The 72,089-nt window shown below is 36.3% G+C and overlaps 3 protein-coding genes, 1 long non-coding RNA gene and 1 pseudogene across 4 annotated transcripts; 3 read left to right on the top strand and 2 right to left on the bottom strand.

Annotated features, from left to right (window-relative positions):
• Positions 1–3,723: 3,723 nt before the first annotated feature.
• Positions 3,724–4,151, bottom strand: LOC132631920 (uncharacterized). Its single transcript, XR_009579180.1, has 2 exons — positions 4,039–4,151; positions 3,724–3,957 (listed from the first exon to the last, which is right to left on the bottom strand). It is a non-coding gene; the product is annotated as an uncharacterized LOC132631920 (long non-coding RNA).
• LOC132631919 (labd-13Z-ene-9,15,16-triol synthase, chloroplastic-like) lies at positions 3,912–6,574 on the top strand. The gene is made up of 2 exons (XM_060347658.1): positions 3,912–5,179; positions 5,711–6,574. Exons 1-2 carry the CDS (start codon positions 4,262–4,264, stop codon positions 6,332–6,334), a joined length of 1,542 nt encoding a protein of 513 aa, XP_060203641.1. The 5' UTR covers positions 3,912–4,261; the 3' UTR covers positions 6,335–6,574.
• Positions 6,575–14,733: 8,159 nt separating this feature from the next.
• On the bottom strand, positions 14,734–21,500 carry LOC132631918 (signal peptide peptidase-like 1). Its single transcript, XM_060347657.1, has 4 exons — positions 21,315–21,500; positions 20,014–20,994; positions 17,363–17,584; positions 14,734–15,050 (listed from the first exon to the last, which is right to left on the bottom strand). The coding sequence occupies exons 2-4, from the start codon at positions 20,809–20,811 to the stop codon at positions 14,934–14,936; spliced, it is 1,137 nt and encodes a 378-aa protein (XP_060203640.1). The 5' UTR covers positions 20,812–20,994; positions 21,315–21,500; the 3' UTR covers positions 14,734–14,933.
• Positions 21,501–42,200: 20,700 nt separating this feature from the next.
• Positions 42,201–62,086, top strand: LOC132631168 (dehydrodolichyl diphosphate synthase CPT3-like). The gene is made up of 4 exons (XM_060346764.1): positions 42,201–42,301; positions 44,430–45,218; positions 61,120–61,314; positions 61,897–62,086. The coding sequence occupies exons 1-4, from the start codon at positions 42,201–42,203 to the stop codon at positions 62,084–62,086; spliced, it is 1,275 nt and encodes a 424-aa protein (XP_060202747.1).
• A 429-nt stretch (positions 62,087–62,515) lies between these two features.
• LOC132631166 (dehydrodolichyl diphosphate synthase CPT3-like) lies at positions 62,516–68,767 on the top strand (annotated as a pseudogene).
• The last annotated feature ends 3,322 nt before the right edge of the window (positions 68,768–72,089 follow it).

The following is a 72,089-nucleotide window of genomic DNA, read 5'->3' as shown; positions in this document are numbered from 1 at the left end:
TCGGGACTTTATAAAAGACATATGGAGAGATATATGGGTAGTACATGTGGAGTTGAGTAAGTCCTAAGAAGGACCCTTAAGCCAAAAATGAGTGTAAGCCCTCCAAAAGGACGATTTAAGAAAACGTTTTCGGATGACCTGACTTGGAGGGGTAAAAACGGCATTATACGTTTGGAATTTGGAAAAACACCAAGAAATAAAAGTTGTATATAATTGAATTAGATTTCCAACGGTAGGTCGTGGGCCTACAAGTGACATCCGGATAAGGAGATATGAACGTTTTAAGGCAGGAGGGTCGAGTTGAACAGTAAATGCGGCCCAACCCGAATCCAATTCGGGTCAGGCCTATTACCCATGCTTTTTAATTAAAATTTTCGGTCTCTCTCCCTCATTTTTAGACCAAGAGCACCTAGAAAACTCTAGAGAAAAAGAGAGAGGAGAGCCTAGAGAGAAAACCAATTTTTGACCAAAATCGGAGCCCCGAATCCCGAATCCCATGAAGAGAAAAGTGTTCTACGTCGCGTTGCCTTCGGTTTGAGCTAAAAATCAACTAAAGAGAATAGGGTGGACGTGGTGGCTGCACACTTGAGGTAAGATTAAGGTTCCTTTTCATTGCCAACAAGTTTATTTAGAGTTTTAACGAACTAGAACGGAGAAAATAGTGAGATAAGTTCGTTTATTGGTGTGGTTGGATTATGGTTTGAGGCGTGAGGAGAATTTTGGATAAAATATATATTTATTTATCTTGTAGGATGTAGTTATTGACATTATTGGTATTAACTTCGACGTCTTTACGAAAATAAAATTATGAAATAGTTATATCGCAAATTTGGTTGGTTGAGAAATTTAGAAAACAGTGTGCGGGCTGTTTTATGGCATACGTCGGTATTGGAAATTATGTTAATATTATTGGTGTTGTTGTTGATGTTGTTGGTTGTTGAATTGGAATCTCGAGCTAGGCATACAAACAGGGGAAATGCTGCCGAAATTTCGGCAGAATATAAGTGAATTTATTTGAAGGATTAAGACAAGGGTATGACGATGAATCTAATGTTCGTGTAAATCCTCTTGAATGTAGCTAGCAAGTTTGGACGAACAAGCGTAGCTAATAGGACGTGGAACAGGTATGTAAAGCTTACCTTTTCTTTCTTTTGGCATGTCCTAGAGCTAAGTAAGTTATGATGCGTATCTTGGGGTAACTCTATTCTTGATTCCGAGCTTGTTAATGATTCTCATTCACTTCTTGGTATGAGTATACTTAGTATAGTCGAGCTTATTGTGCGGTGGAATAACAAGCGAAGCATAAAAAGTTCTTGTTTTCTTTTAAAAAGAGTTCTGTAAGTAGTAATGTTCCTGACTTTCGTATGTTAACTCCGATTGCTTTAAAACGTTCATAATGGTTTCTGTAATGAATAATGTTTCTAACTTTCATGTGCTAGCTTGGATTGTTTTGGAAACGCTCGTAGAAGTTTCTATAATGAATAATGTTCATAAGTGTCACAAGCGAACTCGAATTGTTTTAGAAACGTTCATGGGGGTGCTATAGAGAATGATGTCCATAGCGATATTTGAAAGGTACTTGGTATGAGTGATGCTTTAATTTTCCAAAAATGGCTTCTGAGACACTTGTAGAACGTTCTGTACTTCAAACGCTCGTAACTTTCTTATACTAAGTCGGATTGACCCAAAACTTGTTTCTGAGTCTTCAGGTGTCGGTAAGTATACGTGTCTATCGAGTCTTAACATTGATTTGCGTGCATATGGTTTCTTACTATTCATCTCACGCATATGGTCGTTAACTTTCTTATACTAACTCAAATTCATTTGAAACGTGTTTGTGGTTTACTAACGATTTCAAGAAAACTAGTTTTGTACTAAAGGAAGTATAAAGTCGATTTTTCCAAAACCACTCTGAAGGGAGTGCGAGATTTTATTATTTAGATTTTCAAAACCACTCCGGAGGGGGTGCGGGATTTTACTATTTCGTTTCATTTACGATTTGTGCTTACACTCCATAGCCTCACTTCTTTGTATTGATATTCGTGGATTAAGTTGTGTTGACATCATTAGTATTATGTCGCAAGTGGCATGCCTGAAGGGGCCAGGGTTAGTGCGATTATGTCACGAGCGGCATACCCGAAGGGGCTAGGACTACTATTATTATGTCGCGAGCAGCATGCCCGAAGGGGCCAGGGCTAGTGCGATTATGTTGCAAGCGGCATGCCCGAAGGGGCCATCATTATTATTACGCCGGACGCGGCATGCCCGAAGGGGCCATCATTGCTATTATTATGTCGGACCGGCAAGCCCGAAGGGGCCAGGACTAGTACGCTTATGTCGACCAGCATGCCCGAAGGGGCCATCCTTATTGTTAAGCCGGAAGCGGCCTCCCGAAAGGACTATGGTGATGCTATATTTAGATTGTGTATTCTGGAATTTGTTTATGCTGTTTTTATGTTGTGTATGCTGGAGTTGGTGTAAGGCGCTACACGGCACGGTTCAAATATTGTTCCAAGTTGCCTCGGGTTATCTCTAAATTGGCTTATTGTTACGTTTTTTTTTTCTGTTTATGATTCGGTGCTGCTTTACATACTCAGTACATATTCCGTACTGACCCCCCTTTCTTCGGGGGCTGCGTTTCATGCCCGCAGGTTCAGGGACGCGACTCGGCGATCCAGCTACTTAGGGGGAGTCAGCGCTGGGAGTCAGACATCTCCACTTGCTTCAGAGGCTGTTCCTGTTTTGGTATAGTTTTGTGTATATATTTTGCAAGTCATACTCTTTAGAAGTCTGCGAACAGCGTGGGTGTCATGATTACTGTTTGGCCTTGTCGGCCATTATCTTGTTGTACAGAAATGGTGGTAGCCTCTTTGGCTCGCCTTGACCTATGCCATGTATATATATATATATATATATATATGTGTGTGTGTGTGTGTGTAAACATGCTTTAAAATGTTTTGAGTTACGTGTCGACTTTGGAATTTCAATTACAGCTCTCAGACTTAGTTAAAAAAAAAAAATCTATTGAACGTCATAGTTGAGAACAAGTAACATAAGTTAGGTCATCGGGCAGGATAAGCTCGGTCACTTGTCGTGGCCCTAGGCTGGGTCGTGACAATATATATATATGTGTGTGTGCATTTTCTACTATATATGGAAAGTCACCTTCTTTTGATGTGATGTTGGTTGGTCCCTTCAAATATGAGCAAGCAACCTTTCCTTTTCCCTAGTTCCGTGTTCAAACCAATTATGATAACTACTGCATTATTGTTGAGTAGACAAGTTTGCATTTGCCTTCAATTATTCTTCTCTTATCCTACGTTGCTCTACTTTTCAAATGCCACTTGGTGCTGTGGCGGATACTCCAAAAGTAGTGTAATTTTGGAGGATCCGACAGGGGTGCGGAAACATTTTGAAGAGTCCGAAAAACATATGTCTTGTCTATGTGGATTGAAAAATGGGCTTATCTGATGGTGGTGTCTAATCTTAATTAGTTTAATGAGAGATCTAAATCTAATGAAAGAGAAATATGGGATTGTAAATTACACCCAACGGAGTGGCATAGTAGTCATTCAAGTGGGAGGAGAACCACGAGGTCTCAGGTTCAAATCCGGCAAACACATCAAGGACGTCTGGTTCAAATACAAGTTATGCAGGGATTAGTTTTTTGGAAATTGTAAAACAATGCTGAATTTTATACAACAACTAATTCCCTCTCTCAGCTAATCAGACAAAGTATAAAATAATGTTGAATTTTATAACAATGACTAATTAGTCCTAATAATAAAATTAAGATATTTTCTTGATAAAAAAAAATGTGAACTTTCTAACAATGACTAATTCTTCCTACTGGCAACTCATACATGTTAAATATCGACGAAAGAACGTGACATCAACTAAACAGGCAAATAGAAACCTCCCCTTTCTTGACCTGCAACTTCATTCTTACTTTGTGAGCTTGACTCAGACTTTTTGCTATTCTTGACCTGCAACTTCATTCTTACTTTGTGAGCTTGACTCAGACTTTTTGCTAACTACCTTTCCTCAGCTTGTACTTCCAAATCAACCAATGACATGACTTTTTTGAATCATTTGCTAAAATGATGTGTCCGTCGCATTAGATAAGACCGAGTAATTAATAAAGACATGATATATAGTATATGCTGAGAGGAGGATGTATTGATCTAAAGATTTAGACCATTTCATTGTGAGGTTAAATTATTAGTGTTTTTCCAGAGATTAGTATTAAAAGGGCAAAAATATGGCTTCAGCACCTTTAAACGAGGTTTGTCTAGCAGCTCTCACCCTTTCAATTGTGTTTCTGACAATTCTATGGTACAAATTGACCTCAAATATATCACACAAGGAAGAATCCAGGTTGCCACCAGGGCCTCGTGGCCTTCCAATTGTGGGATTCTTAACATTCCTCCGCCCCAATTTGCATCACCAGCTCACAGAGTTGTCTCAGCATTATGGTCCAATTTATAAGCTGTGGCTAGGAAGTAAACTATGTGTTGTGTTGAATTCTCCATCCTTAGCCAAAGAAGTGGTTCGTGATCAAGACTCCGTTTTTGCCAACCGTGACCCTCCAATTGCAGGACTAGTGGCCACATATGGTGGAATAGATATTGGATTTTCTCCCTATGGCTCTTACTGGCGTGATATGCGCAAGCTGTTTGTGAGGGAGATGCTAAGCAACAGGAACCTTGAGGCGTCGTATAGCCTTCGGAGGCACGAGGTCAGAAAGACAATCAGAAACGTGCATACCAAGATTGGGAACCTCATAAACATTTTTGAATTGGCTTGTGTAACTAAAATGAATGTAGTCATGAGTACGATGTTCGACAGCAATTTTGTGGAGAAACATAGAATAGATGGAGCTGAGTTCAGGGAATTGGTGGTAAAATTTCTTCAAGTGATGGGAAAGCCAAACATATCAGACTTCTTCCCTATGCTTGCCAGGTTTGATTTACAAGGAATCCAGAAAGAGATGGAGGCTGTTTTGAAGTCGGTTGACAGTATATTGGATCCTGCCATAAACGAACGCATGAAGATGCTTTCAGAGGGTGAAATCTGGGGGAAGGGAAAGAAGGATTTTTTGCAGATCCTGTTAGAGCTAATGGAGCAGAAAGACATTGAGATATCAGTGGATTTGGTGAAAATAAAGGCCATCTTGGTGGTAAGTTATATGGCCCTTATGTCTTTTCTATGTCATTGCCTGTCTCCTTGAACTTGTTTATCTTGTGAATTCCATTATCGGAAATCAGTCTGAGGATTAAAGAGCCTTCTACAGACTTCTTAATTTAATGAATGTAGGATCGATATAAGAAATATAGGTTATGACAATGTGGATTTTTAAATAACACATTACTGTTACAAAAATATAGTTTTTTTTTTTTTGTCAGAGTAAGTTGAGTGACCAGAGGTGGATCTAGAATTTAAACTCTAAGGGTTCAGTCTTTTATTTTTTTTAGCATTGAACCATTATATTTCTAAAGTTATGGGTTCATATCTACAATTTATTGTAATTTTAGTAAATCTTTACACATAAAATTTATAACCCGCATCGAAAGTTTGGGGTTCAATTGAACCCCTAATTATAGTGCTCCATGCGCCTCTGTGAGTGACCATCGATGAACATTTTGAGTTCTTAATTAAGATGCCTGAATCACATAATTGGCTTAAATAGTCTTAACTAAGTTCATTGTAGGACATTATGATTGGTGGGACTGACACTACAATCACGACGATCGAATGGGTAATGACGGAGCTTCTGAATAACCCGGAGATAATGGGAAAGGTGCAACGGGAATTGAAAGATGTTGTAGGGATGAATAACATTGTTGAAGAATCCCACATACCAAATCTGCACTATCTTGATGCGGTTTTAAAGGAGACATTACGTTTACACCCTGCATTACCACTGCTTCTACCAAAGCGCCCGAGCCAATCTGCAGTAGTAGGTGGATACACAATACCCAAGGGAACTAAAGTATTCTTGAATGTTTATGCAATTCATAGGGATCCTCAAGTGTGGGAGAGTCCGTTGGAATTTCAGCCTGAAAGATTCTTGAACTCCACGAATTTAGACTATGCTGGAAATAATATGAAGTACCTTCCATTTGGATCAGGGAGGAGAGTGTGTGCTGGCCTTCCCTTAGCAGAGAAAATTCTTATGTTAATATTGGCTTCATTGCTGCATTCCTATGATTGGAAACTCCCAGAGGGTGAAAATGTTGACCTTTCAGAGGAATTTGGACTCGTCATCAAGAAAAGCAAGAGCCTTTTCGCCATCCCTACTCCCAGGTTACCAAATTTCGAACTATATCAGTAAAATCAAGAAACTGAAAGGAAGATGAAAATGTAGATTTGAATAAAGGGCCTTGACATGATTTTGCCTACTGGTTATAATATCAAAGTGTACTATTGTATGATAAGAGGCCAGCTAATGAACACTGTATTATTTTAAATGAAATATGTACTTTTAGTGCAATGATCCTATCAAAGAGGATAACTCCATAGCAGTATTTCAGTCGTTCTGAAATTAGTTATGCTACAAGGTTGTTTTGTCTTAGTTGCAATTGCTTCTCTTTAATCTAGCTGTCCTTGACATAGATACTCTGCCTGCAATGTATCAACAGTATATGATTAGGCTAAAAGGTCAAAATTGAGTCTTTCAAGGGAAAAAATTCCAAGAAAAAATGGTTACAAAAGACAATTTTTGAAAGTGAGATATTGAAGTTAGAATAATAATTTGTTTATTCTGAAATCGCTGCACTGCCATCATAAAATATGTTTGGAACTTATAGATATCTTCCCTCTGAAACCTTTTGAAAGAAAATAAAGTACCTCCTTTTTTTTAATTTTGTTAAAGATCGCTCCATTTAACTTGTCATGACAAATACCTCTGGAAATATGTATTTATCACATTAATAATAAAACAATTTAACAGACTTGTACCAGCTTCGATAGACATGGTGGTTGGTATAGGACATTAAAATGGCCACAGCCACCAGGGTGATGCACACACCTTGATACAAGAAGGAGAGATAAGCTTCAAAATTCTTGAAGCAGCATTATCACCTCCCAGCGTTCTTCAAAATTCTTGAAGCAGCATCTTCAGGCGCCCTTTCGAATCCTAGCAGTTATGTTTTTTTACAAAATGCTGATATGAGGCTTTGAGTGATTGAAGATCTTTATTATTATCGTCAATCAATGGATTATGGACTTGATTAACATACTGCTGTCAAACCGGGTACTGTGAGTAGTAATAAGTGTGTTTGAACTGCCATTTCCTTGTATTAGTAGCACATATCTGGCTTCCCTACCCATTTCAATGTTTATTTTGTAACTTTTGAAAATTAGAAAACTTTGGAGTTATTTCTATTAAGAGTCTATCTTATCCTTTGCTTCCTTGAAAATTAGTACCTTTGTGCATTAAATACTCTTTCGGTATTCGCAAATATTTGCAATACTAGTTTGGCTGTAAGTATTTGCAAACTAAACTTTACAATTTGAACTTCAACTGAAATAGTGAGACACTATTTGAACTTACTGAAGTTTATTTGCAAAATACTGGTCTGGCCCTAACTATTTTTAGATATTGAACTTCAGTATTTCAAATACGTGCGAAATGTTGAAACCTTATTTGAGGAGTATTTCGAGTGAATAATGATTTTCATTCACAAATTCTCAACCTTTTTTTCCTAGTGAAATTCAGTTACAAACACAAACAAACTAGATACACTTTTTCCCGACTTCAACCAAATATAGTCCGAAGCCTACTAAAAGCTAATGAAAAATCATCTGCTCAAACTAAATTATAGTTTTTTTACGTTTTTTTTTAATTACATAGTGGGTAGGGGAAGGGGATTACAATGTGGGGATTCGAACCCTCACTAACAAGGTGAAAGTTCAGGTAGCTAACCAACTGAGCTACTAGACCCCTACGACTTGAAATTATAGTGTTCTAGTGATCACATGCTTTTCCTGGAAAATTGTTAAGTATTTTCTGCTGCTGAATTCCAATTTTTTGGAGGATACCTCTATGAAGTCGTCCTTATGGCAGATCTCATTAAAGGAGTGATTGGTTTCGTTGGTCTGACATATGCAGTAGCAGACTATCAGTTTCAAATCCTTAAAGAAGAAAATCCAGGAAGCAACATCAGATTTCAGGCATGTGGGCGGGTGATGATGGCTTCCTAATATCGGTTCGTTGTTAGTTGTTGGTTGGCATTTGACCCCAAATCCGTTCTGCTTCCTTATTGAGGGTTTATCTGATGGTTGGTTCTACAGACAAAGCTCTAGATATGCTGAGCACAAAGTCGTTTAAATGCGAATTGGATTCAAATGAGAGCCATTTCGGACTTGGTTGTATGCTCAGAAAATTTTGTCATGTTTGCTTCTAACTGTGTAGTTGTAGATCAATATCATGAACTCTGGGGCACAAAAATAAAGCGAAAGAAACATTCCCAGATTATATTATGTCAACATCTCCTGCCTAATAAGAAATGTGACATTGTGACAAATCATGTATGCCTGTCCTTACACTGCATGCACATTACTGAAATTTGACATGTTCTTTTTCCAACACTTCATATCTTGTTTGTCCATTAAATTACAGTGAACAGTTCATTGCCTTATCAATATTATCCTCCAATATCTTCATTCCCATTGGAGATATGTCCCCTATCCAAGTATTTACAAATTGACTTAACCTAGCAATTCTAGTCATAACCTTTACTCTTATCTCCTCAAGCATGCTAATGATAGTTTTGTGCCTAGCTGCCAAAATCCAAGTATTGAAACTTTCACACATATTATTATCTACTGAATTATTGCAGGATTGCTCCTATTTTTTTTTTTTTTTAAGTAGGGAACAGAACTGTCGGTATGTATGCTTATAATGAAAGATGGTTCAAGAATTATTGGATGATACAAAATGACGATATTCCATAATCCTGACACTTTCAAACTCACTTGGGGTGGATGATTGAATGCCACTCCTGCATGCATTCAATTTTTTCTAACATTGTCACTCTATATATAGAGGTTAGACTCATAACGGAAATGCTTATACGTACCTCGATTTGAAACTAAGTACACTGACATTGCCATTCTTGATAACATCCTTGAGGGAAACAAGGCTTGGGCTATAAATAATTGCACGACATTTTGCCTTCTTCAACAAGACATTATTGTAATCAAGATTTAAGCATCTAATAGGCATTGTGCATTGGATCAAAACATACAAACTCAGCTTTACTTTCTGGCATCATCACTAATTCCCCAGTACTTTAAAGTATTTAACCATTGGAAAATTGCTCGTAGTACCCAAACTCTTGGCAATACCACCAATATCAACAACATATTCTTTACTCCAATATTTACGAACATCATTTTCTTTCATCACCCACACAATAAACACGTTTAATGCTCGTTATTTCACACAAGGAGAGACAACCTTTCAACATTCCAACGTGAATTTGGTACCATAAACCATTTTGGTACTTCCCATATCCAATAACTGCAAGTTTGAAAGAAAATATTCTATTGATAAACTCTTTGAGTCTCTGAATGCTCTCTACAATCTCCACAACGTAAAATAAATAGCAGCAAACCTACTTTAACTCAAAATAGGAAAACGTATTCGTATGCTAATTTGACTATAAATCCTAATTAGACGTGATTTAAAATACCAAATCCTAACCAATTTTAGTTTCTTACAATTTTGAATTATTATCCCCAACATTCTCCCATAATTCAAAATTGTATATTTAATTCTTGATCCACTTGTCGCAATCTTCAAATTGCCGAGGCATTTGTTTCCAACCCATCAATTGTTGAAGCACTTTCTCTTCAACCTTCAATCGTTGGAGCGCTTTCTCTCCAACATTCCAATTTGTTGATGCACTTTCTCACCAATCTTCAATTGTTGAAGACTTTCTCTTCAACCTTCACAATCATTGGAGCACTTTCTCTCCAACATTCCAATTTTGTTGATGCACTTTCTCACCAACCTTCAATTGTTGAAGCACTTTCTCTTCAACTGTCACAATCGTTGGAGCACTTTTGTCACGACCCAACACCGTAGGCCGTGACTAGTGCCCTACTTGGGCACCGTGACATACCTACCCACATCGAATCTCATACAAACAGCATATATGGCTATAACTGCTATATGCCGTCTCAAACTATATCAAACTTTATTAGACACATTTCAGCGCAAACATATACATATACATATATCAAAAAGCCGGCAAGGCTATCAAATATGTCAAAAGCTGACAAGGCTATCAAATGGCGCAACGACCCAAAACATATACAAAACGCACGCCGACAAGGCTGCCATAACGAAAGAGATCATATAAACACAACTACACTGAAGCAGGCACACACACCCACAAAGACGTCTACAGACCTCTAACGGACCAAACGGATCATATGGCGGGACAGGGCCCCGCCGCACCCCGGAACAAATATATACATGCATAGCGAACAAAAGTATATACCAAAAGTGTATGCTCTGAAATGAGGAGAGCACTCCAACAGCTGAAGGGGATATCCTAAATTGGGGGATCACCAAACTGTACGTCGGTACCTGCGGGCATGAAACGCAGCCCCCGAAGAAAGGGGGTCAGTACGAAATATGTACTGAGTATGCAAAGCAGAATGTAAGGAAAGCAAAAATCTGAGATATAACGAAATGGACGTATCAACATAAGTGCAAATTCAACATATCAAAATTTGTTTACTGTCAAAAATATGCAAGTCATGCATAGGGTACAGAAGAATATGGTCGCCCGCCCGTCGATGGCGCCATAACACAGCATAACACCAGAAAGTCTCAAATCTCCGTACCCCCATCACATATCACATCACAACATAACGCCATATACCACACATCACCAAACATAAGTGGAACCCGACCCTCATTAGCGAGTAGCTCGGAGAACCATAACACAGCATAACTCCGGAGTATATCAAAATGCGCACGATAACAGAACCGGCCCGGGACTCGGCGAAGGAAATAACAAAGTGCACGAATAGAGTCGTGAGTAGTCATATGCATAAAATCATTATCATAAATTCAAACATAAGTAAAATGATCATATTTGAAAATCGAAATAATAGTCTTAACAAATTCTTTCAAAAGTTCCCGAATTACATAAAGGAAAGTCGCGGGACCCGCGGACGGGAATTTACCCAAGTCGGGCCCGCTCATGGAAAACGTACTCATTATTCATAATACAAACTTTTATAAAAATATTGGAGCAATCCGAGCATTTATGTGAAAGGTATGGCATTCAGAAATTTCGAAGTTCTTTAAAGCGAAACCTTTTTGCGCAAAGTTCGGAAAGCGATTATTTCAAATACATAAAGGTTCATATTTCATCAAATCATACATAAGAGTGCCAAGGAACATATACGGATCATAACATGCTCGGATTTCGAATTTAGAATTTCCTTAAGGCTTATAATCTAGCCTATACAAACTAAGGCATGCCAAAAGAAAGAAGGTTGTCTTACATACCTCGAACGCACTTCCAAGATAGTCAATCCAAAGCTAATCCAAATCTACGCCTCGGGCTCCCTAAGGTCTACAATTAAGCCAACGAATACCAAACATTAGCTAAGGGCACTTAAGCCATTCATTCCAAACTAATCATTAAATTCTACAGAAAATTCGGCAGCACTTCCCCTGTAAATAGGCCATCCCGAGAATTTATCTCGCTCAAAATCAACAACAACAACCACAATAACCAACCTAGTAACATTGATAACCAATTCGAAAGGCAAAATAATAATAGTAGCTCTCTTTTACATCTTTCAATCAACTTTCCAAATATTCGTTTCAATGGTTTACATTCAAGCCACATTATCGCTCGTACATTCGATTATTAACCCGAATCCTTTCCCACAATATTAGAGGACTTCTAAACCATTCACATAATTTTTCCAACGATCCAACATTTTTTTTCTCCAAGCTGGCCGAAACCAGCCCCCTAACCGAGAGCAACCCTCTTTTCATTTTTCCTCAATTTCAAGTCATGTTTTGTCTCAGCAATTCACAATATAACGATGTTATTCTCATATAATATACCAATTACATCAACGCACGATAAGCCTCAAACAGCCCGCACAATCTCACATCAATCATAAGTCATTAAATGTTCATTTCAAGACTAGAATTCATGACGACGACAACTAAAATACTAAGCGGTAGTAATGCGATCTTCGACACATTATAAAACTCACATGCGTCCACACCACACATATACATATGTTAATGATTCTTATATATACGAATTTCATTCAATGCACAAAGTTCCCCAAATCAGTCCGCAACGCTTACTATGTCAATTTGGGACATTAAATTCTCATTTCCAACCTCCAAGTCATCACAATAACCATTACGACGCTAAGCGATATAAATTCATTCTTTGCCAAACATTTAAGGCTACACACGGCTACATTACATCCATGTATACATATATTGACGATTTGCATTCTTTTCTCCACTCTACAACAATTTAACATGAAACAAGAATAAATTCATCAACCCAATTCACACCCATATACACGGCCAACATACCAAACACACAACCCCACTTCAACATTCCATATTTCATGATTTCTATCCATTTTAGCATACTACAATAGGCATACAAGATTCACAATACATAAACAAGATGAAATCTTACCTTTGTTCTTCACTTCCATCAATAGCTAGGGTTTGCAAATGGGCACTACTAATGGTTGGATGACCCAAACGATACTTCCACGCTACTTAGGGACTTCAATATAGTGGGTCTATACCAAAGAAGTATTTTTAGAAGAGCTAGAAATTGATTTGTTTTTTCTTGTGGTGTGGCCGAAACAGTAGGGGTGAAGGGAGCTCTCAAAGTCTTGTTTTCTCTAAGTGTTAAATGACAAGAAGATGACTTATGGTCATCTTTTTAAGTCCCACAAATATCTCCAAGTGTCTTGGCCCACACAATGTGTTGGACCAATTAAAATTGGCCACACAATGTGTGGGACCAATTCCCATTTACATGGCCACCAAGGGATTTTTTTTTTTTGCACAACATTTTTAATTCCAAATTTATGAATTGTGGTCCCAATTTTTTCTAAGTGTTCAATGCCATCAATTTCATACATAACTTATATCTCAAAATAAAATCAAATGGTCAAAAGTCCCGACTTCAAATCCCGGAATAATCTTGGCCTTAAATTATCATAATTAATCCGGGTTGTCCCAATGTATAAAAAATACGGGACGTAACAACTTTCTCTCCAACATTCCAATTTTGTTGATGCACTTTCTCACCAACCTTCAATTGTTGAAGCACTTTCTCTTCAACCTTCACAATCGTTGGAGCACTTTCTCTCCAACATTTCAACTTGTTGATGCACTTTCTCGTTAACACCCAATTTTTTTTAAACCCACTTCTTTGACTTCTAGAGAAGACAGTTTGTTCCTCTTGTGCATATTTTCTTGCACCTCTTTAAACTTGCAATAGTTTGATAGTCCTTCTCAGCATGATTGTTTTTCATGCATATCATTAGCCTGACGTTTGCAACATCATCATCATTGGCCAGACGGGCGACATATATGAGTCATAGCCGTCCGCCGGCAACGGAAGCTCTTTGATTTTCAATTAGGATCGTAAAAGCTCTGATACCAATTTGAAGGAAAATATTCTATTGATAAACTCTTTGAGTCTCTGAATACTCTTTACAATCTCCACAACATAAAATAAATAGCAGCAGTCTTATTTATAATAGGATAAAACCTACTTTAACTCAAAATAGGAAAACCTATTCCTATACTAATTTGACTATAAATCCTAATTAGACATGATTGAAAATACCAAATCCAAATCAATTTTAGTTTCTTACAATTTTGAATTATTATTTCCAACAAAGTTGAATGTTTCCCAAATTTTTCCTTTTCAAAACAAAAGAAATATATCTCGTCACAGCCTCCTCAGTAAGTTGCTCCATTTAGGGAATGTGCAGCTAATTGACCATGAAATAAAATGGTGCAGCCTCAAATTCTAGTGTATATATTTGAATGTGTGCATAAATGTCCCATGTAAAAATAGACTAGCATCAAAGCTTTATGGCGGTGTTGCAGATTTTATCCGAGAAGTATGACTATTATAGAAGGTTCGATCAGGGTGCAAATCATGCCATCGACTCTGGTATTTGCTTTACTGCTATTGATCACACTCGACGTTCAGCTAACTGCATGGTACATATGGACATAAAAAAAAATCTCTAACTTAACTTAGTATTCCTAATAGAATGTGATTTTTAACTCCAAAAAACATAGGATAAAATGTGTCGCTATTTTTTGTTTTACATTCTTCTGCTGATGAATATGGGATATGGATGACTTTGGAAGATATGTCGAGTATTCTTTGAGTTCTTTCTAAAGAATTTCTAGGTCTGTCCAAAACCTAATATCTACTCGGTGTATTACCATTACAAACAGAGCCACCACCATGAGGATTAAAGCACAAATGCTGCTATAATGCTGTTAATGTAGTTAGTAAGCTATTATGAATCCCCAATAAAGGTAACAGTATCTGGTGAAACTCTTATGGACCATAGAGGAAGAGAAGAAAATGGTTGGCTCCAGTCTCCACCTCTACTTCTAAAATAGTACTACCAGTTTTCCTAGAAGAGATTGGGGAAAGGGGAGGAATAAAGACAATGCAACTCCAGTAATAGAAATATTAGCATTTGTAATTGAAATATAAGTTCAAGGCTCGTTGCTGTCTCAAGACTGGCAGCCTTGTAAATATACGCAAGACTTTAAGGTCTAACAAATTGTATCCAACAGATGGGGCTGAATTATCCCAAGTAAATTTACAGGTTTCGACTCGCCCTCCCTAGATGAAGCTTCATGCGAGGAATGCAAGGGCTCAGACTTCTGTAAAATAAGATTTCTCATTTATGCTTGATGGTGACCCTTCCCACAGCTCAGCTAGCTCCTTTCTCATCCATGAAATGACAACTATCGGCCCCAAAGTTGACGGTACCTATTTTAGTCAAAGGTGGGAAGTAAATGAGTTGGGAACAGATCAGATCATGCTTGTTGTGGGAACAGAACTTCTTAAACCACCATAAGAGGAGATCCTCAAGAAGTATTTATAAAAAGACATGAAGACATGATTAAACTACTAAAAATTTGTTACAAGTTCTAGACGCATTTAAATATCTTTTCACTTTCAGAGTTGTAGAGTAAAAACCAGTCTCCGGCTAGTAAAATTAATACATCAACAACGAACTGAGTTTACCAACGTTATAAAATATGGTGTGAATTGATGTAGGAAATAAGGAAATTCACAGCAGATCAATCTGCTCATGCAAGCATGAAATATCACTCAGGTCCTAAAGTGGCTCATGCACATCCTAGACTAACACACTCCTGGACTTTAAACACCAACCCAGTATCTTTTGGATATCGTATGTACGATGTAAAATCTTCCTTTAAAAGGCACGGGACCAAATCCTAGACAGCATGTAAGAGTCCCACATTCCCACATTCACACCGGTCGGACACCACCTTGATGCTTTTGGATTTGGTAACGCAACAAAATTAAAATTTGCAAGATACGAATACATTGATCTAAGTGCACATTTAGGTAGACCTCCAAATGCACAGACTTAAAAACTTACCAGCATCCGATGTTTAAACCAAGCTAAAAGAAATTTAACATTAGCAGTTAAAAATCAAGGGTCTATTGTACGCAGCCTTACCTTGATTTTATGCCTAGTATATCAGCAACAAATTTGCTAGAAGATACATGAAAGTTTAAAAGGAATAAAAATCTCCAGGTAACATATATATATATATATATTGATAAAGTTCCAGGTAACATTTGTTGACCAAGAGATAACATATGATAGAGTGTCATGAAAATTTCTATGGTTAGTGCTCCAGCAAAATAGAATTCTTACAATATATAAATGCATAAAGAGACATGTGCGAAAGAGCAATCACACGTGTGTAAATAATGCGCTAAATTTAAAAGAGTTTCTAATAAACGTGGGTCTACCAGAGATCTGCCTTGAGCTAATATGCATTCACTCTTGTATGGTTGAACCAAACCAATAATATAGAGAATGATGTTCCACGATGTACACTATTTGTCAGTGATTATGTGCCAATTGATGAAACTATCAAGGGAGTCAGCTAAAAAGTGGAAATATAGAGAGACACTCTAGAGGCCACGGGTTTTAGGATGGTAGTGTGACAAATTATATGCACTACAAGACTTAGCCCCCATGAGAAGAATGAAAATGATATTAGGTCAAATGGAACTGTAATGCCTAAAAGTTAATAATTCTGATATCTAAGCTCAGAATTTTAGGAGAATGGCATGATAATGAAGATGTAATATATAAAATCAAAATATGATGACTTAAATGAAGAGTATTACTAAGTGTTATGCAGTAGAAAGATACCTTAAAAAGATAAAGGCAAATTGTACAGAATAGTTGTGAGCTAAGTTGCGGGGACTCTTCACATTCGATGCTGCACCCGTGTCGGATTCTCCAAAAATACACTACTTTTAGAGAATCCGACACGCACTCGTTGATATTTTTGAAGAGTCCGAGCAACATAGGTTGTGAGAATAGAATGTCATATGGAAGTGAAATCTGAATGTTGAGGCTCATCATTTACCCACGATATGAATGTCATAGAAATGTGGATGACAAAATAGATGCACCGGCATATAATTAGACAATATTAGAAATGACCACCTCCGACAAAGGGTCAAGGTAGCACATGTATAGGATAAACTAAGAGAAAGGCCTTGTGATAATTCGATATGTTCCACATAGACCTCCCGATGCACCACTCAGTAGATGAGACAATATGATCATCACTGAAGTGAAGAAAATTTAAAGTAAAGGGATGGGTAGACCTAATACAGATGGAGCGAATTTGTCTTGATATACCTATTCTATCCCGGAATCAATGTGGACATAGCTAAGAACGTAATAAGATGGAAGAAATGGTCCCATCTAGCTGATACCAACTAGTTTGGATAAAGCCTTTGGTATTGCGTATACTCATATTGGCTTGGCGAGTGTGGGGAGTCTTCTTATTTTGATCAGATACATGTAGGGTCGTTTACAATAAGTATTAAATTTAGAAAACCTCTACTGTTAAAAAATCACTTCAAATCTCGAAACCGTGTACCTTTATGTCTCAGTCCGACACTAACACAGCCGTAGGGACCATGGATTGTGTTACTTAGTTGACTCTTAAAAACCCACAAAATAAAGAAGACCTGCAGCAGTGACTGGGAGGGGTGTTGAGCTTCATGCAAAAATAACCTACCAGGTATAGAAGTGCTGGTTGTGGCGAGTGAGTCAAAATACCAGCTGCTAAGGCAGTAACTAGTCCAAATGAATATCCTGATAGGGCATACCATATGTACTTAAATCCCTTTGGAGATGATATATCCTCCTTTGGAAGTGGTATATCCAAGATGTTTTCAGAGTCCCTGCTCTTTCTATGGTCAAAACAGAGAACCAATGCTAAAAGCATAGAAGGAATAGCCTGAAAACACATAAAACAAATGAAAGCTTAGTCCACGTCAAATTGTTTAACAGAGTAAAGGCAGCATCACATCGTGTAGGACTAATCACAAACAAGTGAATCTGTAAAGATCTTTATTTTATTTTGTATTCATATAACACTTAATAATGGAAACACATATCACATGTAGATGCAGTCAGCCATAGATCCTGAACATGGGATGTTAGATACTATCTTTGGAACAATTGCCAGCAGAAGCGCAAAAAAAATCCAGGAACTGGAAAAAAGAAGAGTTTTTGTTAGGGTTTTTCCATGTTAAGCGTGATTCACTTTTTGTTTGCTGTCAGTATAAAGTATCTTTGCACAAACACAATCATTACCAGGAAAACCTGTAATCTGTGTTTGGTGGTGAAGATTGCATAGACACAGTAGGATTAGGGATAAATTTTAATACTGATCTTATTCTAAATTATATGACAGAATTTTCATTTGGGGGTCATAATACTATATAACTTTCACAATTAAGAAATTAATTAGTTACTCAGAATTAGTGACGTATTCGCTATTAGATCAAATTTACAAACTTCTACTTTCATACTTTTCATTGCTAGAAAATGTAATATATAATTCAATTAGCCGATCAAACTATGTCAATGCTGAATGTGTATTATAGACTATAGGAAAAAGTGAGTATTTGCTTTTTTGATACATTCTTTCTTCTATTTCTTTTTGAAGAACCCTTCCGGGCACATGTGAGATAACATAGAATGCATTTGCATATATTACCTAATCAAAACATGCATTTGCATAAATAAAACCAGTAGAAACTGTCTTCAGGTTCTTTATCTTAAATTGATCTCCTAAGTAGTGGTGGTAAAATTTGAACCCCCTCTTCCACCCACCCTAAATAATAAAATGAAAAGAAAATGAAGTAGGGAAGAGTAAAAAAGTTAAGAATAAGTTTATTTACTTATAACTAACTAAAAATAACAACAAGAACCACAACATACCCGGTGGGATTTAGTGTACGCAGACCTTACCCCTACCTCCTGGAGGCAGAGAGGCTGTTTCCAAAAATATTTACTTATAATCAAGGAAACATGAAAAGATGGCAACAATGAGGAAGAAGGTAAATATAGCCAACAACGCTAAGAACTGAGTCAAAACTTGCCACCTCAGAGCCGTTATCAAAGCCCTGCCTGAAACACAGATCATCACTCTTGATTCTCTTGCTTACACCCAAAAGATTCACTTAACTAACAGAAATATATATGAAATTCCCAGTGCTCTAAGCAGTTACCACTCATATGCATCCCACATCCTTGATAAACCTTTGGGTGAGCTATACTCCTGTAGCTTACCCTAACGTGGAAAAAGTCCATCTGCTCATCATACAACCCAACACATCTAGACTTTCTCTAACTGCAATGCATGGTTCGACTACACAAAATCGTCTTTTTCCCCAGTTTACTTTAACACTACATTCTTGAGCGAGTGAAAGAAGAGCAATTACAGTCAGAATATGAAACTTAGTGCCTGAATATGGTTCAGCTACTGATATCTTTTAGCAGAGATCTTACAGGAATTCCAAACATCAATAAGCAAATCCCTTTTTAACTAGGTTGTCTAACAGCAGCACTTTTGTTAAAAAAAGCAGTAGCGGTGCAGCAGTTGTGTCCTGATGCTTAAGTTGCATGTGAGAAGAGTTAATGCTTGAGCTAGCAAGAAAGTGACAAGAGAAGATGAACTTATTATAATTAGTAACAGATGGGGTAGAGAATTGATTGTATTCAAGTAGGAACTTGTTAGCTTTCTAAGGATTCTTGGTCACAGAATCACAATAAACTATAAAGAATCATTTAGGAAATTCATCCGGCAGGCCGGTGCACAAAACATCCGGCGTTAGTGTGCTATAGACAGCCTACCCTAATGCAAGCATTAGTGACTGCTTCCACGGCTCGAACCGTGACCTATAGGTCATGCGAAAACAACTTTACCGTTGCTCCAAGGCTCCCCTTCCAAATTTAGGAAATTCATTATCAGACTATATTTGGTTCAGAACTCCTCTGTCCAGAAGAACTACAAATCAGATCAGACAAACAAAAAAGTGCATACCTTATTGTGAAAGTTATTCAAGCAAAGACAGGAACATCATCAGATTATGGCAAAGTCAGCTGCTGAGACTAGAGAAAACTAAAGTCACATGTCAACTCTTTCTTTTTGTTCCCTTTTTCTTTTCATTTCCTTTGCATTAGGGGTGGGCAGGGTCCCCCAAACAACCAAGAATGAAGGACAACTTCATCACATTGAGAAAAAGTGAAGTGTCCCATGTTATGTCTAACCCTCTAAATATTTTTACGCGGACAAAATTAAGATGCAAACAAGAAGAGTATAAAGGGAGACATTGACTGAACCTTGTACTTATTTCACAAATAGGAAAACATATTTACCATGTCACCAAGACCCAGCATCATGAAGTCAGCAGCAGCATATCCAGGCACTACACCACCCAGTAAATTTCTGGGGAACACAATCTTGACAGGCAACTCGAGTTTTTTGGTTATCATCTGCACTCCAGGAAGGCTCAAACTATTCGCCACCGTGTGTACAGGATTGGATGCTTGCTGGGTTGCTACAGACACCATGACATTGGCACCAAAGAATCTCTCGGAATAGAAAACCCAGAATATGTCATACACAAACAAGCAGACAAGGAGCATTGCACATATCTTAATGTTAGGAAGGCGAACATGGCTCACGAAAGCAATACAAAGAGAGATGCCCAACAAATTATTGAGTACCCAATGCCCAGAGACAAGCCACGCTATTACCGTGCCAACGCATAGCAACGTCAAAAGCCCTTGGATCCTAGTAAACGGCTTGGAACAACATCGAGATACAAAAGGGTCAGCTAAGCCAAACCGGGACTTGATTTGGGCAATATAAGGGAACAGGCAAAAGTAAAGAGATGATGCCGAGGCAACTGCAGTAAACACAGTGAGGACCTGTGAGACAGAAGAGAACAAATAGAACATCAAAAGCAAGCTGCAAGAGCTCACTATCGGGATCATAAGAGCCTGAGACCTGTCTAACGTGATTGATGCTTCAGACCAATCACGATTTCGCTCCATTTCTTTGCCATAGTTTAGAGCCCGAAATGCGGATGCATATGACACTGCTATTGCAGTCAAAATAAGAGCAATGGGTGCCGGTTCAAGCAAATACACTAACTTCCATAAAGACTCCATTCTTAACAAAGTTGTATACTTTTCTTAGTGCTGCCTACAAACACTTCCTTTCGGACGTAATTAAAATCAAGCACTTGTCTTTGTTACATAAACTCGTGCACCTACTGTTTCGTCTACTTCCTTTCCTTCCACTGTATAGATGTTGCTCTTTACCTTGACCAATCGTGTTCAAATTCAAACAACCTGAAATGACAAAGAACTAAACTGATCAAACTTTTTCGGGCTAGTGCCAGAAAGTTAAGGACTATATGGCAGTAATAATTCGCAAAAATTCTTTGATTTACCTTGTTATCAAAGTGTTTAATTTATATAGCTTCATGAACTTTATCAAATTACAAGCAATCGGTACCGACAGCTATACTTTTCGTTACATCAATAAAGTCATACTCTACACAGTCAACTAATACTCAGCAACAGACGATAATAAATATCAAAATGCAATGAATTAAATCACAAAAATATGGAAATTAGGGGTTTTATTAAGAGTGAATTTTATGACTCACCTTGGACTTAAAGAATTTGACCGAACCCAAAATAGCCCAGGCCACCACAGACGAGAGCGAGTTTCAACAGCAAAGAGAAGCCATGTCTGATTTATGAAGGATTCAGTGTATCAGCGTGGCTGCCTAATTGCTTTGCTATAGTGAATGAATCAGAATATCTTTAGAGCCTGTTTGGATGGCTTATGCCTGCGCTGTTGGTAGATTATAAAATAAAAAAAAATAAGTTGAATGGTCTAATTTTTTTTATTTATTTTTTTTACTTATAAGCTATTTTAGATAAGCTAAGTTAAATGGGTCTAATTATTTTTTTGAGCTTATTTTAAGCACACAATGATTTTAAGCTGGCCAGCCAAACACTAAAAAAGCTGAAAACAGTTTATAAGCAACTTATAAGCCAATCCAAACGGCTCTTAGCAAACGGTGGGAGAAATGGATCTCTTTTTTAGTTTTATTAATTTTTACAAATACTAAGAGATATGAAAACAAAATTACTCTATTTTTTTCTATTTAAATTGTAACAGGTCAAGACCCCGCTTCCTCACAAACGGTGGGGTCATCTACTCATGACATATGGCCCTGTAAAAGCCAATTTCACTCACACTGGCCAAAGTTTTTAATTTCCTTCCAATTTTTCTGAATATTTTGCTATGCTAAAAATATTTTCTTTAAGTGAAAATTTATAATAATCAATTTTAAAGTACATATTTATTTTTAAATATTTTAAAAGATATGATTGATATTTTACCTTACTGAATATTTTTTTTCCAGTTTTGTGTTAACATTGTTTACCCCGATTTTGGATAACCAATTAAATTTATAAGTGAGTATAGGATATGTGCTTGGATCTTGATGTATATTAGATAGAGAAAATATGTATGTGAGGATTCTTCGATAAAACGGCTAATGATGACAATTTACTATGAATATAAACGTTTATGAACAATGTTGAATACTTGATGGAAGAAACACAATATAAATGGAAACAAGTATCCTTGGCCGGATTAGATATTGAGAGAGAGATTGCATATATGTTTTTCTATTACAAGTGTTCTAGGAAGATGAAGAAGCCAACCCTTACAAAGGAGTGGGATATGCCCTATTTATAGTGTGACTTCCATGGGTTTCACCCAATATGAATTAATAAACTAATAATAATAAGGACAGCTCTGCACGGATTTGGTGAGATTAGACTGACGGCGCCGTCTGACACACGCATGGTGGGTAGTTGACCATGACAGGACGCTACTGGCACGTGGCTCGCGTGTAACGGCCACACGGACCAACGGCTACTCGGACCAACAGCCGTACGGACCAACGGCTATACGGACCAACGGCCACGAATGCTCGGGTCACCGGGCTTGGTCATTCCAATGACGAAGAAGGCAGATCAGTCGGTCCCCTCGCTCCACCGGTTTGCCTCGCATCCGGTTTTTACCGTATACAGATAGCCCCAAACTTCCCGGATCTCCGATCTATCGGAGTAACGGGGAGTGGATAACTTGTGAAACCGGTGGCCCTGTTAGCTCGTCGTTACCTTCTTATTTCTTCGTTTTGAATGTTTGTCGTTATTTTTGTCATGATCGTTGGTCCGTTTTAGGACAGGTCGACTTATAGTCGTTAATTCACCGTGCCCGTGGGACTTATCCGATACTTCATAAGTTCAGATGTCTCCGAATTACGATAGGCATTTTCTTTAGGGTCGGTATTTTTTCAACCTTGGCAAAGTTTTTGATGTAGCAGTTCCCGTTTTGGGGGAATTTACCGAGCTTTGGCTTGGGTCATTGTGACCTTGTCGCCTTTGTCGAATTTCGGGCACAATCCTCGATATAGAGTATGTGAGTGGGGCAGTGCCGGAATACGGCGGTTACCATCAGGGCGAAGTCCTTTTAACAGAAAGACACCCAAGATTTTGTTATACCAGCTTTTGATAACTTTGCGTTTGCAAAATGTTTGTACATATGAGAATTGTAATTGCTTCTACCTTTGCTGTAGCAAATATACAACGGGACACGATTCGTTACGATCGTTTGGTCCTTACATCGAAGGCTATGGCTGATGACTGGGCCTTAGTTTTTCCGTAGCAAATGCTAAATGGGATACGATTCATTTATGATCGTTTGGTCCTTACATCGAAGGCTATGGCCGGTGACCGGGCCTTAGTTTTGCCGTAGCAAATGCTAAACGGGACACGATTCATTATGATCGTTTGGTCCTTTCATCGACACCGAATGCAGAAAGTCTGGTTTTGGTTTTGCCGTAGCAAATATTGGGGGGACACGATTCATTTTGATCGTTTGGTCCTTACACCGAAACCTAATGCAGAAGGTCCGGTCTTGATTTTGCCGTAGCAAATATTGGGGGGACACGATTCATTTTGATTGTTTGGTCCTTACACCGAAACCTAATGCAGAAGGTTCGGTCTTGATTTGTTGAGCTCCTCCGTTTTCCATTAACCGGGGTAAACCTCAATGTGGGTATAAGTCCCCTAGTGCTTATCCGAGCTGCAAGATCAGGCGAGCGCTATCAAGTCCCCACTCGTAGGCCGTGACCCCGAGTTCCCAGCCGTCTGTCCTTATTTTTGTTAAGTAACACGTTGTACTTGTTGCCTCATTAAAAACCTTGTCGAAAAACCCATTTTGGGACAAAACCGTACTAAGGAAAAGAGTGCAACACGCGTTTTCAGACCTAGATCCTAACTTTATCCGGTACTTGACTTCCTGCAAAACGAAAAAGGTTAAACATGAGGTGTACATACCTTAGCAGTAATATCCCTTCAAATGAGCCACGTTCCGGTTGTTGCACAATCGTTGCCCGTCCACGGATTCCAGCTGATACGATCCTTTGTCCGTTACCTCGGTTATCTTGTACGGTCTTTCCCAGTTCGGACCCAGTTTTCCTCCATTGGGATTCTTGGTGCTCAAGGTATCTTTCCGAAGCACCAAGTCCCCAACTTAGAAATGTCAAAAATTGGCTCTCCGATTGTAATACCTTTCCATTCTCTGCTTCTGGGTTGCAATACGGACCAACGCGTTTTCGCGAAGTTCATCCGTAAGATCGAGTTTCACAGCTGTGGCCTCCTCGTTTGACTCATCGATGGTATACCTGAACCGGGGACTCGACCCGTTTATCACCCCCGCCCGGAGAAATGACTCGGGCCATCCCTTGATTTTTCCGACCTGAAGCTCGGTTTTCGAGAGTATGGCCGATACCTTTCCCTCGATGGTCCGGCCTCCGGTTCGTAATTCTTTCGTGATCTCTCCGAGCTTTTGTTCATTTTTACGGGCCCCGGGGGAAGCTCGAGTTGGTCATCCTCTATCCGAATTTTTGACTCGTATCGGTTATGGACACCCGCCCAGGTCACAGCCTCGTATTCCAGCAAGCTTTCCTTTAATTTGAATGAGGCCTTCGAGCTCTGAACATTGAGCCCTTTTGTGAAAGCTTGTGCGGCCCATTCCTCCGGAACCGGGGGGAGCTCCATTCGTTCCCTTTGGAACCGGTTGACAAATTCACGCAATAGCTCCTCGTCTCTTTGGGCTATACGAAAAATATCCGCCTTTCGAGCCTGTACCTTTTTGGCTCCGGCGTGTGCTTTTATGAAGGCATCGGCGAGCATTTCGAAAGAAGTGATTGAATGCTCGGGCAGATGATCGTACCAAGTCAATGCTCCTTTTGACAGAGTTTCCTCGAACTTTTTCAGCAACACGGATTCGATTTCATCATCTTCCATATCATTGCCTTTAATAGCACAGACGTATGAGGTCACGTGTTCGTGAGAGTCCGTTGTGCCGTCATATTTTTGGATATCCGGCATTTTGAACCTCTTCGGGATCAATTTCGAAGCTGCACTCGGAGGAAAAGGCCTTTGGATGTACCTCTTTGAATCCGGCCCTTTCAAAATAGGCGGAGCCCCCGGGATTTGATCCACCCGAGAGTTGTATGTCTCCACCCCTTTTTCGGTCGAGTCCACCCACTTCGCCAACGTTTCGAGCATTCTCAGAACCTCGGTGGATGGACCAGCTCCGGAGCCATTGCTTTCAACCATCCGTGCCTCATATCTTCTGGGTTCAGCAACACTCTTCGCCTTTTCCGGGGTCGTTTTATCTCTTCCGTTTTGCAGCTGGGCTATTGCGATGCCCTGTTCGGCAATCGCCGCTCTCTGTTCCTGCAACATTTCAAAAATTAAACGCAAGTCAATATTATCATTCGGGGTATCCGGTTCTTTCCGGACTTGTGTCCCGGACAAAGTAATTGAATTGTTAGTATTTAAAGGGTCAGTGGGGTTTGGCAATCCTCGTGGCCCGCTGCCTTCATTTTCAGCCACGATCTCGTTGTTGTTGACGTGATCAGATTGCCCACTGTTAGCCATTTGGTCCGTTTTTTCAGAGACGGACAGTAGATGTTTCTGATTTTGATGGGTAAGATAGAGATCAAGATCAAAGACCACTATTATCCTAGCCCCACGGTGGGCGCCAAGCTGTTTACCCCGATTTTGGATAACCAATTAAATTTATAAGTGAGTATAGGATATGTGCTTGGATCTTGATGTGTATTAGATAGAGAAAATATGTATGTGAGGGTTCTTCAATAAAACGGCTAATGATGACAATTTACTATGAATATAAACGTTTATGAACAATGTTGAATACTTGATGGAAGAAACACAATATAAATGGAAACAAGTATCCTTGGCCGGATTAGATATTGAGAGAAAGATTGCATATATGTTTTTCTATTACAAGTGTTCTTGGAAGATGAAGAAGCCAACCCTTACAAAGGAGGGGGATATGCCCTATTTATAGTGTGACTTCCATGGGTTTCACCCAATATGAATTAATAAAATAATAATAATAAGGACAGCTCTGCACGGATTTGGTGGGATTAGACTGACGGCGCCGTCTGACACACGCATGGTGGGTAGTTGACCATGACAGGACGCTACTGGCACGTGGCTCGCGTGTAACGACCACACGGACCAACGGCTACTCGGACCAATAGCCGTACGGACCAACGGCCACGAATGCTCGGGTCACCGGGCTTGGTCGTTCCAATGACGAAGAAGGCAGATCAGTCGGTCCCCTCGCTCCACCGGTTTGCCTCGCATCCGGTTTTTACCGTATACAGATTGCTTCAAAAGAATCACGGGCCTCCTTTATTGTCTAATCAGGAAAACTATATATGATCAATGTATCTGCGAGATTATGCAACATTTGAACTTTGGACGTTGATGTGGTACAAAGAGGCACCCAACATAACTATTTAGTGAAGTATCCTCTTATCTTACTACTGACCAACATAATGTTTTATTCTACTATATTAGAAATGAGAGTTGGAGGACGAACAGGTGCTTTAAATTTGTACTGCCTGCTGAATTAAGAATGTCAACAAATTATCTATTATTTTAATACCCTCATCTTGGAATGCATCACTCAGTCCCAACACTAAGCCATTATCTGCAATACAAGGTTGCTCTTGATGCTAAATTTTACTTTGCCTTCATTTCAAGCTGTATCACAAGAGAGTAAACTAGCAGCGTCTTTTTTTTCTTTTTTTTTCGAAAGGGATTGTGTAATTAGTGTCTCAAGGCTGGCATCTTCTTTATTTTGCAACCCTTTGAGGCTTTTACTTGTGTTTTCTTTCTAATTAATCCATCTGGGTTCGAAGCTATTTCTGAGGAGTGTGCTGTATGTCTTCATATTTTGTGGTTATTATTCTGTTCTCTCTTTGTCTAATCCATTCGATTTATATTACTAATTGCATAATCAAGATAGCAATGACTACATGGCATACTGGCTGTCGAATACCTCGACATTGTTATTGTTAATATAAAAAGCCTGTTGCCAATGGACTTTAGCGAGTATCTGTTAGTTTTTCAATTCTTTTAGGTAGTTTTTTGTTGGATTTTCTCCATGCATGTCAGTAATTTTGTTTGTTTTGCTCATGCATATTTTTTCTCTCACAATCCATCAATTTTACTTGCATTGCCACAGTATTCGTGAGTTGGGTTTTTTTCTTTTCTTCAAAATTATTTTTATGTTGAACTGAATACTTTTGTTACTCAATTTGATGTTTTCTTTTTATTGATGAATTTGATCTGATTTGTTCTAGAAGATTAATCTGGGTTGAAGTTTTTTCTGCGAAATATTAATTCTTATGAATCGATTTGCTTGAAACATAATTGTTTCTCAAATGAATTCTCCATTTAGCTGAATTTTTTTATCAGTAAATCATCGTTCTTTTTAAAAGGTAAATATATATATCGATTTCTTAAAAATTATGCACTTGAAGGTGAATTATTTTGAGGAAACCTTGATTGTGCTGAACAATGAAGTTGTTATTTCTTTTTTTCTTCTTTTTTTTTTCTTTATAGGGTGAATTTCTGTTGGAATCTTAATCTACTTGACATGATATTGATGAACCTAAGGTGTTTGATGATATGTATGAGACAGTATTAAGAAATATTTTGGTGCGTACGTGAATTTTTTTGAGCTTCCAGCGTTTGGAATTGGACATCATGTTATATAACAGATAGACTTCAAGATGAATAAGTTTTTACTGTTTAATTCACTGATGATTTCATTAGATATTACAAATTATATCGAATTACAAAAGAAATCATATCTTTTGTTTCGCTTAGAAAATTGCTATTTGATCCTATTAAAAAAAATATATATGTTTGCATCATTTTATGGAAACAGTAATAAGGTCATTATGAAACTATTCACGTTGTACATGAGCTTCTGGCTTCTTTTGCATCAACATCAATGTTCTCTGATAAATTTAACTAAAATGTCTTCTTAAATTCATGCGTTTTCATGTGATTACCCTTAAACACTAGCTACTTTTGCATCTAGAATTTACATTCTCTAAAGCAATGACTCTCGGTTACATTTTTTCGTCATAGGAAATAACCTCAACAACATATTTTTCAATGTTTATGACCTGCTCTATTTTAGTTCTTTTAGCTTTACGTATACAAATAATTGTTTAGAAAATTGGAGAGTTTTAGGATTTTGTCTTAAGTTTTAATTTCTTGCAGCATGGAGACCATAACTCTAGGGAATAGAAGGATACCACTTCCGAAATTTTGTTCCCATGAGGAAGTTTGGAAAGCTGGGGTTTCAGATGTGATTTTTAATGTATCTAATTTATTTTGCTGTAGTTTCTTTATTTATTACTTTTTTTTTTTCTTTCTTTCAATTATGAATATGATCTGTATAGCAGTTTAAAATCATGTCATACCTGTTACGTATCCCGCACTGTTTTTAGAGAAAGAAATTGTGCATAACTGAAAGGAGACTTATATCAAGCGATTTAGGCTGCTCAATTGGAATCAGAGGAGCAAAGCACCCTTAGCACCCAACTTGAACCTTCAATCAAGTAAAGGTAAAAGTATGTTACTGAATCTTAAATGATGATTCTAGAGGTAACAACCATTATGCTGACATGTGTTTCACTAATACGATGAATAACCCCCTTAATTCTAGAGAAATGAAGCCAAACAAAATGAGTTGAAGCAAGTGTGATGAGATTATTGCGTTACCCTTTTCATTGAAAGACTCTGTTGGAGAAGTTAAAGACTGATTATGTGCAGAACTCAACGGTTTAGTCAAAAAAAATTAAAAGAGAGCTTAAATACAAATTGAACTTGTTCCTTTTTTTTTTCCCCCTTTGGATAAGGTACTGCTTGAACTTATTACACGAAGTAAAGTATATTTACAATGCTGTACTTGGAACCCAAGCTTAACATGCATCCTGATGCTTCTGAGGTAAAAACAAAAAAAAATAAGAGAGGGCTCTAAGTTTCCACTACACGAGCCTTTGTCCATTCACTAAGTTTTGTTGGTGTTTTATGAGTTATGTAGTTACATGTTCTACTCTATTTAAATATAAAGGTACTTCAAATAAAGTAAACCATTTAGTATTTAAGGGTATCTAAATCATCAATGTATGTGTGTATTTTCGCATAATATGCTGCTAATGTAGCATTTTGTGATGAATTGTGAATCCACTTACCTATCAGACAACAACGACATCAACCAATTGTAATCCCACAAATGGGGTCTGGCCACTTACCTATAATATATTGTTTCGCAGTCAAGGTAATCAATAAAGAAATCAACTCAAGTTTCTCCTTCATTACTTAAATACAGAGGCGAATCTAGGATTTCAAGAGGATGGTTCACCTTAGAAAAAAAAATTAAGAAAAAAGATACAAAAGTGAATTTCATAGGGTTTGATCTCACAACCTTAAAGTATTAAACTCAACACTTAACCAGTGCTCCACACAGTTTAGTTTGACCATGTGTTCCTTCAGTTAATATTAGATATGTTTTAAGGATTATATACATAATATATCGAGTTTTGTCCGATGACCATGTGTTCATGTGACCCAAATTTTCTATATAGATTCGCCCCTGCTTAAATATGCAGTGTATCAAATGACTTCTTAGGCATGGATGTGAAGGCAACTGCAAGGACATCACATCACTCTGTGTAATCCATTTTATCTTGGTACTTGGAAAGGCTACGTTTGATTTATGGACAAAAATTGGTTGAGACAAGCTGATTGTGATGCAAAAATGAAGTCTTTACGTGGACTCTTTTCTTTTCTTCCTTTTTGTAATGGTCAAGACTTTAGAAATATCCTTGCAGGAGTTATCTATTTATACTTATCTATTCTTCTTTTTTGAGGTTGTGGATGTTCTTGGAAATACCAAAGACTATGGTTTTCTATACTATTGTGGCACATTAGGCTCTTAGCATTTTATATGTTATTGTATTAATTCTAACTGGTGATGACATTTGACTAAAGTTAGAGTTTCCATCTGAGTCGTGTACAAATTCTTTGAAATTTAGTTGCAAAATTTGAGCAAGTATATAACATAAAAAACACCTTTCTTTTGTATTCTGCAATCAAGTGACATGGATTTATATGACTATCCCATATGGTTGTCGATACTGGGCTGTGCTCAGTACAGACAATCTTTTCTAATTTCTTGATAAATATACCGTGAAAGTATGGGATAATATTTGCGGTTGACTGAAATATTCTATTTTGTTCTTTGCCTTGCCAAAAAAATTATAATAGAAAAAAGTTGCGCTTAGTCAATTGAACGATCAAAACGAATGAGTTTTTCGTTTCATACGCAATTATGACTTCGATCATCATCTTCCCTTTATATAAGTTGGGTTCAAATCGTACGGATTATGATTTTTATCTTCTTAGATATAATTAATTAAGATAGATTAATTCATCAACTTTTACAATAATTTTATAGAAATAGCTCATAAATTCATTGTAAAACAAATCCAATTTATATTACATAATCAACCATTCAATTTCTTCGCTAGTAAACAAAATACAGTGTCATCCAATTATCCAAATAACCCATGAGATGCCAATCTCTTCATGATGTCTACTAATTTGCAAGAAGGTATATACAGCTTGCATTGAAAACATCAGCTAAAATCTGCACCATTCTTTACATGTGTAGAGTAGCTATTGGCAGCACCTTTCTTAGAAGTTGGCATTTCAACAACAAATTGAATTTGTGTTTCATTAAACATTTAGCATGAGGGTATCGTTGCCTAAACACTAGTACTGCCATTGCATGACTCTTTATGGCCTATGGGCACCTGTATCAGTAAAACACCAAACCAAACTCTGTCTTAGCAAAATGTTAAAATTGGTTGATAAAATTTTAGTTATATTTTTATTAAGGAAAGAGTGAAAAATGCCTTTGATGTTTGTAATTTGTCTTATATAAGCTCTCCCTTAACCTATTGGCTTATAGAAGCCTCAAATGTTATGTTGTCTCAAATATATCGTGAACCATCAAAGAGATCTAAATATGCGCCTCTCACTTGTGATAAAAACAATGTCATGTTATATTTGAACCTTCTTTTCTATGAATATGTTTGGACATTTTTAATTGACCAAGGACATGCTTAAAACTATTGCAAACATTTGCCGCTTAATATGTACGAATCAACAGGCAGATTCAAGATTTAAACAATTAAACTTTATGGGTTCAACCTTTCAGGATTCTTAGTTGAACTGGTATTTTAAAAGTTATGGGTTCATGTCTATATTATTTGCAATTTTAATAAATTTTTACTCATTATTTTATGTTCCGTATTGAAAGTTAGGGGTTCAATTGAACCTCACCTTGAATGCAAAATAACACCCCTCCCCCCCTCCTCGGTGTACGATTTATATACATGTACACACTAAAAATGTCATAACGCTTGTGATTTGCTAATATATGTCTTCATTAACCTATTAGTTCATAAAGCCCCCCACGTTATCTTATACCTGAAATGTAACCCCGAACAATTAAAAAAATCAATATGCCTCTTATACTTATGGTGGAAGCTACGTTGGGTATATTTGAATGCTTTTAAATTATTTAGGGGTATATTTTAACCTTTTCAATTGCTTAGGTGGATAGTTCAAATTAGGAAAAATCGTCATAATGCCCCTCTACTATTGAAATACGTGTAATATTATTCTCCGTATACAATTAGTTCATATACGCGCCTACCGTCATAAATGTGGTTCAAATATGTCATTCCTCTGTTAACCCATTATATTAACCACATGATATATCAACTCATCACATCAACCCTTCTTCTTCCACCCCCATCCAAAGTCACAAGCACATTCACCCATAAGTATCATCACCACAAAACATAAATCATCCACCCAACTTCCATTTCTTTGAGAATAAAAATTTACAAAACACAACAACTATTGATCTCATTCATCTTTACCTGGAAATTACTTGACATACTTCATTTATATTACTAGTTAATGTTAAAAAGAGGAAGGCATGTCAACTAGATAATGCTTATCTGGATTATATATAAATGCTTTTAATATAAACAATTTTTTTTTTTTTACTTTTTAAAGATATTTTTTGATGGAAAACATTCTCTTTTTGTACCAAACACACCCAAGAAGCAAAGATCCAAGTAAAGATTGGAAAAGGGTCTAGAAAATGACATAAATAGTCTATTATGTTTGAGGGTGAGTTCAAAATAATCCATAAGTATGCACTTAATAGTTTTGGTCCTTTAAGTTTGTCAAAGTATAGTCTCCGTCAAACATTTGCCGAACAATCTTTGTTAGATTTTCCCGAACTATGAAAAACACGGAAATTAGAGGAAACTCACATTTACTAGTACAATTTTTGTAGTTTGCAATACTTATTTAATTATTTTTAGAGTTTAGTGTGGTTTTTTGAGGTGTAATTTTTACTAGATCTTTTAATATCTTTTTAATGTCTAGTGCAGTTTTTTTGTGTTGCATATTTTAGAATTTAATAAGACTTTCTTGGTGATTTGGCCAATCTTTTTTTCCCACTATTTCAGTGAAATCTAACAAACATAAATTGTTAAATATAGGACACTAAAAATGTTAAATTTTGACAAATTTAACAAAATTTAAGGAATTCAGTACACACTTAACGACTATTGTCATTTTGTCGAAAAGGGTGTGCCGGCGATCCCTGTTCGAACTCTGGTTCCTCTTTGTTTCCTCAAAAACCAATTAGCAGAAACTATCATCAAACTTTCAGATCCGAAAGGAGGTTTTTCTATTTGTCTCTGTTTTGTGATCAGGCTTCAGACGTGCACTTCTGTTAGTTTAAATGCTCTACAATGTTATTCAATTCAATTTGCATGTTTAACTACTTTTATCGAAATATGTCTATTTGTAAATGCATGTTGTGTTAATGAATGATGTTTTCCAATTTTCATAAATTGATCCTTTGTTATGTTGGTTTCAATCTATGGTAGTCTGGTGACTGAATATGACTGTTTTGGCATGTATATTGTTGGTTGGACTCATTAATCTTTGAGTCAATCAGCCATTCTGTTAAAGATCTTAATTTACATTCTGATAATGGAGAGTTTGATAGCACAATTTGCCCTCTTTTCGGAAATATATACGGCTAATATAGTCTTGAAGGCTGATGCCTTCCTTTTCTTGAAATGTTATTTGTACGGGCTATTTATTGTACAGAATCTAGTTATTGCACTTGCTTTGTATGTTATAAGCTCATTTCTTAGTCGAGAGTATTTTTGAGTTACTATAGTTTTAAATCTTTAAATCATGAACTAGTTTACAAATTACTGAAGGTGATATCATACAACAACAACCTTACTCCCACGCAGACCTAACAATTATTGCTCTAAATTATTCGTAGGTAATAGAATAGAAACATTCAAAAAATTGACAAAGTTTTATGAGCACAACCAATTTAAGCAAATGCTCATTCCACTTTCAGACAAAGTGAAACTCCAAGCTGGCATGCCATGTCACTATTGAGAAATGCTCATGAATTGTTTGGTTAAATAAGTTTAGGTTGGGTTGAGCTAAATGAATTTGATGAGTTAAATAAATTTATTATTAAAAAAATAGAATTTTATGTGAGATGACATGTCAATTAGGAGAGAAAGAGGATTTTGTGTGTTTTGTATATTCTAAAGAAAATGGTGATAGTTGGGTCATATTGTAGTCCTAAAAGAAATAAAAGTAATACTTGAATGCAATTCTCAATACATGGGTGACCTTTTAGGAAATTTACTCCTAGAAAATGATGTAAAAGATAATCTTTCCATGAATGAATTAAAGGATATTTCCTTTTCTTATTGTTAAAAGGTAGTTCCTTTTTACGGCAACTGATAGAAAATTCCAAACCTATTTCCAGAAAGAGGAGGAAATTAAAATTCCAAAGAATTTTATTTAGACATGAAAAATGCAATAGACCATTTGAAAATCCTATTATAGAATTCAAAGAAACTAGGGGCATTTAATTATAGGTGATCTTTTAGTTTTAAAATTGAAGGGAGGTGATTCAAGTTTTAATTATTGAGTAGAGGTGACTAAATTTGATTAGTGATTAAGGGGCTTTGAGCTTGCCCAATAGTTTCATTTTTGACACTTGGCCCTCTGTTTTATTTTTAATATTTTGCCCTCAAATTTTATTTTTAACATTTTGACCCTAAACTTGACTTTTAACACTTTTCCCCAAAGTTTTATTTTTAACACTTTGACCCAACCACTATAAACCCTAAAATACAAAAATCGGGAAAAGAAAATCCTCTTCAGCGCCGTTTTCTCCATTTTTGTTCTTCCCATCTCTTCGTCTTCTCTTCTTCGTGCTGCTCTCTTCTTCTTCTTCTTCTTGGTCCGCCATTGTTGCTGCTTTCTTCTTCTTCATCCACCATTGCTCAAGAAAAAAAAAATCATCCGATTTTACAATTTTTTGATTGAATGTCATTGGTGTAGCACTGGCATTACTTCATAAGTGTTTTCCGGTCCATTGGTAAGTTAAACAATACTGTTTTGTTTCAATTGTTCATCTGGGTATAATTGTCTTATTTGCTGATTTTCCCATATTCGTAGTTACAGTAGCAGTATAGTTGTTGCAACAAGTTCTAAAGCTGTTGTATAAGAGCTTCTGAACTTTTTGCATCAGCTGTTGTAATCCTAGTTTCTACAAGAGTTGTTGATAAATTATGAAGTTATTGCAACAGATTTACTAATCTGTTGTAACAATTACTAAAAATGTGAATAAATAATTTACAACAGTTGTTGTACTTTATGCAACAACTGTGAAATCTATTGGAGAGCTCCTACTCTTTCCAATAACTGAGTTACTTGTTGCAACAAGTATGATACTTGCTGCATCAAGTACAGCAGCTGTTGGACATATTTTACAGTTGTTGGATGAAACAGAGACTGAAGCTGTCTCCAACAAATAAGTGAGCTGTTGCAACTAGTAACCTACTTGTTGCAATAAGTATGTTATTTGTTTCAACAAGTCACTTAGTTGTTGCATTTTGTTATGAAACAGACAAAAACTGAAGCTGTCTCCAACAAGTAATCAAGTAGTTGGAACAAGTTACATACTTGTTGCAACAAGTACGTTAGCTGTTTCGACAATTCATATAATTTTTCCATTTTGTTATGAAACAGAGACAGAGACTGAAGTTGTCTCCAACAAATAAGTGAGTTGTTGCAACTAGTAACCTACTTGTTGCAACAAGTCAGTTATTTGTTCCAACAAGTCACTTAGTTGTTGCATTTTGTTATCAAACAGAAAAACTGAAGCTGTCTCCAACAAGTTACCACGTAGTTGGAGCAAGTTACATACTTGTTGCAACAAGTGCGTTAGTTGTTCCAACAAGTTAGATAGTTGTTCCATTTTGATATGAGACAGAGACAAAAATTGAAGTTGTCTCCAACAAATAAGTGAGTTGTTGCAACTAGTAACCTATTTGTTGCAACAAGTCAGTTATTTGTTCCAACAAGTCATTTAAAGTTGTGATTAAGTTAACTAATTTGGGTCCAAAATTACAGGAAAAAACCACTCAATTATGAACTTAATCATAAATTTAAGTGGCCTTTGGGCTTGGGGTGGTCAAAGCTGTCACCTAGAGTAATTTCAACACTTGACCTTCAAGCGTTGTAATTGCTAGTTGTGATAGCTTTGAACATCTAAGCTCAAAGGCCGCTCAAAATTGTGATTAAGTTAACTACTTTGGGTCCAAAATTTCAGAAAAAACCACTCAATAATTAACTTAATCATAAATTTAAGTGGCCTTTGACTTGCGCTGGTCATGACTGATTTTCTTAAAACAAAATATCTTCAGGCACCATTAATGGGGGACTCAATGATAATAGGTGTTGATTGCCATGGTGAATGGATCGAGGTGAACAATCGATATATTTGGCGATAGAAGGGTAGTCACATGTTAGAGACGATAGCGATGACTGTCCCAAGAGATGTTGAGTTTGATGATTTTGTGAACTTAATCATTAACTATTGTGAATTAACTTGTGAACCGAAAGACCTTGTCATCATTTATATGCATAGCTCTTTTGAAAACCAGAGGGTCTTGCCTTTTAAGATAACCGATCAGAGTCGTTTGCGTACTTATTTGAAAGATGTAGCTAGGCCCATTTTAAGGGTTTACATGGTTGAAAGCCCGATCGAGAACCATAATTTAGCTCAAGACCAACAAGATGTGTTAAATGATAAATTGGATGGGGTGGATATGGATATTCCAGATAATAGAAGTGCGAAGCCCCATGGAAGTGGGGGTGAGCCGATCCCTATACCCGAACTTGTGAACAATACACCGTGTGCTGCACAATCGTCACAGTCCAGCCATGTTCAAGATGATGAAATAGGTTGTTATAAAGGAATGTCATTCAATTCACGAAGTGTGTATAGCTTTAGATGTGAACATCTGAAGTGCAAGTGGTGGCCGAGGGATGTGAAGCTTTTAAGTTCTAGCAAACACGGAAGAAGGTGGACAAAGAGGGCTATGCGGAAAAACAAATGCTCCTTATGCAAAATAGTTGGCCACAAAAAAACAACATGCCTAAGCTGAAATGCTCCATAGTTGTAAATTGCATTGTGTTGTAATAATAGCTATCTGTTGGATCTTTATGACATTTTAATGTTATTCTTTCTTAACATGGTAATTTATTCTTGGTGATTGTGAACTTGGTTTATATGATATGTTGTTCGTGTTCAAATCACTAATGTGTATATTCTTGTTAATAAATTGTTGTACAGTTTCCAACAAGTAATGAATTTGTTGTAACAGCTCTGTAACTTGTTGGGTTTTATCCAACAAGTAACAGGACTTGTTGCAGAAACTAGTAAGTCGTTGAACATACTACAAGTAGAGTGACTCAATTTTTAATTATTGAGTAGAGGGAATCAACCACATTTAGTGATAAACAATTGGAATCAGACATATTTAGTGATAAACAATGGAAATCAAACAAGTGGAGTGACTTGTTACAGAAAATGGGTAACTTGTTGTGTTTTATCCAACAAGAGTAAGGACTTGTTGCAGCAACTTACTCAGTTTGCTGCAACAGATACTACAATTGTTGCAACAGATATTACACTTGCTGCAATAGATACTACAGCTGTTGCAACAGATACTAGTTGGTTCACCCATATTTAGTGATCAATAAAGGGAATCAGCCACATTTAGTGATAAACAATGGATATCAGCCATATTTAGTGATAAACAATGGAAGTCAATCAAGTGGAGTGACTTGTTACAGAAAATGGGTAACTTGTTGTGTTTTATCCAACAAGAGTAAGGACTTGTTCAACAACTTACTCAGTTTGCTGCAACAGATACTACAATTGCTGCAATAGATACTACAGCTGTTGCAATAGATACTACTTGGTTCACCCATATTTAGTGATCAATAAAGGGAATCAGCCACATTTAGTGATAAACAATGGATATCAACCACATTTAGTGATAAACAATGGAAATCAATCATATTTATTGATCAATATATATACTTAGCCAAATTGATGGTATTTTGGGTCAGGATAGATGATCAACTAAGTCCAATACGCACTAAATGGAGCGATCATTGGAGTGAATTAATGTGAACTTCTTGATTCATCCATATTAAGTGATAAACAATGGAAATCAATCATATTTATTGATCAATATATATACTTAAGCAATTTGATGGTGTTTTGGGTCAGGATAGATAATCAACTAAGTCCAATACGCACTAAATGGAGTGACCGTTGGAGTGAATTAATGTGAACTTCTTGATTCATCCATATTAAGTGATAAACAATGGAAATCAATCATATTTATTGATCAATATATATATATATATACTTAAAGCAATTTGATGATGTTTTGGGTCAGGATAGATGATCAACTAAGTCCAATACGCACTAAATGGAGTGATCATTAGAGTGAATTGATGTGAACTACTTGATTCACCCATATTTACTGTATATATATATATATATATATATATATATATATATATATATATATATATATATATATATATATATATATATATATAGATATATATATATAATACAATCATTAGCAATTTGTTGCAACTTCTTTCCACAACTGTATGATCTGTTGCAACAGATTAGTAACTTGTTTAAGCAGATTAGTTACTTGTTGGAATGGATTAGTACTTGTTGAAACAGATTAGTAATTTGTTGCAACTTCTTCCACAACTGTAAGATCTGTTGTAACATATTAGTAACTTGTTTAAACAGATTACTTACTTGTTGGAGCGGATTAGTAACTTGTTGAAACAAATTAGCAATTTGTTGCAACTTCTTTCACAACTGTAAGATCTGTTGCAACAGATTAGTAACTTGTTTAAACAGATTAGTTACTTATTGGAACGAATTAGTAACTTGTTGAAACAGATTAGTAATTTGTTGCAACTTCTTCCACAACTGTATTGTCTAATGCAATAGATTAGTAACTTCTTTAAACAGATTAGTTACTTGTTGGAACAGATTAGTAACATCTTCAACAACTGTATGACCTGTTGCAATCATTTAAGCAACTTGTCTAAACAGATTAGTAGATTAGTAATTTTTTGCAACTTTTGTCAACAACTGTACTATCTGTTGCATTTGTTGCAACAACATTCATAAATAATAACAAGGACAAAAAAATTGTTCAAGTAGTAATTTGTTAAACAGCCAGCTCAGGGCTCCAAAACTTTATCTATCACACCCACTGGCCACCGCCACTGCATCCTCGCCACTGAGTTGTCGCACAATAGATTCTCGGGCTTCATCATGTTAGTGCCGATAAGCAAATGCTCAATAAAAGCAAGTGAATACGATCTGCATGCCATTGCAGTTTCATTGCGAGGGAGATTCTTCTTCAACACAAATTTCCAAGCTTCGTTGAGCAGCTTTTCAGGCAAGTATTCAAACATGCCACTCTGCTTCAGTAGCTTCGGCCATAATTCAATGACTGGCTGGATGTGGATGAAGAACTCATCATCTTGGATTTTTGGGACGTTGCAGTCATAAACATTTATCACCCCCTCCTCAATTATGAATTCGAGGGTGACAAACTGTCTGACATTTATGTTCATGATAGTAAGCACCCTTTTAGCACCAACCCACTCGTGACCACCTTTGGCTGGTATAGTACCTCTACAATAAGCGATAACATCATCAAGCATTTGATTGAATGGAATAGCTTCCGGCTTTGTGCTTTCATCTGACAACTCTGTGTACCGCTTGAGCATGATATTGTAGAAGTTGAGATCCAAGATTATATCTGTGGAAGCATAGTGCTCAGTGAATGTGCTTTGCCTCACACGCATTAGGACCATAATTTCATCAACATACTGCATTAAAAGTATAAGAAATGTCAGTCACCTGAACAACTAAGTGAGTTGTTGCAACAAGTGGAATACTTGTTGCAACAAGTGAACACTTGTTGCAACAAATATATAACTTGTTGCAACTAATACAACCAAAATAAGATTTGTTTCAACAAAAATAATTGTTGTTTTCAAACTTACACTGGCCAGCCACCAATCTTCCATGATTGTCATTATCCTGAAGTCATCGGCCTTAAATTCATGCAATGAATACATCGTACCCTTGCTTTTCTTGGCATTGACGAATTTTTCAAGCTTTTTCAATTTTCGAGCATCTGCATGCTTGTACACATTTACCTTTTTACGATCAACAATAGCAGTTGCCTTGTGGGGTGTAGAAGATTTCCTTGACCTAACATCGGCAAGTGCCTTGGAAATTGCTTTTCCCTTCTTGCGAATGCGAATAGGAGTATAGGGTGAGGTCAACTTCTTGGATCGATTGACACCCCTCTTGGATAACAAACTCTGTAAAGCAGAATTTGTGTCTTTTTGTGCCTTCACCAACTCCTCAACATTTTTTATCAAATCATCCATTCGCCGCTTGCAATAGGTGCATTCACAAGCACATTTCGATGTGTCGACACCAACAAAGGAAAATCTACCACCAAATCCACCACAACTAACATCTCCACCAATTGGAGTTTGTCCACCAACATCACCACCAATTGGAGTTTATCCACCAACAACACCACCAATTGGAGTTTGTCTACCAACATCAACATCATTATCTATTATTTCTTTATCGGTAATTTCTGCCGCAACATCATCAACAGCAGGTTGACCACCACCAACAACACCACCACCACCAACATCTACCACAACTGATTCCCTTTTGATGGCTGTCACTCCAGCCAATTCTAATTTTAACCCCTCAATCATTTTATCAGGAACAGATTGTAAGGGCACAAAGGAAGCAAGGAATGACATCTCCAACTGTCGTACTGTCGGGACAAGCCACGGCTGCACAACCTACAACAAAAAAGTAGATATATTAAAATGGTCCTAAATCATGAAATGCAACAGATGACTAGGTTGTTGCAACAGGTGTCATACTTGTTGGACATTGTCCAACAAATTAGTAACTTGTTGCAACAGATGTCATACTTGTTGGACATTATCCAACAGATGACTAAGTTTATTCTATATACATGTCTTAAGGCTTACCTCTTCCAAAGGAGGGTTAAAAAGATCAACACTCAATCTTGTGTTGCTCTTTGCAGTCAGTCATCTAAGCATTCTTGGAAAAGACAATTCTGAAGGGTAGTCCTTCACTTGTTGTCGGAGGTGAGGAATGACTTCAAATGCCCAAGCCTAGAAAACAAGATACCAGCAAAATCAGAATGATGATAGAAATACAAAAAGTACAAGAAATTGACATTGCAAATGCTTTACCATGAAAGCCAAAGGGAAGCCATATAGATTGACTGTCTTCACTGTTGGCTTAAGCTCTTTCGATAAATAGTCAACAGTCAACTTGAAGATTTCCCGGCCCCATCCATGATTGTTGAATGCCTCATAGTCCTCCGCAAGTTTAAGCAAACCAAGTGGTATGTTAAGACTTGTATCTTTTGTCATAAGAACACAGTGCATAAACCAAACTAAACACAAGGACTGCTTATGCTTTTTTAACATGGTTTTGGACTGCAAATCTACAAACAACTTATCTCCTTTGTATCTTTTTCCAACTAACTCCACCAAACCAGTTTCACTCTTATCTTTTCCACCCTTTCCTACTTTCTTGGCTTCTTTGGCTGTCTTGCTAGTCCGGGCTAGCTTATTCAATACAACAGTAAGAAGCTCACAAGGATGACATCTAAGGCCAGTAACTATGACAAACTCTTTCAAGCCAAAGCACACCGGCATGCCACAGTAATTAATCCAAAGTTCATTCTTTGCATCATAAAGAATTATACGCTTCATAAGTCCATATACCATTTTCATTTGAAACCGTGCACCGGTCTCTTCAGGCAGATCCAAATACACCCCAAAATAACTTTTCCTAAAGAAATCCTCCAACCCATGCTTTTTAAGAATTAGCCTAAACATATCAAAGTTCTTGCCCATGCCTGATTTGACCGTAAGATCAACGGTCAAATCATTATTTTCATTCAACGGCATCCTCACGACATACTTGTAAATACTGAAAACCTTGACGACCTCGTCAATGGAAGGTCTGTTATGATCTATGTCCAATCTACTAGAAGATTCTGCAATTAAATTGTCATTCACACTATTTCTCTTCTTTGTTCTTAATTCAGCTATGAACGTCGACAAGTGAACTGTATTTTCGGAAGCACTATCCTTTTCATCATCTTCATCCACTACATCTCCTTCATCTACTCCATCAGCAATTTCTTCAGCTTCTAATTCTTCTTCACTTTGTTCATTTGTATCTACTGTTTCTTGGCTCTGTACTTCATCTCTTTCTGAGGATTGATTGTCAATTTGGTTGTCTCTTTCCTCTATATTTGCTGATTTAACAATAGATTTTGTTAAATCAGCAAGATTCTCTAATGATGATTGCACTCTAGATTTTTTATTATCCCTATGACCCTCAGTTGATTTATCAACGTCTCTTTTGGCTGGAGACATTTTATCTACACACAGGAGAAAAAAAAAAGCTTCAACTGATTAGTGCATCATCCAAAGTAAACAGATAATAAGAAATGCAGCATTTGATCAAACAAAATACAACAAGTAACATAATTCCCCAACAACTGAAGCATTTGTTGCAACAAGTGAATAGGTTGTTGCAACAGATTCTTCAGTTGTTGAATAAGTGATTAAGTTGTTGGATATCTTCTACAAACATAACCAAATAACTGAAGCAATGTCCAATAGATTTATAGTTGTTGCAACATATTGTATACTTATTGCAACAACTAAAAATCTGTTGGACATCTTCTACAAACGGAACCAAAAAACCGAAGCTAAGTCCAACAGATTTGTAGTTGTTGCAACATATTGTATACTTGTTGCAACAAGTGTATAACTTGACAACTAAAAATCTGTTGGATATCTTCTACAACAGAACCCAAAAACTGAAGCTATGTCCAACAGATTTGTAGTCGTTGCAACATATTGTATACTTGTTTCAACAACTAAAAATCTGTTGGATATCTTCTACAAACAGAACCAAAAAACTGAAGCTATGTCCAACAGATTTGTAGTTGTTGCAGCATATTGTATACTTGTTGCAACAAGTGTATAACTTGTTGCAACAACTAAAAATCTGTTGGATATCTTCTACAAACAGAACCAAAAAACTGAAGCTATGTCCAACAGATTTGTAGTTGTTGCAACATATTATCTACTTGTTGGCACAAGTGTAGAAATTGTTGCAACAACTAAAAATCTGTTGGACATAGCTTCTAAAAATCTGTTGGACATAACTTCTATAAACATAACTAGATAAATAGTAGGACAAAACAAAAAAATCATTTGTTGGATATCTACTTTAAACCCTGAACCATACCAGGACAACAACAGAAAAAAACCATTTAATTCACTACAAACACACAACAACAACAACAACAACAACAACAACAACAACAACAATAACAGCAACAATATGGATTTTATCCAAGCTTTTCCTAAACATTGAACCAAACCAAAACAACAAGCATCTACTTCCAAGACCACAACAAAACCATCTACTACAGACACACAGTCATATAAGTTAAACAAAATACACGAAATGTATGTGCAATAATTGTTTATCCTTTCTTTTCCTAAACCATACCATAACAGGACAACACCAACACCAACACCAACACCAACAACAGTATTTCACTACAAAATACACCAAATAGAGGTTTTTAAAGCAAGCAACCTCAGCAAATGTCTGCAACTGTCAAACAAGTGCTGAAGTTGCTGCAGCAAACTTACTCATCTGTTGTAAAAAGTCAACAAAATTGCAAGCCATTTTTTCGAAATCCTAAGGAGAACAAGAACAAAAACATCACAAAAAAACATAATTTGAGAACAATGTATGCTATTTACAAACGCAAAAACCCCAACAAGTTAAACAAATACCCCAAACAGGGGTTTCTCAAACATGGAACAACTAAATAAACAACATTGAAGACAAACCCATGTTCTTCTTCTTCTTTTCTACAACCAAAATCATCAATTTCTACCAAATAACTTTTGGAACAAGTGAAACAAAAACTTTACCTTGATATTAAAGAAGAAGCAGCAGCAGCGGCACCTACATACGAGGGTGAAGAAGAAGATGACAAGAAAAGAGGAGAGATGAGAGACGTCGAAGTGAAGGAGATTAATTGTTTGCTTGGAAGTTTTGATTTTGAAATATGGAAGAAGTGCGAGGGAGTTGTGGGGAGGGAACGGTTTGGGATGTTTTGAATAATGGGTGGGTGTTTTAGTATAATGGGTGGGTGTTTTGGGTTTTTTTGTATTTTGTAAAAATTAAGAAGTTTAAAAAATTACATTTTGGACCCCAATTTTCTTAATCCCAAATTTAATTGGGTTTTGATGTGGGATGACCCCCACACGTCACCTTTGGTAATTTGAAGACTTTTTAGTCACCTTCACACTTCAGTTAATTCTTCGAAGAAACTTCCTGATGCCATTATTCAATACTTGGAGTCTAGAGCATGACCGGAAGCAGCTCATTATGCTAATTTTATTTAGTACTTATTGTGATGTCAACTTACTTCTGTGATGTTTTCTCATGTTCAGCATTGGTTTTTTTAACAGCTGAAAAAGTTGAATGCTCTAGTTTCATGCTATCATGGGCTGTTAGTTGAGACTTGAGACTAATCTCTAATGTTTGATTAGGTTGATCTTGGTGCGTGATCTACCACTAGTTCGAGGGTTGATATGGAAGGTGTGAACGTTAAAAAAGTGGGACATCTATTTGAAAATATTAGCAGCTTTGTTCGCCAATGTATATTTTCTGTGCTTGACGTGGGTCCTATTCCTAGTCACATTGCTTTCGTTATGGATGGAAACCGTAGATATTCTAAGAAACAGAACTTGTTAGATGGGGATGGACATAGGGCAGGATTCTCAGCTCTTATCAACATGCTAAGATATTGTTACGAGCTTGGTGTAAAATACAAAACTGTTTATGCCTTCAGCATTGATAACTTCAAACGAAGGCCTGAAGAAGTTTTATCACTGATGAGACTGATGCAGGAAAAGATTGATGAATTAATTAAAGAGGAGAGCATAATAAACCGCCTTGGGATTAGGATTTACTTTAAAGGGAACCTAAAACTTCTGAGTGACCCTGTCAGCTCAGCAGCCGAGAGGGCTATGGTAAAGACAGCATGTAATTCAAAAGCTGTATTATATATTTGTGTTGCCTACACTTCAACAGATGAGATTGTGCATGCTGTTCAAGAATCTTGTGAAGAAAAATGGGATGAGATTAGAAAACGAGAAGCAATTAATGCTGGCGGCAATTTAATTGGACCCAAAGAAAATGGGAAGGACAACGATGAACACCTTATTGGTGTGACAAATGTTGACAGACATATGTACATGTCAGTTTGTCCTGATCCAGATATTATTATACGGACTTCTGGAGCAACTCGGTTAAGCAACTTTCTTTTGTGGCAAAGTACACATTGTCTTCTTTATTCTCCCGCTGCACTATGGCCTGAGATTGGTTTGAGTCATTTGGTTTGGATAGTTTTAGACTTCCAGAGAAACTATTTGTATTTTTTTTTTATATATATTATCCTTATCAGCTATCACTGTGTCATCGATGAAATTGTTTCTTTCATTTGTCAACTTACAATGGCTTCGAAATCTGTTAGAGTACTAATGGTTGGTGGATTTTACAAAGATGATCAGTTATTGCATTTATAGTTAGTATCTTGCGTCGATGGTTGTCAAGTTGATCTCTTAGTTAGCAAGAATTCACACATCAAATGAGAAAAAGCCCCTACATTTTGATCCAAGCCATTTTCAGTGTCAACAATCATTGGGCTTAAAGTAAGAAAGGCAACTAAGACAACTTGCTTGGTCGCAAAGGCGGATCCAAAATTTTTAGTTTATGAGTTCTGACCCTTAATCTTTGTTTGCGTATTGGGATACATATTAAATAAAAAAATTTAATACCATTACAAGGTTTGAACCAAAACTACTCGATTTTGCTAAATCTGCAGCTTTAAGTCTCGCTCTGCCCTTGCTTGGTCGTAAGCATGTTACATTTTGATGGGCACATTTATGTGTTGTTCTAGTGGTCTCTCCTGATTTTTTTTTGTTTGATATCAAGTTTTGGTTCTACCTCCTACTGTTTTGAGACAATATTTTTGTATCTCTACTAATTTGATGTGCAATTGGCAGCTTTGCTAGCTTTCGTAAGATATCACTTAAAACATATATCTGCTTGGGTCCGGAACCAAAATGCCCCAAAAAAAAATATTTTGAACCAAAATACCCTAACAAAAAAAAAAAGTTACCAAAGTACCCATAGCGCAGTAAAATACTGCGCTATAGCACTAACGGAGACGGAGTCGTTAAGTGCTATAGCACAGTATTTTACTGCGTTATAGAAAAAAATTATTTTTTTTGGTACTTCTATAATGAAATAAAATACTGCGTTATAGAAGTACCAAAAAAAAAAAAAATCTATAACGCAGTAAAATACTGCGTTATAGAAGTACTAAATTTTTTGTTTTTGTATAACGCAATAAAATACTGCGTTATATAAACAGTACAAAAAAAAAAATTGGCCAACTTTATTTTTTGCAACACTTAGTGTTATTTTCCATACTTTGACCAATAATTAGTCGTGTGTCAAGATTCCGAAACGTCAATATTTTATATAGAACCTGATATTTTTTCTGCGTACAATAATGTAGGCTCAATACATCAAGGATACGTAAACGTTCGGATCGTCATTTTAGGGGTTGAAAAGGTGCCCGAAGTAAGTTTTGTTTGAAAAAACTTAGTGTTTTTTCCATACTTTGACCAATGATTAGTCGTGTGTCAAGACTCCGAAAAGTCAATATTTTATATAGAACCTGATATTTTTTTTCTGCGTACAATAATGTAGGCCCAATACATCAAGGATACGTAGACGTTCGGATCGTCATTTTAAGGGTTGAAAAGGTGCCCGAAGTAAGTTTTGTTTGATAAAACTTAGCTGGGGTATTTTGGTTCAAAATATTTTTTTGAGGATACGTAGACGTTCGGATCGTCATTTTGGGTACTTTTGTAACTTTTTTTTTTGTTGGGGTATTTTGGTTCAAAATATTTTTTCGGGGGGCATTTTGGTTCTGGTTCTGAAATCTGAATTGCTATTTTGCACGTCTGTGATATTCAAGAAAGCTGTTGCCCTTTTTCAGTTACCCACTTCTCATTGTTAAAATTTTTAGAGTTAGTAATAAAACTTGGGACAGTTTTTCTCTTTCTTACTTGAAATAAGAAGCTAAATCTGATTATGAGTCATGAGTCTAAGGCTGTCCGATGGGACGGGGGACGGACTTAAGGGGATAGGGGGACCAGGACAGAAGTGGGATGGGATAGCGGGGACGAAACACTAGTCCCATCCCATCTCACTAAGGTTACGGGACGTGATGGGATATTCCAACTCACTCACTGGACAACCTTAATTATGACAATGGGTGGACTAGTCATTTATCTTTATAAAACTTCTTTGGATGCGTTAACACAAAATAATTATTTAACTCAATAATCGCATTTATAGTACATGAAGATGTTTTTGTTTTCCTCCTATTTGTGTGAATTCCACTTTTAGGATTCCAAAAACAAGCAGAAATTTAAGCATAAAGTCGTTCTTATTTCTAAACGAGACAATTGTATTTTCTTTTAAGAGAAAATTACACCCTATGTTAATTAGGGTACTAATGTTACCATCGGAAATGTGTACTCCTAAGTCCATAGTCAAACTTTACACTAACTGAAACCCAACACCCAGCACAATAAGCATATACAATTCTGTAACAGATGATCACTTTGTGATATTGTGGTGGATCCATACAATGGCGGATCCATATAGAACAAACCCAAACTCTCTCGAATCAGAACACATGTCGTTCTTTCTTTCTTTCTTAATTTTCTTCAAGCTAGTTCATCTGCTACTCCGGCGACTGGTTTATATCACCGATCGACACCAGAGTCATCTTCTAGTCTCTATTTCTCCGATCCAGGTCGATTTTATGCCGCTGGTGAATTCAAAGAAGGTGTTGAGAATGTATTTGCTTGTGCTGGCCTCGGGAACTGTGACGCTATGATATGGGTGTATATGGGGTTCGCCGGAGGTGGTTGAGGTTTGTGATGGAGAAATCGCGGGGGGGGGGGGGGGGTAGTGAGTGTATAATAGTGTATAATATAGTATATGGGTGTATATAGGTTAAAGCTTTACAATGTAAGTTTTGGGTTATTTTCTTGTAATATAAGTGACCAAATTATATATTTATGAAATTTCCCCTTCTTTTAATGTTCGACAGGGACAAAAGCACAGGTAATATGACCTTTTGCCTATATGTTTAAAAGTATAGGACGAACAACGCACAAATAAATAACGCATAAAATATTTTAGGGTGTAATGAATAAACAACTCAAGATATTCGTTATAACTCGTTATAATGCCTAAATATGTGTTGAAGTTCCTTTCTATTTTTGGGTTACTATTAAAGATCGGGGCTTTCAACTTTCTAACAAAAAGTCATGACCAATATGAATGGATTTTATGGGCGTTTCATTGTTTCGGTGATCTTGGGTGTTGGTTGTATCATCTGGTACAGCTTCCACTGTTGGTCGATTACAACAACAAGACCTTGAGGGCATTGTATATCCAAGTCTTGTCAGAATGTCATCCAAAGGAAGTTTGCAATGCCTTGCCTTGCCATTTGACCTCTTTTCCCGTGTGACTAGGAATGCTCAGTGATAACCTCTCAATTGTCACCGCCTAGCCTCGTGGCGCGCTCCTTCCCCACCCCGGGATCAAAATCTTCTTAACCGGACTTTTGTTGCTCTCCATGGAGCTTTTGGCCTAATAGGTTTCATGTTACATCAATTCGAGCTTGCTCGATCTGTTCAATTAAAAAAAAATGCAGTTTCATTTGTATACGCAATAATTCATAGATGATATGACTAAATACGTGGGCTATGATGTTGAAGTTGAACAAATCATTTTTCAATCCTATCTCTGATTAGCGATTACAGTAAAAAGACTTGTTGTTATCCTTAAGCTGCATTCTATTAGTTGATTCTATGACAATTCTGAAGTAAAATCACAAAATAGCACATATTATGAGTGATTAGATTGTAATAATGATTAATAAAATTACAAGGAATAAATTTTAACTGTCGAAGTTAATATTTCTAATACCTAACAATTAATTATATCAAAGAATTTTGGTTAGGAGAATTAATTACTATAGATGAATTACAAGAGATTATATTGATAATGTTGTCGTACATTTTGGATTTCTAGTTGGCGCATTTTGTTTTGTGCTAGGACAGATGCGCCAATTTAAGAAGTTCTTCAAACACTTTTCCCATTGGACTAACATTTTTGCAACTAATTATAGCTACAGATGTCAGCAAATATTTTATTACTATACTATATATAAGGGCAAACTTAGGGACTTTTGTAGTCCTCACAAGAATTTTCATTTTTTTTTAAATTTTTAATTAATTACTTTTAGGTCCTAATCTTATTTATTTAAGTCAAATTTATTTATTTTTGTTTTCAAGGTCTACTTTTCAAAATCTATCGAACCTCCTACATCATTTTTCATCTTTTTTGGTTTTCCGTTTGGTGTTCGATATCCACATTTGAGCCCAATTAATCTAGATAATTTGCACTGTATCGCGCTCATTTGAGGGAAGCGCTCCCTCCAAAGATTTTTTCCATATCCATGTTCTAACACCTAATCCCTAATTAAGGGAGGAGCAGCTCCATCCGCTGCACAAGTTAAATTATGTATTTGTCTTAAAAGTTCATTAACTATGTATAAATTATTTATTTAGAACTAAATAACTTCGGAAAATTAGGATACATAACTTATAAATGTCAAATTCTGACTCCGCATTTGATTTGAAGTAAATAATTTCATCAAAATGAAAGTTAAAATATTAAAGGAGTGGAATGAAAGTTTTGCTTTCACATATTGAAAATATACTTATACAAAATTTAATTATTACTAACGTAATTACCCACTTGACTACAATGGGTATATGGTTATTGTTGTTGTACACTTGTACTAACACAAATTATATTTCTTTAATTAAAATATCTACTTTTACTACTATAAATAAGGGCAAACTTAGGGACTTTTGTAGTCCTCACAAGAATTTTCAAATTTTTTTAAACTTTTTAATTAATTACTTTTAGGTCCTAATCTTATTTATTTAAGTTAATTTTTTTTTTTTTAAGGTCTACTTTTCAAAAGCTATCGAACCTCCTACATCATTTTTCATGTTCTTTGGTTTCCTGTTTGGTGCTCAATATCCGCATTTGAGCCCAATTAATCCAGATAATTCGCACTGTATCGCGTCCATTCGGGGGAAGCGCTCCCTCCAAAGATTTTTTCCATATCTATGTTCGAACCCCTAATCCCTAATTAAGAGAGGAGCAGTTCCATCCGCTGCACAAGTTAAATTATGTATTTGTCTTAAAAGTTCATTAACTATATATAGATTATTTATTTACAACTAAATAACTTCAGAAAATTAGGATACATAACTTATAAATGTCAAATTTTGGCTCCGCATTTGATTTGAAGTAAATAATTTCATCAAAATGAAAGTTAAAATATTAAAGGAGTGGAATGAAAGTTTTGCTTTCATATATTGAAAATATATTTATATGAAATTTAATTATTACTAACGTAATTATCCACTTGTGGAACTACAATGGGTATATGATTATTATTGTTGTACACTTGTATTAACACAAATTATATTTTTTTAATTAAAATATCTACTTTTATATCTTGAGTTAAGTTCGGGCCTCACATAACTAGTACTCTATACGATTCATGCACTGCGTTAACGCTCTTTTAACGTATGTCCTAGAAGGAACGAGGTTAGTTAACACAAATATGTTACAACTTAGAAGTTTGACCAAGGATAAGTTTTCTCTATTAAAAAGTTGAAAGTTGTATATTGTTCGTTATATTTCCATTAAATGGGCACGTGTTGGCTTTCAATAATATTGACTACGTCCCTCTCCAAATTTACTGTTTTGAGTTCATTTTGGCGGCCAAAACTATGAACCTTGACCATTTAATTATGTGATGTGAAATATAGCTTATTTTAGTTTTAACTAATTTTGTCCTAATTCAATGAGTGTCCACCATTATATTTTGAATAATTTCAATGTATCGTTTTTTATTAAATGTCGCTTTAAAAGATAAAAGTAACTGTTGAAATCACTAAATTGAACGAATGCCCAAGAGTTTAGTCTATGTGCTACCTTCTTAATTTATTTTTTGCTCCCTTATTCCCAACTCCAATTACTCCTACATTTTTTGAGTAGCAACATGACCATTTGCATTTACCAGTTACCACCAATAATCACCGGTGGAACCCACCTTCCTCCTTATTTCAGCGAAGTCTGGCCTGTGCCACCAAACCATATGGAAAAAAAAGAAAGTGAGTAACCTTTTTATCTTAAAATGTTACTCTATGCTCCTCCCCAATCTATTTTACTTATCGTTCTTACTTAAAATAAATGGTCCAAAAGAGCAATTATGATTTTAGATAATCAAGATATAATTAGCTATTAGTTTCTACCTTTATCCTTAATAAATATGGAGAGAAATTAATGTGGAGAAAAAAAGAGTAGTATTAAGTTGAGATCAAAGAATAAATAAAAATAATTTAGTCATATTTTTAAGTGTGAGGTGGGTTACTTCCGATACTTTGAGGCCAAGGATGATTATGCCATAAGATTTTTTTTTTAATTTCTTAGCCTTATATATTATTACCAAAAAAAAAAAAATCATGAAAAACTCAAAAAGATTTTATTTTGGTTTTTCTTTTATTTTTTCGTTTATAGTTTTTTTTTTTTCTCATTAGCGGCATACATCATCAGCCCCCTTTGGTTTTCTTATGGCCTCAGTTTGGCCTCGGTTCTTTCCCGAGAGGGGGCCTTTGAACGGGGTCATGTTTTTTTTTTTAGGATTAACTTTTTTAGGAGTAGTAAAGGAGAGAGAAGAAAGACCCTTTTTGACTTGTTTGATACTAGCATATTTGGGCCCGAGCGTAAGTAGTACTTTCCTGTGAGAGCTTGAGTAATGAAAAAGATAGCAGACTTTCTGACACCTAGGCTCAAGATAGTGGCTCTGTATATAGCTTATTCTTACTTTGTAGTTCGTCATGATTCTATCTGTCCTAGAGTAGAATTGATTCATCTTGATTGAGACTTGTGCCATGTGTGGTGAGAATTTCTTGTATATATTCCATGTTTTGCATCTTAGTCTAGAACATGTCCTGCATGTTATTGAAGCCAAAAAAAAAGTGTTACTCTGTTTTCAAGATGATAATAGGCTTTCATTGATATGTCTTGTAAATTTTTAGCCTTTTCAAAAATTCTACCATTAGTTAGCCCTTGAGCTTGTAGCCTTTTGTTTGTTAGCCGTATGTTTGCCTTGATCCTTTTGTTTGAATCCCTAGTTTTTGCACCCCGCTTCCTTGAGCACTGTAGCTTAGACTGTGATATAATTAATAAATCTAAAGAAAGAGATGATCAAGTGAAAAATGGTAACTAATGATAGCTGCAAAGTGATGAAAAAGGCCTCGTAGAAAGAATATGGAGAAAAAAAATAAGAAAAGAAAAAACAATTGAAGCGTTCTTGATATGATGAGAATTACTAGTCAAAATAGTTGATGAAGAGAGGGCTGAAAAATGAGGTTAAGAGATGAAAATAATGGGTGACGAATTCTAAAAGTGCAAAGTGCTTAGGGAAGTGTAAGTCACAATTATATAGTTTTACTACCCATCCCCTAACCAACATTACAACCCGTTAAAGTCCTATTTGATTTTATTCGAGCACACTTAATTAGTAGAGATGTACATAATGGGAAAGCCTATGGTTATTTGTGCATACATGTGAATTTCTTTGTGAGTGCGAAAATTGTTCTTTGATACTAAGTCCTTAATTTACATTCATTCTTTGATTTGAGTGTGTGGACTATTTCTTCTTTTGGGGGCATTTGTTTCATGATAGATAGGTGATGTTGTTAGCTTCTTTAACAGAGTAGGTGAGCGAGCTTAAATTTGATGAGTTAGAGTCCTTCTCTGAGATTAAGAGGTTAGAAGTTGTCATGATCCAATTTCACAAAGTCGCGCGGACACCTACCTATCCCACCTTGGTAGGCAAACCCTTAACCCAACATTCACAAAAGCAGTATAAATAGTGAAAGAAGATAAAGTAACGAAGTCTCACATATGAGAATATAATAAATGTGGAAGTAAAATAAAAAATCACCCCAGTATCTGGTTTGGTCATGTTATACAAGAGCATCTAACTAAAATCTATAAGTCTGGAAGTAATAATAATACATCAATTGTCTCAATAATGTCTCAGAATAACAAAGTAAGACATAATGGAAGAGGAGTCTTCGGGTAGCGAAGCGTCCACATGCTCACCCCAATAGACCCGAATCCGCAATCCTCGAATATCAGCCACGAGGGGTAGAAGTATATCTATCCTGGTACTCTGTATTCATAAAAGAATGAAGCAAGTGCAGGTCAGTACAAACAACAAGTACTGGTAAGTATCATAGGCCGACTAAGATTAGATAACATATACCAAGACAATAAAGTAAGATAAATAGGTAAATCCACAAGGTATAAGTCAATCACGAGCCAGAAACCAATTACAATTCATCACCTATGTTATGGCATCTAAACCCAACTGTACCAAGTCTCAATATATCCAATCTGAATCCATCAATCGCAATACATGTCACGCGTATAATGCCCAATTGGGCCAAGTCTCAGTATATCATTGCCGAATCTGTATATCACAATGCCTACCACAGGTCTAAGCCTAAATGTACCAGGTCGTAGTATATCAACACCGAATCCGTATATCATAATGGTATCACAATAAATCACAGGAAGCCAAATGAGACAATGCAATGCAATAATGTATGATATTTGAATGCAATGCATATGCACTGTACACATGTACTCCGATGATGGAACATCACATCTCGGCAGCACAACCCATGGGGGACCCCCGAAGTCCATGTACCCTCACGATTCCAACTGAGCCCACCTCATAACGGTGTTTCTTTGTATATCATCAATGTTTCAACAGTATATCATGAAGGATGGGAATGCGTGCAATATATGAGTTCAATGTCAAAAATCAAATCAATATCAACAGTACCATACATGGGCACACCAATAATATCAATCACAATAAGCCATAATAGAATCACTATCCTCGTCTCAAAACAGTAACAAGTAAGGTGCTACAATTCATCATCAAGATATATCACTAGTCACCAATATCTACTATCTCCACGTGATAACAATAATAAACAAGATAAGTCACAACACAACGGAGTGGCTGGCCCCCAAATCATACAACAAGGCCTAACCTAAGGCTATATCCAACCCAACTTCATACCCTAAGGTTTACATGTAGTCTCTAACAATAATATCTAAATATACATTTCGCTAATCGAAGTCTCACCATAAGGTAAACCATAACCTACCTAGAAGGTCGAACAGCAAAGTCTCCGATAATCACACCTTAGTCTTTCCTTTCCTTTGAGCCTCGTGGTAATGGAAGTCTAATCATATCCGAAATAAACAATTAGAATCAAGAAGAACATCAATTAAACCTTACTTCTATTCAAGACCTAAATTCGCAACTTATGGAATGAGGTTTATGAACTAGAAAGGTGAAATTAGGAATCTAAAGGTTTCAACATGAAATTAAGCTCTAGGTGATCAATTCCCATCAATTATAAGCTAGAAGAACCAACAAATTACTTAAATTCGGACTTTAGGCAAAACCCCCATATTGGGGGGATAAATCCTAACTCCAAATCTATAATTTAGGCACTAATTAGGAAGAAATCATGCAATAATAGGTTCTAATCATCAATTCCATGCTTAATGAAGCTAACCCAATCAATAAATCAAGATTTAGAAGCCTAGAAAGAAGAACTCCTTGACCCTTTTAATCATCAAACCCTTAAGGAATATTCATGATAATGAAATCCTAAGGTGATCATGCAAAATGGAATAGCAAAGAAAATAGAAAAACTTACCACAAAGAGTTTCTCTCAAGAATCACCTTGAAAAGCTCTCAATAACTCTAAAGTCGACGTAATAAAAAATGAGGGACTTAGGTATTTTAATATTCATTTAATGAAATAATCTACCCGATATCGCTTCTGCGACAACAAGACCGCTGCGACCGTCCGCTTCGATGACCACTCGGACCACCACGGCGATCAGCCAACATTTACACTTGGCCGTTGTTGCGGCAAGTCCACCGCTATAGTGGTGCTACTGCTGCAGTAATGGTGCCGTTATAGCTAGAATCAGAACCAGAAATTCCCAAAAACACAATCTCAACCCGAAACCCGACTATCACCCGAGGCCATCTGCTGACATACTATACATGCAGGCATACATAAAAACACGCTACAAACGCACCCGTGGCCTTGGGAATTCTTAACGGAGGTCCAGTTGACTGAGTCAACCCCCGATACCTCAAATCAACTTCCCAACCCAAGTCCTAAAATGCACCCGAGTGGATTGGGAACCGAACCAAATATGCGCACAAGTTCTAAACAACCATCCGGACCTCTCGGAATCGAATTTTCTATAAAGATCTGTTTACCCAAAAGTCAACTTTGAATCAACCCTTTTTCACTTTAAGCCCAACTTCCCCAAAACTTACCCAATCAATTTTGGTAACCTCGGGAAGCATGCCAACGGTCCCCGGGGGCCAAATATGAGCTACTAAATCTCAGGAAGTGTCAAAAGCGTCAAAAAAGCAATAACGACCAAACGGGTCGTTACAGAAGTTTGTTGTTTGTTTGTTAACTTGGATATCTTGCATGATGATCAAAAAGTATATGTTTGATGAGATGAGTTATTATAGGGGCCTAATTGTTGGTATCAACCAACGTGGTGGTGTTCCTAGGCTTGATTTATTGAGAGTAATTTTAATGTTTCTCGAGGACAAACAAGAGTTTAAGTGTGGGGTGGTGATGTTCGGCCTAAAATGCATATATTTAGCTATTAGTTGCCTCACATTTTGATACTTTTAATCATCTTTGAGTACTATTATATTACTTTGTGCTTAATATTATATTTTTATTAGGTAGAAATAAAGTCGTGCAAAGATAAAGAGATTTGGTGCAATATTGAATAAAAGCGGAAAATTAAGAAAATGGTAGAAAGTACACGTTGAATGGAGACATCAAGTGATATGGTGTCGTGATTAATTCATGATTGGAATATTATAAAATAGTTGGATGGAGAATAGTGCAAAAGCTAAAAAAGGAGAAGAAGGATGAAGAGCAAAGACGTACCTGGCAACGTTCTCGTTCTGCACGCAAGGCTTGATGGGTTGCAATTTATTGGGACTTAACAGTTAACGGCGGTGTTAAGTCCTTTTGCGCAGGAATTTCATGCGCAATAGGTGTTATTACAAAACCTAACACTTCTCCATTTTCAAGTAACTCTTCACCTTCTCCATTTTCATTGTTTCAACATACTTTGGCCTCCCGAAAATCATGTCTCAAAGCTCCAAAACGTTAAACTTTGCTATAAAATCTAATGTTTGTGGATGAGGTTATTATTGTAAGCTAAGAACATCAAGGACCCAAGATAATCCGGGTCGTCATTTTTGGCATTGTAAAGTGCTCGGAGTAAGTGTTTTTACAAGTTTTTTAGGGTTTAGATTTTTTTCACATTATCTACATATTTTACTTTCAAAAATTGATTTTCTTGTAATGTTTATAGGATATGAATGGTTGCAAATATTTTTTATGGGAAGAAAGCATTCCCGTCGATAAAATGGTGGCGACGAAGTTTAAAAAGCCTCTTGTTGATAGAGACACCGTAACCTCATGTATCACTAGAGATACCGTGAAGTTTGACTTGCAGTTTAAACTTATGGAAGCTCAAGAAAAAATTGAAATTTTGGAGGTTTTGCTAAAAGAATCCAAAGAAAAATAAAGTTTTTTCAAGGTGAACCTTAGGTCTATTCAACACGAGAAAAATGCTTTGAAAGAAAAACTAAAATTTTGGAAGATTATTGTGCTATCTTGTTGTTGTCCATTATTTCTATGTATTTTGTTTATTAAGTTTATTATTTCTATGTATTTTTTTGTTATTTTTATATATTTTATTTTTACTAGTTGTACGTTTTCATGTATTATGTAATCGGCACCTTTTATGTACTAATTTATTTGTGTTTTCTTTAAAATTGTGAATTGTTGAACTTTTTATGTATTATTAACTCTAGGAAGCTTACATAAATTTAATAATAGACTATAACAATCAAAGCAAATTAAAAACATACTTATTTTCTTCAAATTGATGACTTCATCAGAAATTAAAAATACAAACTAAATCATGAGTCCGGAACTTAAATGACCCAAAAAATAAGCAAGTGAACCAAAATAACCCATAATCATCATCAGAATAGAAATCTTCAATATCGTCCTGAGAATAATATTTTGGGTTTCTTAAGACATATCTTCTATTTGTAGATGTTAGTTCTCTACCCGTCAATGATGTTGATTGTTCGGCCAACTTTAGCATGTAAAATCTACAACATATTGCTAGCATTCTGTTATTTTCTTTTCTAATCCTTTGTAAGGCAACCTCGCAAGAATGTGGATCAGTTTGAGGCATGGTCATTGCGAACGTTGTTGGGATTTTTCAAGTCACGAACAAGACGTCTTGATTCAGCATGCCGATATGCTCATTCTCGCCGTAACCCGAAATAATATTCTCGTAGATCTGAATATTTCATATTGCAAAAATCATCATTACGCTCTATAAGAAGGTAGGGTTTCAAATAGTCTATCTTGAATTCATTATTATCAAGATAGCTCGATTCACCAGAATAGCTGTTATGATTTGAGCTTTCATCACCATTGCTATTCGAATCATTTGGAAGGAATACCGACCAATCTACATTTCTACTACTCAACATTGAATATTTTTTAGTTTAATAACAAATGAAAGGCTACTTATATAGTTGCAAACCCCCAAGTACCCTTGGGGTCGTCATTATGACCATACCTATCTACTTTATTATTAAAAAAAATATTAATAGGATCATGGGGAATCATCTTCATCGGACATCTCATACTCCGAATCCCACTTGGATATACATTTAATGTATCCATGTTGACCAAATTCTACCCTGAGACAACATATTTTCATTCGATTGTTCTCTTCGCGAAAACGGTTAGGAGCAAAATTGAACTCTTATGATGTACCACGAGGCATTGTGGTAGCACGACTTTTTGGACGTTTGAGTCCAAGTGCCCTCAAGTTTTGTTCTAGCATTTCAACCTCCCTAACACGCCAATTCCACTCAGCTTTCATTGTATTATCGTATTCTTGATTGTATATGTGATTCGGGTTATTTGAGTATTTAAAATCATCCTCATCTAGTTCCCATGTCCTACTCATTGCTTCGATTATGTTTGTTGAGGTACAACATGTAATAGAACCAACATCAAAAAATTGGTTCCAAATTGACATAATAACTCATTTTAATGTGAATGCTAGTTGTTCATCATTCATGTTATATACTACTCCTTGATTTAGCAACACTATGCTTGCTTTTGACCCCTTTACATGACACACTTATAGTGCGCAACATTTTGATGCATAAAATATGAGTTTTCGGAATGACATCCTTGATTTGATAACACTAAGCTTGCTTTTGACCGCTTTATACGACACACTTATATTGCGCAATAATTTGATGCGCAAAATATTAGTTTTCGGAATGACATCCTTGATTTGAGAGTACTATGCTTGCTTTTGACCGCTTTATATGACACACTTATATTGCGCAACATTTTGATGCACAAAATATGAGTTTTCGGAATGACATCCTTGATTTGATAACACTATGCTTGCTTTTGACCGCTTTATATGACATACTTATATTGCGCAACATTTTGATGCGCAAAATATGAGTTTTCACAATGACATCCTTGATTTGACAACACTATGCTTGCTTTTGATCATTTTATATGACACATTTCTACTGTGCAACATTTCAATGCGCAAAATATGAGTTTTCACAATGACATCGCTTTTTTAAATGTTCACTTTTAGCTCACATTTTTTCTATTTAATATGAATTTTGGATGAGATAAAGACTCATTTATTTCATAATTTTAAGTATCTTTTTTCAAGTTCCTGAAAAGAAAAAAAAAATCCAACTCCAAAGTTCATTAAAACAAAAAAGGCAAAATACATCAAAGCACACTTAAACTATACCCAAAATGTCGAGTTCATACTTAACTATATAGGCGACCTATTACACACTTGAACATCATAAAAGTGAATTTAATACAACCCTAAAGCTGATGTGGCAAAAAAAAAGTTATAATTAATAAATAGGTGAGTGAAGTAATAAAAATAATTTTAAAATTTAATAAAAGCTGATTTTTTTCAATTTTTCTTCTCCATTTCACCACCACCCAAACCCTCCTCCTCCTCTTCTTCTTCTTCTTCTTCTTCTTCTTCTTCTTCTTCTTCTTCTTCTTCTTCTTCATTTGAGCAACATCGGAAACCCCCCCCCCCCCCCCCACTAGCCAAACCCTTCTTATTCTTCATTAAACCACCACACCCAACCCCCATCTTCTCCTCCACCCTCACTCCACCTCCACCTCCAGCACCTTCTTCCTCTACATTTAAACACCGCCATGCATCCTCGGCACTTCTCCTCCACCTTCACACCACACCAACCCCAAACCTTTCATATTCTTCATTCTTTGAACGGGTTGGACGATTCAATAGTAGGTCTCAAAGTGAGGTCACACAGGTGGTGAAATTGAAGGAAGAAGAAGAAATTGATTGAGCCATTATGGTGGTATTGGTGGTGTTTTGATTTTTGGTGGGGGATTTGGTGGTAGATAGGGAAATTTATAAGTAATTGTGATTTTTGGTGGTGGTAAGTTGTGGGTGGTCAAATCGCTGGTGGTGATTTAGCGGTTTTAATTGTGGCGGTGATGTGATCTCAGTGGTGAATTCACCTATTGATGGTGAATTTAGCTATGGTGTTGAATTTATGGTGGCAATGGTTGTGGCATGATCCCGGTGGTGGATTTGGTTGGCGGCAGACTGGCGGTAATGGTGGGATGGTTTAGTGATGAGGGAGATATTATTATTGGAGGATTTTAATGGTTAATTAGGGATTAATTAGTGTAAATATAATTAACAAAAGAAAAATAAAAGGAATAAAGAAAAGGAAAAGAATATAAATTTAAAATGTAGCAGATTTCCACCATGGCGCTGATTTGGCGGCGAGTGTGTAACACTTCCCCTTGTGCAACTGGTTGTATATGCATCAGGGTGGTATTAAATTCACTTTTAAGATGTTCAAGTGTGTAATAAGTAGCCTGTATAGTTTGAGTGTGAACTCGACAGTTTGGGTATAGTTTAAGTGTATTTGATGTATTTTGCCAAAAAAAAAGGTCTCTCCTCCTTCAACTGTTGAGGTTTATTTATTTTGGGGTGAAGAGATTCTTCATGATAATACTACTGTTTGTTATAGTATTAAACCACAATACCATGTTAAGTTTCCAACTACCTTGAATCACGAAACATTACTCAGTGCCATGCACAAAAGAATGAAAAGTAATCGTGAGTATGGATTATCTGTAATAGGCAGATATCCAATATCCATTACACCGCAATGTTTAGTGCTTTATGGGGAGTGGACTATCAATGATCATGAGTCTTTGAGGGAATATTTGAGGGTGCCGGAAGAATATAAGGGGTTAATCACCCTCAATGTTCTTGAAGTGTATGTTGAAAAGATAGCTCACAGTCGTAGTGAAGTCTTGGCCAGGACTATTCAGGAAGTCCCTCAAGTTCAGCCTACTCATGGTAACACTTATACGGACTTGAGTTCTTATGGAGACATTTTGAGTGGTCAATTGTCGCTGAAAACTCTAAGCCAGCAATTTAATCAAAATTACTGTGAAAATTGGTAAATATCCATTTTTTAATTATTATTTGTGTATTAACACATATTTATTTTATTATATGTATGGTAATAGTAATTTTATTTTGTATCTTTTTAGGGGTTATACACCTGATATGAGTAATATTGGGCAATTCTCTCAGTTCGGTGCAGCTGACTATTATCGGTGGATATACTTTTTACTAATTAAATAATATAAGTGTTTTGATATTTAGTATTTACAATACTTGAACTGCCTCTGTAGTGAAAATTATTCATAAAACTCGCCAGTGGTACCAAACGTTGATTTCGGTGTGTTGATCTTTCTTCAAACCCTGACAATAGTGATCATTAGCGGTAGGTTCATCATCTTGACATTAAATAATCCACATATATTTTGCTGTTGGTATTTATAATATGGTACCCATTTTTCGTGTAGGAATAGGCCTTTACTAGATGGTGATGATTATCTAAATCATATAGAAACATCATCGAGTGATAGCGATGATATACCGAATGCAGAGGTATCTGATGATGATGATGACGACGATGACAATGAGGCTGATGTTCATCCTCATATGCAGGAACAACATTCAGTAGAAATGATGCAAAGTCGGCCAAATCAGCAAGAACCGTTGGCCGGAAGCCCAATTCACCAGCACGTACCGATGGTCGAAGCCCAATTCCGTGGCATTCTGACATGATTCCATATCTTGACAATCTTCAAGGTCGTGTTGATGCTTTTGTCTTCACCGGAGAAGAAATCCAATTCACCAAAAATTATGGAAAGAACCGGTCGATCTTGTAAGGGATAAAGTTCACCTTGCAAAAGGCATGATGTTCAAATCCAAAAAGGCATTGCAAAGGGTTGTCAAAATTTATAGCTACAAGGAAATGAGGGAGTTTTGGGTTGATGATTCAACCCGAAAGATATGGAGACTAGTTTACAGACAATAGTATCAAGGTTGTCAATGTATGCTTCGGGGTATTGTTAGGCATGATAGTATGTGGATTATCTCAAAATTCCACCCACGTCACACTTGTGATATGGAAGGAAATCGAGCAGATCATTTTAATTTAGATACAAATATAATTGCCCAAGTGTTACTTGTTGACGTTGCCGAAACCCCAAAGTAACTTATTTGACATAGTTCATTATAATTTTGACATCAATTAAATTATTATTTTTAAATGTTGTTTGTTTAAACTTGTCCAGGATCCCCATCAAAGATAGCATTAAAAACGTTGAGGGAGTATATTGTAAAACGATAAACAAGAGAAAGGGATATCTCAGGCGTAGGTGCGCTTTTGAGATGATTTATGGTACATGGGAGGGCTCTTTCAAGCAGTTGCTGAGGTATATGGCAGCTATACAAAAAATTAATCCTGGTACTGTTGTAGAGTGAAAGCTCGACGCCCAATCTTGTGTGGCTGGTAATATTTTCAATTTTGTGTTTTGGACATTCAAACCATGCATTAATGGTTTTGCTCATTGCCGGCCAGTCATATCCATAGATGTCACGCATGTGTACGGGATATACGACATCAAGCTACTCATTGGAATATAAATGGATGCCAATGGTATTTCCTCTTGCTTTCGCCATTACCGCTAACTAGAGCAACGACACATGGGGGATATTTTGACACATTTGAGGCGATACATTATTAAGGATAGTATGGGCATATGTGTGCTATCTGATTGACATCACGGCATATTGCACAATATGTTTCATTTGGTGGGGTGGCAGCCTCTCTTTACTTACCATCGCTTTTGTTTAAGGCACATAAAGGCAAATTTTTAAACAAAATTTGGAAACAACACACTAAACAAATTGATGTGGGCAGCTGCAATAGAGCACAAAGGAAAGAAGTTTCTTATACGGATGAAGATGATCAAGGTAGTAAAGCCGGAAGCATATGATTGGTTGAAGGAAATTGACGTTGACAAATGGACATTACATGCGGAAGAACGCAGGAGATGGGGGATGCTAACAACAAACAGCTCGGAGTCATTCAATGGTTTGCTAAAATCTGCTCAGGGACTGCCCGTTACTACAATTATGGGAATGATTTACAAGAAAGTTGCGGAGTGGTTTGTGACTAGAACAAGACATGCCAAAGCCATATTAGCAGATGGTGGGAAATGGATGCCAAATCCTGAAAAAATGTTCGAGCATCATAGGAAAAAACGTGAGCTACACAAGATAGTAGAGTATAACCATGCTGAACATGTGTATCAAGTCAAGACAGGTTATTACCAAGGTCGGGGAGGAAACATTCATATTGTTTATGAGTGCACGAGAACGTGTAGTTGTGGTAAGTGGAAATCATACCACATGCGTGTTCTCATGCCATCAAGTGTTTCAAGACAATAGGAAAAATGGTATAAAATTATGTGGCATCGGAGTACAATGTCAAAAGTTATATTAAAGCATATGGCGGTAGTTTCTACCCACTTGGTGATCCGTCTTATTGGCCAAACGAGTCATTTTCAATGATTACTAACAAGGAGTATATCCATAAAATGAGTGTTAACGCACAAACTCGGATTCATAATTGTCACGACCCGACTAGGGCCGCGACGAGCACCCGGCGCTACCCCACCCGGGCACCCCTTTAACATACTTTCACATAATGTCTAGGTGAGCCATAAACCAAATCATGCATTCTGGCCATCAATCATACTAGTCCCAATTGGACGCCAACATTTCTTATATCATCACAGGCATCTATGCCACATCAATGTACATGGGCCGACAAGGCCAACAAAATGACATACAAAAATATAGGGCGACAAGGCCAAACACATCTAACCACATACACATGTCTACGAGTCTCTAAGAAGGTTATAACATATCACATGAGCGGGACAGGACTCCGCTATGCCCATAATTATGTACACAAAAGAATAAGTACCCAAAAGCTATAGCTCCGAATGAAATGGAGCTCCGCTATGTAGTCCCTGAAAATATAGCTATGGATCGAGCCTGTCTCCCTGTGCACCTGCGGGCATGACGCAGCGTCCACAAACAAAAGGAAGTCAGTACGAAGAATGTACCGAGTATGTAAAGCATGATCAATATCAATATGAAAGCTTAAGAGTCAACATATGAGATAGCATAACATGGGAGATAATAATATCGTCGTCATAGCACTTACTTGCTTTCCACAAGGACATTCCATTTCTATTGCGTATCCGTGTACATACATCCATATCCGTATTTATTTACGTTCACATTCATTTTTATAACATATTCGTACTCATATTGATGTCATATACCCACACACACACACACATATATATATATAGCTATAGCGTGCCCGACCATAAAGGTTCGGTGTTTCATACATACTTGGCCAACCAAGGCTCAAGGTCATACATACCTGGCCCTACCAAGGCTTCAGGGTTATCCGTACCTTCTGCAGAAGTGCGCACGCGTTTCATAATCATATACATACTCTATACATATTCATATACATATATTCTTACCTGGCGTCATAAGCTCGGGGTCTTATTATAGCCCTTCATAGGCACACATACATATAATAGCTCATAAGCATCTTTAGCATCATTTTATTCTCATCATCATTACTATCATTGTCATTATCATTACATCTACCCTATAGGATTACTCGCCATACGAGGAACTTAGTACAATCGTAGCACATCGAGCATCGGGAGCTTACTAGCTCGGAGAATCAAATCGTTTGAAGGGAATCATAGTCTTATAGGAGAATTAGACGTTTGGCCAAAGAACCATGCCTTATGAAAGAAGGGTTAGCCTTACATACCTTTTCGTTCGACTATATAACACTTGCACGTTCCCTTCCACGCTTGCGTTTATACCTTCATCAAAGTCATACTATCGTTAGAATTGACAAATAGCATAAATGGCTAAAGCTATGGAAAATCGAACAGCATTTCCTTTATTTATACAACATTCCTCCATATCGTAATTCAATTCCCAAACGTCAACAATACATTTACAATATCATAACAATAGCCTTTAGTCATCTACATTATCCATATTCTCAATTCACTTCCAATTTTCCATATTCAAGACCATAACACACGATTTCGTCCCTTCACATACAATGCCTATTTCATGATCTTAACGTCATTTATAACCCATTCATTTCACAACACAACAACAATCATGATTCAATTCAAACTATTTCTCAAAACGTCACTATTCATCTTTCATGACCCATTTTGCTATACTCTTCTAAAATCCAAGAATTTCAACTTCCAAATACCTTAAACAACATATAAATACCATAAATATTACCTTAGATGTTGTAGGAACAAGCCTTAGTCGAAATACTCCACTTGAGCAAAAACCCTAGTTTTTCTCCATTTGGATTTCTTGACTTGAATGATCTTTAATGGGTTTGCTTACACTTGATTCACTTATTTTGTGTTGTTGATCGCTAAAAACCCTTGAAAACTTGTGGAATATATGTAGAGAGATGTTTTAGAGAGAAGGGGAGTGATGTAGAAGTGAAATGAAATAAGCATTGGTCCCCTTATTTAATGTCTTAAAAATCTGATTTGAAGTGCACAGTGGTCGTAAACTTGGTTTACGGTCCGTATTCCAGTTTACGGACCGTCCTTCGTAGTCGTATTTAATCATAACAGAACCAGAAACTCAGGCTGGGACATGGTGATTTACGATCATGGTTTACGGGTCGTAAACCACTTTACGGTCCGTATTCCAGGTCGTATTTAACCATTGATCATTTGGCAGAAAGTTTGAAGTTTTGGAAGCCACAATACGACATGGCAGCTTACGGACCGTATACCACTTTACGGTCCGTATTTCATTTTACGACCACTGGCCAGAATGCAAACTTGCAACTTTTCACATTTCCAAAACCTATAATTATTCATTATGGAGCATAACCTCTCTCTTATTGCGATTGCGTTTGGAATCTTATTTAGGGTCATCAAATGTCGTTTCTTACTCATGGAAACATCATACACTCGTGCTCATCACTGGGTCATTCACCCGCGTACCAACGGAAGATTTTCTGAGGTGTAACAATAATCAAATGGATGTTCCCGATAGGACATAATCTCGAAGGTGCTCAACGTGTATGGAGTTTGGCCATGATAAGCGTTTATATAACTTACGGGGCCGTGGTAGTGCATGTACCTCTCATAGTGGAAGAACCTCTCGTAGTGGAAGAGCCTCTTGTGGTTGAAGAACCTCGTGATTTTATGAATGTATTTTAATTCTTCTTGATGTATTTGAATTTGAGACAATTTATGAATCTTAAGTATTTTGTTATTGTAATGAATGATGTATTTATTTAATGAAGCATCTTGAATTATGCATATTTAAAATGTGAATTTTTTTAACCGAATGAGTTATATAAAAATTCCGTTATATAGATATGTCATATTTTGCAGTCAAAATATAGTGCAATATAAGTGTATTATATAAAGCGGCCAAAAGCGAGCATAGTGTTGTAAATAGTAAATAATTAACCCCTATTGCTCATGAAATTCCTGCGCAAAAGGACTTAATAGCGCCGTTAACTGTTAAGTCCTTTTGGGCAGGAATTTCCTGCGCAAAAGGTAGTGATGTAACTTCTTCTTTTTTGGGGGGCATTTTGGTTTGCTTGCTTAGTTTTTGGGTCAATTAAGTTCCAGACTCCAATTTATTGCTATGCACTGTGCACGTGTAAAGGGGATGTTTGAAATTCTAACTCTTCCTATTTTATTTTGGACTCAGTTATTTTATTTGACTTTTTCCTACACTTATAAATATTCCATAAGTCACAATTTTTACAAAACTTTAGATAACTTGAAACACGGAGTTCATAACTTTGGACCTAGAGAGAGCTTGGAGCCGCCGTGGAGGCCGGAGTTACAGGATTTTATCTTTTCTTCTCTGTAATACTTATTTTTACGTTTTTATTCGGATGATTTGTTATTTTTCTTCCATGTCTGTGTGGAGCTAAACCCTTTAGTTCTAAGGTTTTGGCCCAAACATGGAAGTTGACGTTTGATTATTGTTTATATCTATTGATTTTCCATCTTTGGGTTATTTATTTATTCTTGATCTTAATTGTTTGATGAAATAGTTAGACACTATTTGTGGCGTGTGAATTGAACTAGGAATAGGGAATTTGCATGCGTAATAAGAATAAATATAGCTTGTTCGATTAATCGTTTCGCTAATGAGGATAGGAATATACGCTTTGGCCTTTCTTGTTGAATACAAAGATATAAATGCGTTCTTGTTATCTCTGGCGACTATAGAAATATAGGCACTATAGTAGCATCTACAAGCTTATAAGCAACTCGGAAGATACTCATAAAGTTAATATCAACCCGTCAACTAGTAACCCATAGGTAGAACGATTTGAAGACTCAACTAGATTGTTAGTGGTCATAGCCTTAGATCTTTCTCTTCTCCGATAAAAATCCGCTCTTTCTTGGTTGAAGTTCATTATTTGATTTCTTTTATTTTTATTTAGTTTATAAATATAAATTTGGATTTCATTTCTTGTTTACATAATTAGCATTAGTTTAATGCCTTCCTTTTGCTGAAACATTGAAAAAGCCTCTAAAAATTGCCACAGTTTTATGAGCACAACCAATGTTAGCAAATGCAGGGTAAGCCTGCGCCCTTCCTAGACTTCGTGCATAGCGGGAGCTTAGTGCACCGGGCTACCCTTTAACTAATGTTAGTAAATTCATTATAATGCTCATTGCACTTTCAGCAAAAGGTAAACTCCAAGCAGCAAGAAAATGTTGTAAAAGAGAATCTAAAAAGAGAATCTTTCCATGAATGTATTAAAAGATAGTTCCTTTTTTTGATAACTGACGGAAAATTTCAAAAGCTAAAAAAAAAAGGGAGCCCGGTGTACTAAGCTTCCGCTCTTTCTATTTAGAAAATTCCAAAGCTATTTCTAAAAATAGGAGAAAATCAAGAAATTCCAAAGAATATTATTGAGACATGGAGAATGCATTAGGCCATCTGAAACACAGCTATCCTGCTATAGAGTTCAAGAAGCCATTATAAAAAACTTGGAGTCTAGTGCATGTCTGTAAGTAGCTCATCAACTTACTTCCCTGATGTTTTCTCTTGCTCTGCATTTCACTTTAACGGCTGAAAAGAATTAATTTTATTCGGCTCTGTTTTCATGCTACCATGGGCTGTTAGTTGAGACTAAATTCTCTAATGTTTGATTGGGTTGATCTTGGTGCATGATCTAGCACTAGTTGGAGGGTTGATATTGAAGGTGTGAACGGCAAAAGAGTGGGCCGTCTATTTGAAAATATTAGCAGTTTTTTTCGCCAATGTATATTTTCTGTACTTAATGCGGGTCCTGTTCCTCGTCACATCTAGATAGTGATGGACATAGGGCAGGATTTTCAGCTCTTATCAACATGCTAAGATATTGTTACGAGCTTGGTAAATACAAACTGTTTATGCCTTCAGCGTTCATAACTTAAAACGAAGGCCTGAAGAAGTTGTATCACTAATGAAACTGATGCAGGAAAAGATTGATGAAATAATTAAAGAGGAGAGCATTATAAACCGCCTTGGGATTAGGATTTACTTTGAAGGGAACCTAAAACTTCAGAGTGACCCTGTCAGGTCAGCAGCCGAGAGGGCTAATGGTAAAGACAGCATGTAATTCAAAAGCTGTATTATCTATTTGTATTGCCTACATTTCAACAGATGAGATTGTGCATGCTGTTCAAGAATATTGTGAAGAAAAATGGGATGAGATTAGAAAACTAGAAGCAATTAATGCTGGCGGCAATTTAATTGGACCCAAAGAAAACGGGAAGGACAACGATGAACACCTTATTGGTGTGACAAATGTTGACAGACATATGTACATGTCAGTTTGTCCTTATCCAGATATTATTATACGGACTTCTGGAGCAACTCGGTTAAGCAACTTTCTCACTACAAGAAATTGCGAATTTCACAGTAAAATTTTCAACATTTAAATTAATATTAGCTTCAATTTTATATTTATTTTATCATGGCATATTTGTATTCAATTTGTACATTCATAATTGTCAATCTTTAGAAACATGAAATGTATGTAAAGTAAATACCTTTTAATAGCGTAACCAAAGAAAAACTAACAATATATAAGTATTGTGAACAAATTAAATAATGTCAAATCAAATTATTTGTTCTCTCTCAAGTAAAATTTAAACCTAACTAAATCATCAACAATAATAGTTTCACATCTAGCTACATCAAGATCACTCCTACTTCGAATTTTTCTACAATAAATTCTGCAACAATGCTTTATGAAACCACAACTCCGCAAGCAATTCGTTGTCAATAATTGATCTCTCTCCCTTCAAAAATACTGCACAAGAAGTTCACATATAGGTTTACCCTCTATGTAGGTTTGGATTCTTATAGACCATTTGTGATTTTGAAATAACCTTATAACCATATCCAAACTTTTTAATCTAACAAATCCTATTGAGTTCTTTAGCTACTCTTGACTGAGGCTGATTAAGCGCTTGTGAGTACCAACAAGGGTTGTGATGGGATAGTTAGGATCTCTCCATCTTAATTAGAGGTCTCAGATCTTTGTTAGGGAGTGTCTTCCCCCTTAAATGAGTCTTATGGGGCACGAACCTTAGATTAGTCGGGGCTCGAATGTGGGTACTGAACTCCGGATGGTAAACCAAAAAGAAGCACTTGTGAGTCTCAGCCCCTATCAACTGCCGTTTGATTATAACCTCAGACTTTGACATCTTGTGGAAGTGTTTCTAAATGACATTGTGAATTTGTTATCCTCTATGTAGAACCACTGATAATGATTGAAGGTGAAGGGACATGGAAATTAGTTGTGATGCTTGCTTCTATCTCAAGCAAGTTGTTCAGATAACACTAAGATGTGTTTGTGCAGTTACATCACTATTTTAACTAATTGATGGGATGCCTTGGTTTTATAATTTTATTTTTATGTGTTATCATTATCACTGTTTCATCGATGGAATTGTTTCTTTTATTTGTCAACTTAGATAGGCTTCCAAATCTGTTGATTACTCATGGTTGGTGAATTTTGAAAAGATGGTCACTGATTGAATTTATAGATAGGATCTTGTGTTGATGGTTATCAAGTTGATCTCTTTGTTTGCAAAAAATCACATATCAAAATGAGATTTTTTTTTTTTTTTTTTGTACATTTTGATCAAAGCCGCTTTATACTTAACGGAATTTGACCCATAATCCTCTGGTAAAAGTATTTATATATATTGAATAATTTTTATATAAATACAAGGTTTGAACCAAAGGTACTGATTTTTATTGAACCTGTAGGGGTTACTCCGCCCATGCTTGACCGTAAGCGTATTACATTTTCATGGGCATATTTATGTGTTTTTCTATAGGTTTCTTTTGATTTTTTGTTTGATATCAGATAAAATTGCACGATTTCCCTTCAAATGGGCTGGTCTTTAATTTTTGCTCTTCAAATTGGCTGATCTTTAATTTTGCCCTTTAGCAATCGAACTTATGCTAGTAGGGCATAACTTTTATAAGGGCAAAAGTCATGCGGGGCATAACTTGTGGTATGTTATGGTGCGAAAATATAAGCTTATGCTCCGCGAAAATATTATTTGTTATGAGGGACAAAAGTTAAAGATCAGCACAAAATAGGGACGTCAGTGCCAATGACCCTTGATATCGAGTTTTGTCTCTTATCTCCTACAGTTTTGAGACAATAATTTTTGCATCCTTTGGTGCAATTGGCAGCTTTGCTTTTGTAGGAGATTACTTATGTAAACAATTAAACATGTATATCTGGTTCTGAAATCTGATTTGCTGTTTTGCACGTCTGTGTGACTCAAGAAAGCTGTTGCCCTTTTCCAGTTACCAATTTCTCGTTGTTAAAATTTTTAGAGTTAAGTAATAGAAGTTGGGACAGTTTTTCTCATTCTTGCTTGAAATAATAAGCTACCTCTAATTATGAGTTATGACAATGGGTGGACTAGTCATGTATCTTTATAAACTTCTTTGGATGCATTAACACAAACAAGTATTTAACTCAATAATCACATCTATAGAACATGAATATGTCTTCGTTTTTATCTTATTTGTGTGAACTCCATTTTTAGGATTACAAAAGCAAGCAGATTTCAAGCATAAAATTCGTTCTTAATCCTAAACAAGACAATTGTATTTTCTTTTTATTATTATTTATATTTTTTTAATGTTCGGCAGGAATAAAAGCAAAGGATATATGACCTTTTGTCAATATGTTTAAAAGTATAGGACGGATGCCGCACAAATAAATAACGCATAAAATGTACTAGGGTGTAATGAATGAACAACTCAAAGGCATTCGTTATATGTTATAACTCGTTATAACGCCTCAATATGTGTTGAAGTTTGTTTCTGTTTTTGGGTTACTATTAAAGATAGCGGCTTTCAACTTTCTCAAAAAAAAATGCAGTTTCAATTGCATACGCAATAATTCATAATTCATACTAGATGATATGCCTAAATACGTGGAATGTGATGTTGAAGTTGAACAAATCATTTTTCAATCATATCTCCGATTGGCAGACTTGGCGTTATCCCTAAGTTGTATTGTATTAGCTGATTCTATGACAGTTCTGAAATAAAATCACAAACTAACGCATTTTATGTGTGATTAGATTGTAATAACGATTAATAAATTTAACCAGAAAAAGAAACGAGTAATAAAATTACAAGGATTGCTTAACTGTCGAAGTTAATATTTCTAATACCTAAAAATTAATAATGTCGAAGAATTTTGCTTAAGAGAATTACAAGCGATTATGATCCATTATATTGATAGCGTTGTCGTAAATTTTGGATTTTAGGTCTAGCAGGCGTATTTTGTTTTCTGCTGGGATAGATGCGCCAATTTAAGTTCTTCAAACAATTTTGACTTATTTAATATTTTTCCATTGGACTAACATTTTTGCAACTAATTATAGCTACAAATTTCAGCAAATATTTTATACTCTACATATGATTCATGCACTGGGTTAACACTCTTTTAACGTATGTCCTAGAAGGAACTAGGTTAATTAACAAAAATATGTTATAAGTTTGACCAAGTATAAATTTTTCTCTATGAAGAAGTTGAAGGTGGTATACTGTTCGTTACCTTTACATTAAATGGGCACATGTTAGCTTTCAATAATACTGCTTACCTTCCTCTTCAAACTAACTGTTTCGAGTTCATTTTGGTGGTAAAAAAATGTGAACCTTGACCATTAAATTATTGGACGTGAATTATAACTTATTTTATTTGATACTACTTTTATCTAAATTCAATGAGTGTCCACCGTTATTCTTTTTAGTATTTGGATACATTTAACTTATCACTTTTTATTAAATGGCACTTTAGAAGATAAAAAACGACTGTTAAAATCACTAAATT

This window comes from Lycium barbarum, chromosome 3 (genome assembly GCF_019175385.1).
Source record: "Lycium barbarum isolate Lr01 chromosome 3, ASM1917538v2, whole genome shotgun sequence".
NCBI lineage: Eukaryota > Viridiplantae > Streptophyta > Magnoliopsida > Solanales > Solanaceae > Lycium > Lycium barbarum.
This window is presented reverse-complemented; position numbering and strand designations above follow the sequence as displayed.

What these genes read in the sequence shown, in the direction of transcription:
- LOC132631919 (XM_060347658.1), top strand. Translation starts at nt 4,262, where the DNA reads ATGGCTTCAGCACCTTTAAACGAGGTTTGTCTAGCAGCTCTCACCCTT. An exon ending in AAATAAAGGCCATCTTGGTG is followed by an intron (nt 5,180 to 5,710) that starts GTAAGTTATATG and finishes AGTTCATTGTAG; the next exon opens with GACATTATGATTGGTGGGAC.
- LOC132631918 (XM_060347657.1), bottom strand. Translation starts at nt 20,811, where the DNA reads ATGGAGTCTTTATGGAAGTTAGTGTATTTGCTTGAACCGGCACCCATT. An exon ending in TGCTGGGTCTTGGTGACATG is followed by an intron (nt 17,585 to 20,013) that starts GTAAATATGTTT and finishes ATGTGTTTTCAG; the next exon opens with GCTATTCCTTCTATGCTTTT. An exon ending in AACCAGCACTTCTATACCTG is followed by an intron (nt 15,051 to 17,362) that starts GTAGGTTATTTT and finishes TGACTAAAATAG; the next exon opens with GTACCGTCAACTTTGGGGCC.
- LOC132631168 (XM_060346764.1), top strand. Translation starts at nt 42,201, where the DNA reads ATGCAGCATTTGATCAAACAAAATACAACAAGTAACATAATTCCCCAA. An exon ending in GACTTCCAGAGAAACTATTT is followed by an intron (nt 45,219 to 61,119) that starts GTATTTTTTTTT and finishes TTTTTCGTGTAG; the next exon opens with GAATAGGCCTTTACTAGATG. An exon ending in CGGCCAAATCAGCAAGAACC is followed by an intron (nt 61,315 to 61,896) that starts GTTGGCCGGAAG and finishes AAACTTGTCCAG; the next exon opens with GATCCCCATCAAAGATAGCA.